General features: G+C 36.7%; 3 protein-coding genes and 2 pseudogenes across 3 annotated transcripts; 2 read left to right on the top strand and 3 right to left on the bottom strand.

Annotated features, from left to right (window-relative positions):
- Positions 1-1997: 1997 nt before the first annotated feature.
- On the bottom strand, positions 1998-10577 carry LOC128780412 (NKG2-A/NKG2-B type II integral membrane protein-like). Its single transcript, XM_053919784.1, has 6 exons — positions 10551-10577; positions 8648-8910; positions 8168-8274; positions 5808-5861; positions 5120-5271; positions 1998-2102 (listed from the first exon to the last, which is right to left on the bottom strand). Exons 2-6 carry the CDS (start codon positions 8824-8826, stop codon positions 1998-2000), a joined length of 597 nt encoding a protein of 198 aa, XP_053775759.1. The 5' UTR covers positions 8827-8910; positions 10551-10577.
- A 9430-nt stretch (positions 10578-20007) lies between these two features.
- On the top strand, positions 20008-20659 carry LOC128780411 (syntaxin-7 pseudogene; annotated as a pseudogene).
- Positions 20660-39211: 18552 nt separating this feature from the next.
- Positions 39212-48222, bottom strand: LOC139440230 (NKG2-A/NKG2-B type II integral membrane protein-like). The gene is made up of 5 exons (XM_053921821.1): positions 47664-48222; positions 47194-47289; positions 44914-45065; positions 39673-39776; positions 39212-39433 (listed from the first exon to the last, which is right to left on the bottom strand). The coding sequence occupies exons 1-5, from the start codon at positions 47848-47850 to the stop codon at positions 39313-39315; spliced, it is 660 nt and encodes a 219-aa protein (XP_053777796.1). The 5' UTR covers positions 47851-48222; the 3' UTR covers positions 39212-39312.
- On the top strand, positions 39913-40674 carry LOC128780517 (syntaxin-7 pseudogene; annotated as a pseudogene).
- A 9784-nt stretch (positions 48223-58006) lies between the features above and the next one.
- On the bottom strand, positions 58007-66111 carry LOC128780516 (NKG2-A/NKG2-B type II integral membrane protein-like). The gene is made up of 5 exons (XM_053920890.1): positions 65933-66111; positions 65452-65558; positions 63093-63146; positions 62406-62557; positions 58007-58111 (listed from the first exon to the last, which is right to left on the bottom strand). Exons 1-5 carry the CDS (start codon positions 66109-66111, stop codon positions 58007-58009), a joined length of 597 nt encoding a protein of 198 aa, XP_053776865.1.
- Positions 66112-72089: the final 5978 nt, after the last annotated feature.

Raw genomic sequence — 72089 nt, 5'->3', positions numbered from 1 at the left:
TAAAAAAACTAAAGAGACACTGAAATAAAGAACAAACTGACAGTAACCAGAGGGGAGGGCATAGGAGGGTAACGGGGGAAAGAACGGGAAAGGTACATGTACATGTTCTTTGTACAACCAAGGAATATGTACAAAGGACCCATGAACAAAGCCAAAGGTTGGTAGGATTAACAGTGGGAGGTGGGAGGTGGGTGGGATGGTGAAAATGGTGGCAGGAAAAAAGACACAACTGTACTTGAATGACAATAAAAATAAAAATAAATAAATAAATAAATAATAAAAACTGTCAAGTACATAGTCTAAATAAAAACCCATTCAGAACTCTTTATTTAGGACAATGGTAAAAAAGCAACTTAACATAAGTGTAATATATGCACTGAAATTTAAAGAAGGACAAAACAAAATGATGATCGTGGCTTTAATTTAGAAATGCAATAAAGGTAGTTTACTTCATAAACATTATACACAGAAAACATTTACCATTCCAAATGATATAACAGTAATAAAAATGTAACATGAATCAAAATAAATCTATTAGAAAATAGCAATATTATGGAATTGCTTTAATATGTGAAAAGCATAATGAAAAAATTTAAAACAGAACTCTTACTTTATGATGAAATATTTAAATATTTTTCCCTAAAATAGAGAAGGGTACATATAGAACTTTTACTCTCCATACTATCCAACATTGGAAATAAAAACCTACTCTGTGGTAACAAATGAAGAAAATGAAAAAATGGTACGAGTGAAAAAGAAATTATATAAATGTTAATATAAACTATTCAAAGGAATATATGTTTGTAATGATAAAACTAATACAACAAGATTAACATCTAAATCTCAATTGTATATCTTTTTAAAGTAACAAAATTTACTGAAGAAAAGTTTTAGAGAAGTATGCCATTTACAAAATCATGACTATGAAATACCAATATTGACATTTCTTTAAGACTTCAATATAGGAAAATTAAAACTATAGTAAAGAAATGAAAGAAAACGAAATATATGGAAGAATAAAGTATGATTTGATGGGAAGTATCAATATGTTAATTGCTTAATCTTTATAAATTACTTAAAGTTTACATGCAGTCCCAAACATAACACCAAGTGTTTTTTTTTAAGCCTTTCTGAGGTGTAATTACAAAGCACACAATTCATGCATTTTGAATGTGCGTATCAGTGATGTTAAGTATGTTCACAGAGCCTTGCAGCTATCTCCACCAGCAAAATTTGGAAAGTTTTCAGCCCTCTAAAGAAGCCATGAAGAAATTAGAAGTCATTTCCTATTCCCATGTACCCTCACCTCTGCGGGTTTGCCTGTTCTTGATATTCCATTTAAATTGACTCACACAACATGTGATCTTTTAGAAACGTTGAATGTCACAAACATAATGCTGAGCAAAAAGTGGCAGACACTAAAAGAAAGTATATCTGTACTTTGGGATGTGTATATTAGTTTCCAGTAATGCTTATGGAATTTTTTTCATTACTAGAACAAATAATTCATTTGAAGACTTATGCAATCATAATATTATTGCCATTTTATGAAAAATAGTTACCCGGCAGAATCCAAGCTTTAACCATAAAACCGATGCTTGCAAATATATATCTTTGAAGATTCACAACTGCTTGCTGTGAGGCCGTATTTGTGTAACATCACACAGTTTCTGTTACCGGGTGGCGATTCTGTTATCCTGCAGTGGAGAAAACGCACCCTCCTGTTCTACGTTGTACGAGGGCAATCCACGCAACAACAAATAGCATGTTCTATGAAAGCACAATAGCATGTTTTACAAATGGGCAGTGATGTTTTCCATATGATATAGTAAAAGTTGGTTACTAGGAAAACTAGGTAGTCATTCTTAATATTTATATCAACATTGCATTAACTCTGAACATCATGCTCACAATTCAACTTAAACAAATGTATTAATAAAACTTTTGAATTGTTCTCTTTTATGTTTTCCTTTTATACCGCACAAAATAAAAAAGACTCACTGTAGTGTGGGAGTTGAACCATTTATCAACATCCATGGCTGATCACTGCTTCTACGAAAAACTCCGATCCACGATGCAGGTGATAGGAAACTCAGCAATTTCTACCCCAAAATAAAACAAATTATTTAAATAATCATTCTGAAAGTTTGCATTATATTTTTTAAGGTGCATGTAGTGTATTGTGTCATAGGATCCTTCCTTTAGAGAACAAAATGGAGTGTTGGATCCTAATCTAACACAAAGACATGTTAAGACTTTTACTAAAGATGTACTAAAATCAATTGTCATACTGTCAAAACTTTTCATCAACATGTGTACATTTGATTTAAAATTAACTCCTAAACATTTATGCATCATAGTTTCATTTATCCTCTTAGGTTAATAAGGAATATTCTGCTGCATATATTTTAGTTGTTACTCATGTTAACAAATCTAATACTGAAAGGTATCAATAAGTTTCTGAACATTTATGATGTACTTGATTCCATAACTAAATCAATGTAGTTTTCTACCATTTTTCAGAGATTCACTTTTTAAAAAATTAAGGGATTACAATTAAGAAAATAAAGGGGGAGGTGTTGGCATAGGTAAATACAGCTTGCCTTTTCACACAATCACATAAAAATTACAGCTAAATTACAGAAGCCCATCACTCAGAACCATCAGAAATCAATTTGAATGGAAGTCTGACAACTGTGGAATTAGAAGCTACATCTGCCAGATTGGTAGGAGGGCTGGAGATGCTGAATGGACTGTTGCCACATCCACGTGTTGTGGATAAAAATTCAGGAGGACCATCTCGGGAGCAAGGAGTCCCAGACCCACACCAGACCTCCTCCAGTGCCAAGAATATAAGTCCCCATAACTTCTGACTGCAAAAACCAGCAGGAATTGAATCAGTGGAGGAACTTCTGGAGTCCCAAACAGTTCTTCTTAGAGATCCCACACATGAACTTACACAGACTCATTCCCTCTGAACTCCAGCACTGTGGTAGCAGCTTGAAAGGTACCATTGGCATACAGGGAGGGACTGCAATGTCTGGCATGAAGGTGACAGCTTTGGGACAGTTTTCTCCCAGACGGAAAGGTGGGCAGAGCCACAAGCCGGCAGGCGGGTGCCATATCTGAGATGCAATTGACTTAGGTAATAATGTTTGCCCAGCCCTAGGGATCACCTGAGGCTCTATCCCACCCAACTTACAGCTATTAACAGTGGCTTTTCCATATGAATGGCTGGTATTGGCTCATGCTTCACAACTTCCTAAATTCTTTCAAACAGCAACAACTGGCTTCAGTGAACCCCCACCTTCTTCCTTTTCTACGTACCAGATCTCTAGCCAAATGTTGCCAGGCATTGCACTAGCAGCAGCCAGACTAAAATCACAGCTTGGCTTCACCTGGGAATCTCCAATCCCAGCACAGTTAGTACCCATCTCAGATTGCTCTATAGCGCAGGCAGGGTGGCCCCGGGCCAAGCAGAGGTGGGGCCTGACCTTGGCCTTTACCACCCAGGAAACCCCAGGACTTGTGCACCCAGTGGACAGCTACAGACCATGTTGGAGCACCACCACACTTCCTCTGCACAGCTTATCCTCCACAGAGGTCAGAGGTTGGTGGTCAATGGAAACAGCCAGTCCTTCCAGCTGACTGGCCTGGGTAAATCCCTCCCATTGACCTGCCAAAAGCACCCAAGACTCACCTGCAAGAGGAGGGTGCACTCAATCCACATGAAGAGCAAACTTTGAGTAACTAGCCTCGTTGATAGGGGAGGCTGTGCTACTGGACCCTACAGGACACCTACTACATTAGGCCACACAGCCAAGACACAGAGTCAAAGCAGCTCTACCAAATACTGAGAAACAAACACAAGGAGGCTGCCAAAATGAAGAAACAAAGAAAAACAGCCCAAATGAAAGAACAGATAAAAACTGCAGAAAAATAGCTAAACAAAATAGAGATAAGCAATTTATCAGACGCAGAGTTCAACACACTGGTTATAAGGATGCTCAAGGAATTTAGTGAGAACCTCAACAGCATAAAAAGATCCAGTCAGAAGTGAAATATACATAATTGAAATACAAAACAACTTACTGGGAAACAACAATAGAGTGGATGAAGTCAATAATCAAATCAGTGATTTGCACGATAATGAAGTAAAAAACAACCACACAGAACAACCAGAAGAAAAAAGAATCCAATAATTAACGACAGTATAAGTAGCGTCTGGGGCAACGTCAAGTGATACAACATTCATATCATAGGGGTGCCAGAAGGAAAAGAGAAAGAGCAAGAAATAGGAGATCTATTTGAAAAAATAATGAAAGAAAACTTCCCTAATTTGGTGAAGAAAATAGACATGCAAGTCCAGGAAGCACAGAGAGTCCCAAGTATGAGGGATGCAAAGAGGCCCACTCTAAGACACATCATAATTAAAATGCCAAAGGTTAAATATAAAGAGAGAATCTCAATGGCAGAGGGCATGAGACTCACCTCCCCAATGAAAGACATCAGATAGATGGATTTTCAACTGTTACATTCACATAAGTCAGCAGTGAAAATTACCTAACAGCAGATAAATGCAATACAGATAAAAGGCAGCAATAGCATGTGGGAGTGAAAAAAGGCAGGAAGAAAAATGTCTACTGTATGATTTCCTTTATATGAGGTTCAGAAACAAGCAAAGAGACTCTACAATACTCAAAGTCAGCCCGGTGGGTAAGTGGCGAGCGAGGAGAAGGGCTGAGAGAACGAATGCTCAGGGGCAGGGCTGTGGAGGACTGCCAGCTGCATTTCGTGATCTGATTTGTAATCACCTGGTTCTCCCCCCTGTGTAACCAATCTGCTCAGCTGTGATGTGGTTAGTGTCCTTCACATAAGGTGAAGTTAAATGGCAAAGTTGAATTTAGAAACCAAACACATATAGAAGCACAGTTTTCTATGAAAAGCAAATGTGCATTACTGGTATACAATATAACAAAATATTATAAAGTCAAACAATGGAATATTACACAGACTTTAAATAGCTACAAATACATACAAAAATATGGATGAATGCTACAAATATAATATTGACTGAAACAAGCCATTAATGAAGTGTATGAAATGTTTGATATCTCACCCTTTCTTCTTCATCATCTATACAGAGCAGGCTAGAGTTCTTAGAGGCACAGGCCATCGAACTCTCAGTCCATGTTTTCTCTTCAGTGTTGATGTAATAGCAGTTGTTGGAGTATGTAAACCACTCCGGTGGACAATGACCACAAGAGCGTGCTGAGGAATGATGATTAATTATTACCCAACAACAACTTCAAGTTTAAAAATGAAAATTATGTTACATAATTGCACAAGTATAAACATATATGTACTTAATATTTCTAAGCATCCTCACAGGCTGGTACATATAATGCAAAACACACTCACACAAACACACAGAAGAGTCAGCCCCTCACCCCCTAATTCACGTGCCCATGTGAAGCAAACACACACACACAAATGTCCACTCTACACATGTCCAACAGTCAATGAATGAAAGCACTTGTTAAGAAGAGTAAAATCACTTACTTTGTCATATTATAACAGTGGGAAGTTTGAGCCGATAGGCAATAATGGGTTTGGAGAATTTAAATGAATATTTCTTTATCTAGTTGTGTAAGAAAAAACACTCTTCCACAAATATTATTACGAACAATTGTAGCCCATTCTATAATTCATGTTCCCCAAAAAATATTTGTTATCATTTTTATCTCACCTAAGATAGAGACAAAAATATAAACTGTGCAAACATGAGAACATTGAAAATTATGTACCTTTCTGGATCTTTGTTATTGGGGAGGAGTAGTTCTTCTTCAGTGTTGCAGGAGCTACAAAAATTAAAGTCATTCTTAGAAATTAATCTAAATAAATTATAATACTTTGAAATATGGCGTATTGTTTAGGATTAGAATAATCTGCAATAAAATTTATTTTGCCAGGAAAAGTTAATAAAGTAATAACCATTCAGGGGAAATATATTAAAAGTCTAGAGGACCAAACTTCACTATCTCTTAATATTATTTTGTTTAACCAATCTCAGAAAGAGATTGCATTTCTAAGATCATCCACTCTTCAAATACATGTGTTTGAAATATGAAATCAGAATATATGAATGTATTTAAAATACTCTCTACAATCATTATTAGTCATACATTTAGCAAATTCAAAATAACCATTCTACATTTAGTCTAAATGCATATTTTAAATGAGAGTTCTATAATATTATGAAGTATTTAGAGGCAGTGAGAATATTAAAGTGCAAAGTTCCATATAATCTTTAAAAATGTATTTACATTGATAACAACTTTTGTTATATATGTATATATGTTTATAAATTACTTTCTAAAATCATTCTTATATTTATACCTGGAGAAATTCAGAATAACAATTTTGCACTTAGTCTAAAGATATACTTTATCATGAAAGTTAATTCTGTAATATTATGGAGTGTTTGGAGGCACTGGTGAACGTAAAAATTATGAACTTTTAAGTGAACACAATTTGAATACGAAAATAAAATTTAACCTACATATATGCATAGATATATACATTTACCAGCACAGTCCCTATGCACCCTGGCAGGCTGATACATGTAGAACAGAAAGCAGTCATACACATCTGGGAGGAAGGTTACATCTCTCACCCCCCACTCTTCGTGCCCTTATTAATAAAACACACGTATGATCTCACCTATTAGTGGAACCTAATCAACAAAACAAACAGGCAAGCAAAATGGAACCAGAGACATTGAAATAAAGAACAAACTGACAGTGACCTTAGGGGAGAGGGGAGGGGAATAATGGGGAAAAGAAGGGGAAGGGTCATCGAAGAACATGTATGAAGGACCCATAGACAAAGACAACAGGGGTAGGATTGAGGGTGTGGAGTGGGCATGGGTGGGGAGGGGGAGGGTGGTGGGAGAAAGTGGAGACTACTGTGCTTGAACAACGATAAAAAATAAATAAATAAAATAAAACAAAAAAATAAATGCACAAGCAAATACATCCAGTTTTTAATGCCTACGACGTCTATGAATGTAGCCACTATTTTTTACAGTAGGAATGTTATTTATTCATCTCTTAGAGCAGTAGGACATTTAAGCCAATTGGTCACAATTGGTATGGTGATTATTTTATTCATTTATTTTGTATCCTCACACGAGGATACATTTATTGGTTTTAAGGAGAGAGGAAGGGAAAGAAAGAGAGAAAACCATGATGTGAGAGAGAAGCATCGATGAGTTGCCTCCCACATGTGCCCTGAACAGGGATCGAACACGCAACCTGGGTATGAGCCTTGACCAGGAATCACACATGCTGTATTGTGTTGCACCGAACAACGTGCAACTCAGCTGAGACACCGAGCCTGGGGTGGAATGGTAATTTTCAGTATATAATTCTTCATATTGTTGCATAAGAAAAAAGCACTCCCTTATAATCATTATTTATAAACATTTGTTGCCATATTTTATAATTTATATCGTCCCACAAAAATACATTTTGCCTTCCATAGAACAGAGAAAAATATAAACTATACTAATAACAGAACTTGGAAAATCATAATGTATATTTTTCCATCCTTGCTGCTGTGGGCCAATTGCTCCTCTCCAGTTTTACAGTACCTAGAAAACATTACAGTGATTTTCAAAATAAAAAATAATAATTAATTAATATATAATTAATTAAACATAATTAAACATCACAATTTTAGTTTCATAGTTTTAAATTTGCTGTATTGCTTAGGAGCAGAGAAATCTGAAATAGAATTGATTTCACCAAAACAATTAATAAAAAGTAAAGATTTAGGGGAAAAATATTTGAAGATTTTGGAACACACTTCACCATATCTGACAATATTGGTTTAAACAACCTCAAGAATTAATTTGTATTTCTCAATAGGGCCTTTTAGGCTCCTAATGCATATATTTGAGTAATGAAATCAAAATACACAAATACATGTAAAATCTCTCTACAATCATTCTCTATGCACTTGACAAATTCAGAATGACATTCTGCATTTATCTAAATGCTGACTTTAAAAGAAGAGTTCTATTCCATAATATATTAAAATGTTCAGAGGCACTGAGATACATTAATGTGAGAAGTTCTCTTAAATATTTGAAAAGCTGACTTACAGGGAAGAAGTAGTATCACTCTGGCTACAGTGAACACCAAGATGAGGCAGACGACTCCCAGGACCCCAGCCATGAGCTTCTCTGGAGGTGGTGGTGCATCGGCAGCGAGAGAAAAACACATGGAGACATTGCTTGGACAGTTTTCACAGAGAACCCAAATGAACAGAGAATCACATAAATAATCTTGAACCACCTCAAACCAATTCCCCCACAGCCATCTTCCCCCCAGAATATAGCACTGCATTGTCAGGAAATACAATCCTCCATGAGCCGTTGGTCGAAGACTACACCTTACAACTATGTCTGAATAAATGAGTCCTCAGATTTCATATTGAGACACTGTTTTGCAACTTTAAGCTCTGATCTTCACAAATGAAAAAATATGTCAGCTAATTCCCTGCTCTTCCCCCCACACTTCTTCCCTCCAACTGCACATCCCAGAACAGTTATACTGTGTGACTGTTCAATGTGCCACCTTTGCGATGGCTCTCGTCATTCCCTTGAAGATCTTGAGAAGCATTTTGAAACTCTATTTCCACAGAGGATATTTGCTGTTCAGTTTGTAAAGTGGAGCTTCTCATGCCCTTGCCTTTCCTTTGCTGTCTCCTGGAGTCGTTAGCCACATTCAGGTCTGAGTCGTTTTCTGGCTGGAGATCCATCTCTGCAGCTGAGTAACGTCAGGGACGGTGCCTCTGATGACAGTACCTCACTGTTAACAGGTGATGTGAACAACGACAAGATCCCTGGGAGAGGCAGTGTGGGTGGAGTGTGAGATAAGAAATAGTGCTCGCTTTGCATTTCACCAACATGAAGCCTTGTTCTCATTGACATAGAGATTAAATTTTTCCCAAAGAATAATCCAATAATTCTATGATATTCTATGTTTGACATGATATTATTGGTTGAAGCAATGAAAAGTAACAAGTTAGCGAAAAATAAAGTAGTTTAGAATAACATCCTTATAAGTCAGATTCCACTGAAACATTTTAACACTGTTAGAATAACTGTGAAAAATACAATGCTGTATGAAAATGACAATGCACCCATTTTAATGACAATTTCTAAATCCACTAATGTTTAAAGATTGAGTGTTCTAAAGTTGGAGGAAGAGTTGTGTTAGCATATATTGTAATTAACAATTAATTAATGTAATTTAGTCACAATTATTAGGTCAAAGGACAGAAGAGGTGCTATCAAATATTTTATTTGGAATAATTGTAGAGTTCTGAGAGATCAGTTAAATTTTAATGAAATATGTTATATGTTAAAAATGTTACATGCCATACTAAAGTTACCCTGAGCTCAATAAATAATAAAAGCAACAGAACATCAAAGGACTTTTTAACATACTTTACACCAGTAACTTGTAATTTATTTAATGGTTAAATATGCAAACACAAAAAAATGGTAAATAAATGTGTTGTAGATCATTTATGGAGGAACAGTGTTGGTGAAAATGTCCAGAAAAATCCCTTCACTGCCACACTCTGTGAAGGTAGCTCTAGTGCATAGTAAAACGTACTAAATCAGAAAATGTAATTTAATAATTCAGTCACTGGACGCTGCAGTCAGTGAGATCTGGAATGCAGTCAAGCTTTGAAATTCATAATGTATAACCTTTAGTAACTAGTAATTAGCGTCCAGCAACCTAGTTTGTTAATTAAACTGGGAATGACAATATGTGCGATGCAATGCATGTAAAACACTTAATACTCAATCTGACATTTACAAGCTTTCCAAAGTTACTTAATTTAATTACTGTAACACAGTTGCCATGTTACTATTTTTACTTTAATCAGACAGTGTAACAATTCCTGCCACAGGACTCCCTTATCAGTGTGGCATCTCTTTTTGCAATGTTTTGTTCAGTTTTCATAACCTGATTGTTTATAATTAGGTTTAAATAACCATTTTACAGAGACTACTAAGTCTTGATTTTTACTGCACGTCAAACACTTTTTATTTAGCCGAAATGCACTTTTGAAGAATTACATGTGACCTTCATGACTAGATGAATTCATTTTAAGAATCTATTTTTATGGTCTGGATTAAACATGAAGTAATACACATATATAAGTATATCTGTTAATTACAAAATCCAAAGTTAACTGCTCCTTGGCATGAGGATTACAGCTTTTCACTTAAGTTATCCTGATTTTCAAAGGGAAATATGCACGTCATAGGCTTGCTAGTAATTTTCAATAGGCAAAAATTTGAATTTTTTTTTCATATTTTACTCTATACTCTAAAGTATACAGAAATGAATACCAGTGTTTGATTTGATTGTATATTAATTGTACTTCGTTTCTAACACATCTAGCATTTGTAATGTCCCATTAAATGAATCAGGTCAGTAGGGAAATAGGAGAGTAGAGACACATACCTCTGGAAGCCAGAAGGTCGTGCATCCTTCACGGGAGACCTCGCTACTCCTGTCTACACGCAGTATCTGTGGTCCTCACAGACTGCCCCCTGCAGACTGAGAGTGAGGCAAAATTAGAAAAAAGTAGATCTCTCATCACTGTGTCACTTCAAGTTTGAACAGGAAATTCTTACACTTGGGCAATTTTGAAGATGGTTTATCTTATCACACACCTCCAGAATATCGGAGACTGTGAGCTTGTAGAGAGTCATTTCTTTTGTGCATTCGTAAGTGCCCCTGAGAAACCACTTGCATATTCCCAAAGATTTCTGGAATAAAAAACTTGCCCACCTGCACTGTTAACTTACCTCCATCTTAAAATTTACAAACACTGAAAATTCAGGCCTTGATAAGAGTATCTTATATGATCTAGAACCACTCTTGGGCAATATTGCTAAATACTGGCATTACTTAAATTTCTTTATATGCTCATTGTCTCTTATTTACAATGGAAAAAGATAAAATCACAATCCCATTAACAGTAGGTACTCAATGATATTTGTCCCTAATATTCGGAAGATGCATTTTCAACTTAGGATAATAACTGTCACAAATATTAACACCCAAACTTACCTCCTCAATTACTCTGCCCTCATTTTTTTAAATGGCTGCATCAAATTTGTTATTTTTACATGAGGAATTTGTATTTCCCCTGATAAAAATCAGTGTCTCTGAAGGAGAAAGCATTAAACAACATTTTACTATACTTTAATGTAAGAGATTGAAATACAAAATTGCTACTTACTATATTATTCATTAATTCATCCTCCAGTCATAAGTAGCTGTCCGTATTTTAATAGAAATATTTGTTGTAAGTGACAAAAGCTAACATGTAACTGTGCAGAATGAAAACAAATGTAATTTTTAAAAATTTAACCAAACCAAAGTTGGGGAGGGCAGAAAAAGTAGTTTTGAAAACACAAGTTAAAAGACACATGAATCTCGGAAGAACTAAAACATTAAATGTGAGTCATCTAGTATGGATCAAATGGAATCATTTTCATCCATCTCATATTGTACAAGGAAAGAGGAACTGTTTATCTGTTATAGGTAGTGAGTTATGATTGTAAGTACCATGTGCTCCAGCAATCCCACTTCTGGGTACATATGCAAAGTGACACAATTGTTATGAAGAAGTATCTGTCTTCCCAGGTTCTTTGGAGTGTTATTCACCGTAATGAAGGTATGAAAGCAACCAAGTGTGTGTAATGGAGGAATGGGTTAAAGAAGTTCTACACACACATACACACACAATGAATTATTATTCAGCCATGAGAAAAGAAATTTCTCTCATTGGTGACCGGGATGAACCTGAAGGCATTTTGCTCAGTGAAATAAGTGAGACAAAGAAAGACTAATGCTGCCTGGTATCATTTACATGTGAAATTTAAAAATAACAAATTCAGAGAACAGTGGTTGTCAGGGGCCAGGAGTAAGAATATAAGGAGAAGTTGGTAGAAGTTGGTTATAATTTCACTCATTAGATGAAGGAGCCTAAGGATTGAATGTATTACATGGTGGCTACAGTCGAGAACACTGTATTGTACAATTGAAATTTACTAACACATGGATCTTAAATGTCCTTCAAGGGGAAAAAGGTAACAAATAAAGCATAGATTGTAAAATTTTCCATTGAAACCCAACCCCGCTGCATATGAGAAGTCCTAAAAGATAATTCCACTAATTGGTACTTACAAAATTGTCATGAAGATGTAAAGGATAGGAAATATAGTCAATAGTATTCAAATAATCAAACAGAGTGTCGGGTGGGGAGTCAGCTTATTCGGGGATCACTTCATACGTTGTACAAGGGTCTGACCCCTGTGCTGCACACCGGAAACTCCGATACAATGATACCGCAGGCCAACTGTAATTGAAAACTAAGAGTTAAAGTAAAACTGCATTTGCAAAAATAAAAGGACATTCTGTAATATGGTTTGATCTCATTGCATAAGTGCAATTTTTGGAAGCACCATGAACAACCTCATTATTTATTACCTGTTATATTCTAAAAATAATTGAGATCAGAAAATCATGGGGTGAAAAGTATGGTCTTCAAACCATGCAATTCATTAACAGAAAAAGAACAGAAAACGAACAGAAAAGCCAATGCACTTTTCCGAAGGCTATGATATGCTTGTACATTTGGGTAAAAAAATTAAAGTTAGAAGTTTTTCTATTTGGGGAAGATAAGGCAAAATTATTTAAAGTTTTAATCTTAATTTTTAGGAAATCTGTTTTTTAATTTACTTAACAAATAAAATGAAGAAATGTGTTTATAGCATCAAAAAGTTATTTTACATTACAGCATTGGACAGCGTATCGACAATCTGACTGATGTTTTTACTCTGTAAGCAATTGGATTAGCTGTTTGAATTAGTCCACAATGAGTTATCTGGGAAATACCCATTCAAAAGAAAATTATGCAGTCTCAGGTACAAGATATATTGCCATTGTTTCTGTAATTATTTTTCTCTGCTTTTCACTCTGCCCCTAAATTGTCGAACAAAAAATGTTATAGGATAGTGAAAACATGGCGTGATACTCAGACCAGAAGAAATAGGCAAAGAATCACCATTTGGTCTGTCTCTCTACTTATTATTTAAGATCCTGTTTGTTTATTTTTAGAGAGAGGGGAGGGGAAGGAGAAAGGGAAAGAAACATAATGTCTGGATGCCTCTCACACGCCTCCTATTGGGGACCTGGCCTGCAACCCAGGCATGTGGTCCTGATTGGGAATCAAACCAGTGACCCTTTGGTTCCCAGGCTGCCACTCAATCCACCCAGACACACCAGCCAGGGCATTGTCTCTCCACTTCCTATGTGGTTAGTACAAAAGTATCTTTTAAACACATGGTATCATTGCCAGGTGCTGGATGTTAGGAAGGAACTAGGGAAAGTGTAGTTGGTCATCTTAAGCAGGTAATAAAACAGACACATTATAAACTATGTAAATTGTAGCTCTCAGTGTTTGAAAATCAGGTATGTTAAACATATGATTTGCCTTCAAATCAAATTGAATTTTGATAATTTCTGTTTTTCATTGTTGTCCAAGTACAGTTGTCCCAGTTTTTGCCCAGTTGCTCTCCCCTGCCCCACCTGCCCCTGCTTCCACAGTCAGTTCCCACCTGTTGTCTGTGCCCATGGGTCCTTCACACACATTCCTTCACTTGACCCTTCCCCTTCTTTCCCTGTTATGTCCCTCTCCCACCCCTCTGCTCAATCTCAGTGTGTTCATTATTTCCATGTGTCTAGTACTACTCTGTTCATTTGTTTTGTTCATTAGGTTCCACTTATCAGTGAGATCAAATGGTATTTGTCTTTCACAGCCTGGCTGTTCTCACTTAGCATAACGTTCTGCAGTTCCATCCATGCTGTTATGAAGGGTAGGAGTTCCTTCTTTTGTCTGCTGTATAGTATTCCATTGTGTAACTCTACTGGAATTTTTCTGATCCACTCATTTACTGATGGGAACTTAGGCTGTTTCCAGCTCTTGCCCATTGTAAATAACTCCACTATGTACATAGAAGTGCATAAGTTCTTTTGAATGGGTGACTCGGGATTCCTATGGTATATTCCTAGCAGTGGGTCTGCAGGGTCAAAGGCAGTTCCATTTTTAGTTTTTTAACATCGGTTAATATTTGAAAAGGGCGTAACAGCATACAATGGAGTAGACAGCCTCATCAATAAATGGTGCTGGGACAACAGGGCTGGTACATGTAAGAAAATGAAACTAGACCACAAACTTATCCCATATACAAGAATAAACTCAAAATGGATAAAAGACAAATGTGAGTCGTGACACCATAAAAGTGCCAGAGGAAATCAGATGCTGGAGAATTGCAGATATCCCATGTAGGAATACTTTTGCCAATATATCTCCTAGTGCCAGGGAAATTAAGTAAAATAGACCAATCAGACTTCATCAAACTAGAAAGCTTCTGCACAGCTAAAGAAACCGTCATCAATAGAAAATGGAGCAGACAGTATAGGAGAACGTATTTTCCAATGACACCTCAGACAAGGGTTTGATCTCCAAAGTATATAAAGAACTGAAATGAATCAAAATCATGAAGACAATCTATCCAGTTAAAAAATCGGCAAAAAGGCTGAATAGACTCTTCTCCATGGAGGACACACAGATCGCCCATCGACATATGAAAAAATGCTCAATCTCACTAGCCATGAGATGGATGCAAATTAAAACCACATCGAGATATCATGTCATAACTGTCATAGGCCATCAGCAATAAATTAATAAACAACCAGTCCTAGAGAGGATGTGGGGGAAAGGGAACCCTAGTGCACTGTTGGTGGGAAGGCTGACTGGTGCCCTCACTGTGGAAAACAGGGCAAAATTTCCTTAAAAAACTAACCATGTTTGTTTTATTTTAAAGTGCTAAGAATGTTGAAAGACTTGACATGTCATGGAGACATGGGTTCTCAGTGGACTGCTGCTTCTGGTTTTATCACAGGACGTTTCCCCCTCTGTTCTTAGAGCCTTCACATCAGACTCCCAACGTTCAACAACCACATGGTTGGAACTGAGTTTTTAGAACGACAAACCAATACTGTATCCAGTTGCAATGATACACAGACAAAGGATTTAGACATTAACCCTGGCTGGTGTGACTCAGTGGATTAAACACCCACCTATGAACCAAAGAGTCACTGATTCAATTCCCAGTCAGGGCACATGCCTGGTTTGCAGGGCCAGGACCCCAGTAGTGGGTGCATGAGAGGCAACCACACATTGATGTTTCTCTCCCTCTCTTTCTCCCTCCCTTACCCTCTCTCTAAAAATAAATAAATTAAATTTAAAAAATATTTAGACATTAACATCCTTTTTTCAGTCATTTTCCAGTATCTCCTCCCCACACTCCTCAAACCCCTGAATTAATGTCTACAAGAGACGAAGAATGTGACCTTATCTAATACGGCCTTTGCAAAAGGAAACAAATTAAGATAAGGTCATAATGGGGTAGGAAGGCCCTCAATTAATGCATATGATATCCTATCATATGCAGGGACAGAGAAGAGCGACAATTGGACACAGAGACAGACACACAAGGAGAACAATGAGATGACACATGCAGAGATTGGAGTAAGGTATCTGGAAGCCAAGGAATGCCAAGGACTCAGGGCTACACCCAAAACTAAGAGAAATGCATTGGTCCAGAGTCTCCCCTGGGTCTTCGCACAGAAGATAGCCCTGTTGATACTTTGTCTTCAGAGGTTAAGCTTCCAAGTGTGGCAGATTAAATATTGTGGTGCAAGCCAGAAACCATTAAAATATATGAGTATAAGACTCATGGGCAGAGACAAGGGGGTGGGGTAGACTGTAGGGTGTGTGGGCAGGGCAGGGGAGGGCAATGGAGAAAATGGTGGGACAACTGCAATTGAACAATAAAAAATAAAAATAAGAAAAACTGAAATAAAAATAAAATGTATCATGTTTGGAGGTATAAGTGTTGCATGAAAACATTTTGAACACAGTTGGAATAACTGGGAGCGCCATGTGGGAGCACACTGCAATATCACTGGGTTCCACTGGGAACATAATCTTCAGATGAAGACATGAACTTGGTGTAAAAACTAGCAATGTTGACAAATTTGCCACCAATCATCACAGTACACAAGTGATACGGTCTCAAATACATTCTCCGTTCTCATAGCTTGTTATTTATTTCTCATTTGTTACTTACACTGAACATCTGCAAAGGGCAGAGCATTTCAGACAGACGCTTCAATCTCTACGATGCTGCAGTCAGGGTCACTTCATGTCAGAGAAGCAGCTGTTGAGGTGAACGGGGCTTTAATCATATGCACACAAGTCACCGTTTTCCCAAGATCATCCAAAGAAGTCTGATCACATTTTTTCGAATATTAGCTTTGATCGACTAATTTCCTATTCAGATTTATTCTCCTGATCATTTCATTTGGTGATTTCTCCTCAAGTTTAGTGATTTCTATTTGTTTCCCTATATTAACAATAGGTACTTTAAATCTGAGAAACTATTTCTATCATTAAATGATGACTCCCTCGATTTCTAAGTTAACTGTGTTAAAATACAGGGAAACATGCCTGGCAGCACTGAACTGATGTGAGGAACATGGGCTCTGCAATGCATGTGGACATGTCGTATTCTGACCTCTGGGATTCATAACTCCCACAGGGGTCACAAGTGCTGGCATACTCCTCCCTTCTGCACGTGTTTCTGTGCCTATTATTGTAGATGGCATTATTTTTTGGTGAATCTACATTTATTTTTCAGACCACTATGAGAAGAGTATACTTTGCAGAAAATTAACAAGGTTGGCTACGTGACTGGTTTGGTTAGTATGATGTGTGTGAAAGTATCAGTTTATGAGTTCAGAGCAGAGGCACTAAGTAGCACATTTCTGCCGGTTCTGTGGAGAGTGGCTAATCCCTGCTCTGAGAAGGGCACATATCAGGTAGCCCACTGTTCAGAGAATAAAAGATGTTAAAAGTCTGACCCGAATCTGTGGTCTGGAGCTGAGCCCATGCATGCTCTGCCCATGTCAACTGAAAGCCAAGCAAACCACACATGGGTAACTGAGAAAAATTGAGTAAAATAAGTGCTTGTTGGCAAATGCCAATACAACTGGGCTGTTTGTAACATCACTTCAGCTATTAGATACAACTCAATATATGTATATGTGTGTGTATATATATATCAAATGAAATTAATTTTGAATACTCACATATTTCCTCCATATGAACATAATGAATCAATATAGAGAGTATCAAGACTATATATTCAAACAGATGAGTGTATAGGAACTATTAATTCATTTTGCACATAATAAACAAATATGGGATCTCTCCCATTTGTAATTGAATTATAGTAAAATGTCATTTAATGATATCAAATAAATTTCTTCCCACATTCTGTCAATAACTACTGTTTAATTCACATGGATATGTTATCATATTTAATTTTTTTATTCTTATTTTTAACATTGTACTTTTTCTATCAATTTATGTTTCTCAGCATAGTAATTCAGAATGTCAAAAAGGAAAGACAAAGAATTGAATAAAACAAGGTACCTTCAAAAATAACCAAAATCCAGTACAGAAAAAAACCAGATATGTAAGAGATATCTGAAGTGCTCAATGAAACTACCAGTCTCTATGGAAAAATGACCACAATCATCCATAATGACGCACTAAATAGATTCAGAAGATATATGTGTTGTTTCTGTTCTCTGAGCAAGTGGACTATAGTCACATGGCTTTTCCATAGAAACCTTGATGTTGTTGCATAGTAACCTTGAGTGCCATTAACAGTTTAGTACTCTCTGCACCAAATCTATACATATTGTCCTTCCTGAGATAATGGCACCAGATCCTACAGCCTTTTCTCCAGTCTGCTGGCTTGACGTTTTGTCCGGAAAGGGCACTGGGAGCAAGGACTCCGCTTCCTGGCTTCATGGTGTTTCCTCTCCTTTGGCGACAGTGCTGTGGTTGACATCTGCATGCGTGCAGGAAGTGCTTGTGTATTCACCATCCAGCGAGTTTTTGTGACTAGTCACAGCCATAGTTTCCTTTTCTTCAAGCTCTGCCTGCTGACACTTTGGCAGGGAGGTTGTCCTACTTGCCAGTCCCAGTGTGAGATCTGTTCTCACCCACATCAGCCTGCAGACTGGGGACTGCTCTCTCCTAGAGCAGCCCATTGAACGTGTCTGCCGTAAAGTGTTCTGTAGTGACACTGTCTGCCAGAAAGTCTGAAACCCATTGCTGCGGAGGTAGCCCTGGCTCCCACATGATTCTTCCGTTTGGTCCTCTTCTTCAGTGAACCCTTTGGTATATTTAGTAATTTTCCTCTACCCCTCTCTGCAGGCTATATCCAACAAATACTTAATAATTCCTTAAATCATCCCAGGTTTCTCTCTCCTGAATGAACTGCCTTACACACCTTGTTATTCCGATATGTTCAGTCGTCATTTTCAACATTCAAAGACTGGGGAAAATTATATTGAAAATGTGTCTATAATTATTCATGTTACATTAGACTTAGAAATAACAGTACTTGATATTATAATTCATAATTTATACTTGATATCTTTTAATAAATAACTGAAGATTTTAAAATGTTTAATATGTACCTGGATATATATTTTTAAAGATTAATATAAATACAGATATGCCCTGGCTGGTGTGGCTCAGTGGATTGAGTGCTGGCCTGCAAACCAAAAAAAGGTTACCGGTTTGATTCTCAGTCAGGGCACATGCCTGGGTTGATGGCCAGGTCGCCAGATGGGGACATGGGAGAAGCAACCAACTGATGTATTTCTCACACATTGATGTTTCTCTCCCTTTTAAAAAAAAATTAAAAATAAATAAATACAGATATGAAAACAATTTTACAATACCAAGGATGAAGCCTCAGAAAAACTATGAACTTTAAATGACTAAGGTGTGTCAGTACAGACTTGTGCTCAGTAACAAATATCCCACTCTAGTGAGTGATGCTAATAACGGGGAAGCTCTGCATGCAGGGGACACAGGGACCATGGGAAATCTCAGTACCTTACCCTTATGTTTGTGGTGAAACTAAACCTGATCTCAAAATAATTTCCTAATAATCAGTTGTACAAAAACAAATCTTGAAGAAACTAGAAATGTATTTTTTAGGGGTGGTGAGAGTAACATTATACAAAATTTGTGTAAGCTAATGTGCCTGGTGCTTACAAACATATGGTTTCTTTTCTAAACAGGAGTCAGAATAGAACTTGTGGTTGTAGAAATCCCCAAATACACAATTCTTGTCCAACCGTGAAGTTTTTGAAAACCTGAAATGCAGAGATAATAAATTATAAATCTGGAGATATATAACTTAATATGTTAATAAAGAAACAAAATATTTACAGTAATATTTACATACTATATCTGCATATTTCTTAAAACTTTTTGACAAAAACACTTACATATTTCTTCATACACTTGTCCACACATTGCTTTTTATCTCTAAGATGAATTGCTGACTTGAAAGCATGAGGGAATAAAATATGTGAGTTCTAAAGAAACTTACAGTTCGGAAGAGAGAGTTGTGCCACTTGTCCACACCCAAGAGTCACTATTACTTCTCTGGGACAGTCCAATCCATGGATTTAGTGAGAAAATTTCACAAAAATTCTATGAGAAAACAAATTTTATGAGAAATTCAGTAAAAGGTAGTATACTAATTTGTATTAATAAAAAAAATAAAGTTGGCTGCCAGTTGGAGGAAGGGGTGAGGGCTAAGGAAACTGCACAGCCCACCAACATCTGATGAAGTTAGTGAATAAGCAATTAATCACATCCTGCACTTCAGGAATTGTTGGTGACCCCACCCAACCAGCCCAGCAAATCCAACATCCAAAGATCACATGACCTTGTGTGGAAATGTAAACCACTCTGAATCAACATGGAACAGCTCAAGAAGCACCCGAGTTCAGGCAACAGCTGCAGCAGAAGCGACAATATTCTAAACAAGAGGCCAAAGAAACAGAGAAGCCCATCGAACAGTTTGATCTCTTCCCCCCACCCTCAGTGAACAGCATGACAGGAAAGTACAGGTTATTTCTTAATGGCTGAATTCACAACATCACTGACCAACTTTCCAAATGCAAGCAGCTGAGAAAGAGTGTTTTGCATGAGTGGGGAGCCAGTGCCAGAGCATCTGGTGGAATTGCTGAGGAGACTCAAAAGAAAGGAATCCCGTGTTCTGGAAAAGCCAAACTCACCCTCAAGGTCAGGTGCAGGATGAGGGAATTACAGAGGATGCCCTTGTCTTATTCAGGAGAGAGACTTCTGTTAGGCAACTTGAAGCTGATATTATGGATATTAATGAACTTTTTAAAGATCTGGGAATGATAATTCATGAGCAAAGAGGTGTGATCGCACTGAAGCCACAGTTGGAACTGCAGGGGTGCATGTCCAACAAGACAACCAGCAGCCGTCCAGGGCAGCAGAATGTCAGGAGAAGAACCCCCCATGTGGCTGTGAGATGCACAGACTTCAAAGAAAGATACAAATCTACAACTGCTCTAGCGTGGGAGAATAAAACAAAAGTCTAAACCTTTATATTTTATTTATTTTTTAAATAGTCTATTAATTTTTCACTTCAAAGGAAATGATTCTACAGTAATAGTTACTGAAGTTACAAAAATATAAATCTAATAAGCATGTAGAAGGATCCATGTTTATTATACTATATCATTGAAAATGTGGACTTACCCAAATTTTAAAACCGTGCAAAGAACTGAAAAATACCTTCCATATTCAAGGGGATAAACCAGCCATACAATATAACTTTCACTGGGAGAAGATGTTGGATTTATTTTACAAATATTCAGTAGTAATTTTTATAAAGAAATATTCACCTAATATTTATTTTTATAACTATGTTCAAATAACCATATGAACATATGATGACAGTGACAAAATAATTAGGGAAATCAAAACTATATGAATAAATCAAATAAAGTTGTTAGTTGAAAAATCATTACCTATCTTAAAAAAGGCAACACATTTACATAAACATTGAGATGTAGAAGAAAGAATTGATGAAATAAAGATGGAGTAATAGAAATGATCAATTCCTAAGGCTACAGAGAAAGAGAGAGAGAAATTAATGGAGCCTCAAACACCTTTAGAACTTTATCAATAAAGCTGACATCGGTGTAATTATTGCCTGAGAATAAAGACACAGACAGAAAAAGAGCAAACAATAATTTTTTGAGACACAATGAATGATCATGTTCTTAAATTTTATGTTAAAATATACAGACCCATGTGTATGAAGTTGTTTATGTAGAAATGGTCATCTGCTATAAATTATGCTGCATTGAGTAGGCAATGACGTAGAAAAGTGTAAACTTTACCTCTACCTCACAGCATCACAAACACTCACAAAATATAAATTCTCAAAGTATCACAAACCTAAATGCAAAAGTCCATCAATAAAGAAAAAAGATAAACCATAAAGAGTAATGCAGTAGATTATCTTCATGAACTTTGACTAACTTGTGAAATATGTCCAACATCATCACCAACACCCAAAACGAGATACTGGACTATGTAACTTTGATAAATCCAGGTCACTGAAAGACTCCAATGTGAGAAGAAAAGTGTACTCAACAGTCAAGAAAGTCATTTACATCTTATAAATACAGACAGAGTCATATCCAAAACATAAGCACTTCTGAGAAGGAAAATTACAGGTAACAGACAGGAGAAATGGGCAAGAGACATGAACGGGCACTTCTCACTCTCACAGTACAGAAGTTCACAGTGAATTGTGCTCTGAACAATGTGTTCCATCGATCGGTATGAGGAAAATGCCTGTTAATGTCATAGTGATGCTTTATATAATGATCAGAACTGATGGCATTGAAATTCCTGGCAGTACTGAGTTTTGGATCATGAAACGATTGGATATAATATGGATTTACACAGCAAACTAGAAAGTGCAGGGATAATTTCCATACACATGTATTTCTGACCCTGCACATCAGTGTGATGCACAAAGGCAATACATTTCAATTATACATATATAGCATTAGAACAACTATATTTATAAATTATTACATTATTATAAACATAGCATTCATAGTATTTATACTATAACATTTATAGTGTGTCAATTTATATGTTATATATATTATTGTATGTGAATTATTTACATATGATATATTATTTGGAAAAAAGACATACACAGGGATTTTTATTAAATAATTATTCTTAACAACCACATATTTAAAACATCTCTATTCTGAGCAGAATAAATTAAACAATACCAGATATATCCAATATACCAGTGAAAATTACATAAAGTTCAAAATCAAGCACAGATAATCTGTGATATAAAACATCAGAGCAGTGGTTGAGTGAGGAGGGAGGAGACGCTATGAGAGAGAGCACAGGAGCGGGCTGGCAACATCTGTTTCGTGATGCAATTTCACTTTGCAACACGTACAATCACACGTATAGTCTCCGTGACGCCTGGTAAAATTATGTAGCAAAGTTTAGGAAAAAAAGGTCTTATAGAAGCATGATTGTCTATGAAAAGCAAGAACTGGAAATTATCAAATGCACATTAATGCCATAAAATATAAATCAAATATTATAGAGTCAAACAATAAAATATTAACAATCTTACAATAAATTTTACACAAAAATATGAATGAATTCTATAGAAATATAAAATAAAATACTCTTTTAAATGAAATGTTGGAAACATTAAAAATCTTACCATTTCTTCTTCATCATCTATGTAGAGCAGGTTAGAGCTCTCAGAAGCACAGGCCGTCAAACTCTCATTCCACGTTTTGTGTTCAGTGCTGATGTAATAGCAGTTGTTGGAATACACTAACCACTCTGGTGGACATCGACCACAATGATATGCTGAGGAAAGATTATGTATTGTTATCCAAGAACAATATGAATTTCAAAATGAAAATTAATTTCAGTATTTGCATAGGCACAGACAAATTCGTGCATAGTATATGTACATAACCTCACAGACTGGAATATGTAAAGCATAATACACTCATACACACTCACACACACTCACAGAGAAGGGCCAGCCCCTCATTCCCCCATATTAAGCAAACACACACAAAAAATATACCCTTTCTATGTCCTCAATGTCAATGAGTGACACCATACTTTTAGAACACCAAAATTATCTTTCAACTAATTGGTAAAAGCAAGTATGATGAATTTAAATGAATATTTCTTCATATTTTTACATAAGAAATATACTCTTCTATATCCATTATATGTACATGTATTGCCACCTATTATAATTCATGTTTCCCATGCCAAAAAAAACTATAAATTTTTACTGTGTTGGAGACAAGGGAGGAACTGTATTGATATTGGAACATAGAAAATAATTACGTACCTTTCTGGTTCCCTGTTGTCTGGTTCCCTGTCTTGTTCCCTGATGGTTTCCCTGTAAAAATAATAGATAGTTTATATTATATACAAAAAACAAGAATTGTTCTGTACCAGAGTTACATTAGCTAGAAAAAGAAGTAATTATTATAAAGAATTCATATCGATCTACATAAATCATAATACTTTTGTTTCTTACTTTGAAATGTGGTATATTGTCTAGGATTAAAATAGTCTGGAATAAAATTGATTTTACCAAGAAAAATTATTGAATCTGTGATAATATTGGGGAAAATATTTCAAAAGCCTTCAAAATGACACTCCACAATCTCTTACAGTTTTGGTCAAATCAATAAGAGGAATTTATTCATATTTCTCAATAAGGTGTCCTAAAGAATGACTTGAATTATAATACAAATACATATATGACATATGGGATATGTACATACATATATTTATAAATTGCTTTCTAAAATTGTTCTGATATTTATACTTTGGACAAATTTTGTGCAGAGTAACAATTTTGCTCTCAGTCTATAGGCATACTTTAAAATGAGACTGTATTCTATAACATCATGAAGAGTTTAGACACTCTGATGAACATAAAAATAATGAATGTTAAACTGAACACAATTTAATTTAAAAATATTAACCTACACATACATACATATGCATACATACATGTGCATACATATATCTATGTGTATGCATACATACGTGTGTGTGTGTGCATATGTCAGCACAATATCTATGCGTGCTGACAGGCTGATGCATACATATAAAGGAGAAAGATTTCACATCCGCATCATGGAGAAAGGTCATCTCTCATCCCCTAGTATTGGTGCCCACATTAAAAAACTGCAAACAAATATTTCCATTCTTTAACGCCTAGGACATCAATGAATGCAACCACTTTTTATCTAGCACAGAGATGTTATTTGTTCATCTTTTACAGCCACAGGACATATAAGCCAATTGGTCTCAATGGGTAAGTGATTTCATTTTATTCATTTATTTTTTATCATCACATGAGGATATGCCCATTGATTTTAATGAGAGAGGAAGGGACAGAAAGACGAGACAAACAGTGATATGAGAGAGAAACATTGATGAATCGCCTCTTGTACATGCCATGAACAGGGATGGAACACACAACCTAGCTTTGAGCCTTGACCAGGAATCAAACCTGCTGTCTTTTGGCATATGGGATGACATTCCATTCAGCTGGGCCACTGAGGCAGACAAGGATATGGTAATTTTGAGTAAATACTCCTCCATGTTGCATGAGAAAAAAAATCACTCTCCTATAATCATTATTTATGAACACTTATTGCCATATTTTATCATTTATATTCTCCTTCCCAAAGTATATTATATTTGTGCCTTCCCTGAAACAGAGAAAATATGAACAGTACTAAAAACAGAACTTTGAAAATCGTAATGTATCTTTTCCATCCTTGCTGCTGTGGACACATTGCTCCTGTCCAGTTCTACAGTACCCAGAAAACGATACAGGGATCCTCAAAATAAGAATTGGTACTGACAGAATTAAAACGTCATCATTTTAGTTTCTTAGTTGGAAATTTGGTGCATTGTAGAGGAGCAGCAAAATCTGAAATAAAACTGATTTCACCAAGAAACATTAATAGAGTAATAAAGATTTAGGGGAAGAATATCTCACAAGACTTTGGATCACACTTGACCATCTCTAAAAATATTGGTTTAACCAATCTCAAGAATTAATTTGTATTTATCAATAAGGTCTTTTAGATTCCTAATGCATATGTTTGAGTAATGAAATCAAAATACACAAGTACATGTAAAATCTCTCTACAATCATTCTCTTTATGGACTTGACAAATTCAGAAGGACATTCTGCATTTATCTAAATGCTGACTTTAAAAAAGAGCTCTATTCCATAATATATTAAAACGTTCAGAGGCACGGAGATTCATTAAAGTGAGAAGTTCTCTTAAATATTTGAAAAGCTTACTTACAGGGAAGAAGTAGTATCACTCTGGCTACAGTGAACACCAAGATGAGGCAGACGACTCCCAGGACCCCAGCCATGAGCTTCTCTGGAGGTGGTGGTGCATCGGCAGCGAGAGAAAAACACATGGAGACATTGCTTGGACAGTTTTCACAGAGAACCCAAATGAACAGGGAATCATATAAATAATCTTGAACCACAACAAACCAATTCCCCCACAGCCATCTTCCCCCCAGAATATAGCACTGCATTGCCAGGAAATACAATCCTCCATGAGCCGTTGGTCAAAGACTACACCTTACAACAATGTCTGAATAAATGAGTCCTCAGATTTCATATTGAGACACTGTTTTGCAACTTTAAGCTCTGATCTTCACAAATGAAAAAATATGTCAGCTAATTCCCTACTCTTCCCCCCCCACACTTCTTCCCTCCAACTGCACATCCCAGAACAGTTATACTGTGTGACTGTTCAATGTGCCACCTTTGCGATGGCTCTCGTCATTCCCTTGAAGATCTTCAGAAGCATTTTGAAACTCTATTTCCCCAGAGGATATTTGCTGTTTGGTTTGTAAAGCGGAGCTTCTCATGCCCTTGCCTTTCCTTTGCTGTCTCCTGCAGTCCTTAGCCACATTCAGGTCTGAGTCGTTTTCTGGCTGGAGATCCATCTCTGCAGCTTAGTAATGTCAGGGACGGTGCCTCTGATGACAGTACCTCACTGTTAACAGGTGATGTGAACAACGACAAGATCCCTGGGAGAGGCAGTGTGGGTGGAGTGTGAGATAAGAAATAGCGCTCACTTTGCATTTGACCAACGTGAAGCCTTGTTCTCATTGACTTAGAGATTTAAATGTTTCCCAAAGAATAATTCAATAATTCTATGATATTCTTTGTTTGACATGACATTATTGGTTGAAGCAATGAAAAGTAACAAGTTAGCGAAGAATAAAGTAGTTCAGAATAACATCCTTATAAAGTCACATTCCACTGAAACATTTTAACACTGTTAGAATAACTGAAAACTACAATGCTGTATGAAAATAACAATGCACCCATTTAATGACAATTTCCAAATCCACTAATGTTTAAAGATTGAGTGTTCTAAAGTTGGAGGAAGAGTAGTGTTAGCATATATGGTAATTAACAATTAACTGATGTATTTAGACACTCAAAATTATTAGGTCAAAGGACAGAAGAGGTGCTATCAAATATTTTATTTGGAATAATTGTAGAGTTCTGAGAGATCAGTTAAATGTTAATGAAATACTTTATATGTTAAAGATGTTACATGACACACTAAAGTTACCCTGAGCTCAAAAAATAATAAAAGCAATAGAACATCAAAGGACTTTTTTAACATACTTTATACCAGTAACTTGTAATTTATTTAATGGTTAAAATATGAAAACACAAAACACAGTAAATAAATGTGTTGTAGACCATTTATGGAGGAACAGTGTTGGTGCAAATGTCCAGGAAAATCCCTTCACTGCCACACTCTGTGAAGGTAGCTTTAGTGCATAGTAAAACGTACTAAATCAGGAAATGTAGTTTAATAATTCAGTCACTGGACGCTGCAATGAGATCTGGAATGCAGTCTGGCTTTGACATTTACATGTACGATCTTTAGGGATTAGTAATTAGTGTCTAGCTACCTAGTTTGCTTAGTAAAGTGGGAATGAAAATATGTGCGATGCAATGCATGTAAAACACTTAATACTCAGTCTGACATTTACAAGCTTTCCAAAGTTACTTAATTTAAGTAATGAACACAATTGCCCTGTTACTCTATTTACTTATATCAGACAGTGTCACAATTCCTGCCACAGGACTCTCTTATAAATGTGGCATTTCTTTTTTTCAATGTTTTATTCAATTTCTAAAAACCTTTTGATTGTTTATAATGAAGTTTAAATAACCATTTTACAGAGACTATTAAGTCTTGATTTTCAGTGCAAGTCAAATAGCTTTTATTTAACTGACATGCATTTTTGGAGAATTATATATGACCTTATGATTTGATGAATTCATTTTAAGAGTCTCTTTTTATTGGATTAAATATGAAATAATACACATAAATAATTATATCTGTCTAATTACTAAATCCAAGTTAACTGCTCCTTGTCATGAGGATTACAGCTTTTCATTTCAGTTATCCTGATTTTCAAACAGAAATATGCATGTGGTACGCTGCTAGTAATTTTCCATAGGCAAAAATTTGAATTTTTTTCATATTTTACTCTTTACCCTACAGTATACAGAAATGGATACCAGTGTTTGATTTGCTTGTATATTAATTGTACTTTGTTTGTATCACATCTAGCATTTGTAATGTCCCATTAAAGAATCAGGTCAGTAGGGAAATAGGAGAGTAGAGACACATACCTCTGGAAGCCAGAAGGTCGTGCATCCTTCACGGGAGACCTCGCACCTCCTGTCTACACGCAGTATCTGTGGTCCTCACAGACTGCCCCCTGCAGACTGAGAGTGAGGCAAAAATAGAAAAAAGTAGATTTCTCATCACTGTGTCACTTAAAGGTTGAACAGGAAATTCTTACACTTGGGCAGTTTTAAGATGGCTTATCTCATCACACACCTGAGAATCTCAGAGACTGTGAGCTTGTAGAGAGTCATTCATTTTGTGCATTCGTAAGTGCCCCTGAGAAACCACTTGCATATTCCCAGAGATTTCTGGGACAAGAAACTTGACCACCCTACTCTTAACTTACCTCCATCTTAAAATTTACAAACACTGAAAATTCAGGCCTTGTTAAGAGCATCTTAGAAGTTTCAGTCCTACTCTTGGACAAAGTTGCTAAATACTGGCATAACGTAAATTTATTTATATGCTCATTCTCTCTTAGTTATAATGGAAAAAGATAAAATCACAATCCCATTAGCAATAGGTACTCAAAGATATTTGTCCCGAATATTCGGAAGAATGACTGCATTTTCAACTTAGGATAACTGTCACAAATATTAATACCCAACCTACCTCCTCAATTACTCTGCCCACATTTTTTAAATGGCTGCATGAAATTTGTTATTTGTATATAAGGAATTTGTATTTCCCCTGATAAAAACCAGTGTCTCTGAAGGAGAAAGCATTAAACAGCACTGTACTATACTATAATGTAAGAGATTGAAATATGAAATTGCTACTCATTACATTATTCATTAATTCACCCTCCCATCATAAATAGCTGTCTGTATTTTAATAGAAATATTTGTTGTAGCTCCTATAGCTCCTTATAGGAGCTACTATGGACACAAGGACAAAATCAAGGGGGAGTGTAGAGGTGGGGGAGGGAGGTGGGACTGGCTGGGGTGGAGTGGAGGGATGGAGAGAAAATGCAGACAATTGTAACTGAATAAAAATATTAAATTAAAAAATTTTTTAAAAAGAAATACCTGTTTTAAGTGACAAAAGCCAACATATAACTATGTAGGATGAAAACAAATGTAATTTTTAAAAATTTAACCTAACCAAAGTTGGGGAGGGCAGAAAAAGTAGTTTTGAAAACACAAGTTAAAAGACACATGAATCTCGGAAGAACTAAAACATTAAATGTGAGCCACCTAGTATGTATCAAATGGAATTATTTTCATCCACCTCATATTGTATCAAGAAAAGAGCAAATGTTTATGTGTTATAAGTAGTGACTTATAATTGTAAGTACCATGTGCTCCAGCAATCCCACTTCTGGGTACATATGCAAAGTGACACAATTGTTATGAAGAAGTATCTGTCTTTCCAGGTTCTTTGGAGTATTATTCACCGTAATGAAGGCATGAAAGCAACCAAGTGTGTGTAACAGAGGAATGGGTTAAAGAAGTTCTACACACACATACACACACAATGAATTATTATTCAGCCATGAGAAACAGAAATTTCTCTCATTGGTGACCAGGATGAACCTGAAGGCATTTTGCTCAGTGAAATAAGTGAGAGAATGAAAGACTAATGCTGCCTGGTATCATTTACATGTGAAATTTAAAAATAACAAATTCAGAGAACAGTGGTTGTCAGGGGCCAGGAGTAAGAATATAAGGAGAAGTTGGTAAAAGTTGGTTATAATTTCACTCATTAGATGAAGGAGCCTAAGGATAGAATGTATTACATGGAGGCTACAGTTGATAACACTGTATTGTATAATTAAAATTTATTGTAGAATTGAAATTTACTAAGACATGGATCTTAAATGTTCTTCAAGGGGGAAAGGGTAACAAATAAAGCACAGATTGTAAAACTTTCCATTGAAATCTAACCCTGCTGCATATGAGAAGTTCTAAAAGATAATTCTACAAGTTCATAGTTACATAATTGTCATGAGGATAGGAAATATAGTCAATACTATTCACATAATCAAACAGAGTGTCGGGTGGGGAGTAGGCTTATTCGGGGATCACTTCGTATGTTGTACAAGGGTCTGACCCCTGTTTTGCACACCTGAAACTCCGATACAATGATACCGCAGGTCAACTGTAATTGTCCACTAAGAGTTAAAGTAAAACTGCATTTGCAAAAATAAAAGGACATTCTGTAATATGGTTTGATCTCATTGCATAAGTGCAATTTTTGGAAGCACCATGAACAACCTCATTATTTATTACCTGTTATATTCTAAAAATAATTGAGATCAGAAAATCATGGGGTAAAAAGTATGGTCCTGAAACCATGCAACACAACACAAAAGAACAGAAAAGCCAACACACTGTTCCTAAGACTATGATATGCTTGTACATTTGGGTAAAAAAATTAAAGTCAGCAGAAGTTTTTCTATTTTCAGAAGATAAGGCAAAATTATTTAAAGTTTTAAGCTTAATTTTTAGGAAACCTTTTTTTAATTTGCTTTACAAATAAAATGAAGAAATGTGTTTATAGCATCAAAAAGTTACTTTACATTACAGCATTGCAGAGAGAATCAATAATCTGACTGAAGTTTCTATTCTGTAAGCCATGGGCTTAGCTGTTTGAATCAGTCCAATATGAGTTATCTGGGAAATACTCATTGAAAAGAAAATTATGTGGTCTCAGATACAACACATGTTGCCATTCTTTTTGTAATTATTTTCTCTGCTTTTCACTCTGTCCCTAAATTGTCAAAATCAGTAAATGTTATAGGATAGTGAAAACATGGCCTGATAATGAGAAAGAGAAATAGGCAAAGAATCACCATTTGGTCTGGTATCTCTACTTATTGCTTAAGATCTTGTTTATTTATTTTTAGAGAGAGGGCAGAGGAAGGAGAAAGGGAAAGAAACATAATGTCTGGTTGCCTCTCACACACCCCCTCTTGCGGACCTGGCCTGCAACCCAGGCATGTGGTCCTGATTTGGAATGACCCTTTGGTTCCCAGGCTGCCACTCAATCCACCCAGACACACCAGCCAGGGCATTGTCTCTCCACTTCCTATGTGGTTAGTACAAAAGTATCTTTTAAACACATGGTATCATTGCCAGGTGCTGAATGTTATGAAGGAACTAGGGAAAGTGTAGTTGGTCATCCTAAGCGGGTAATAAAACAGACACATTATGAACTATGTAAATTGTAGCTCTCAGTGTTTGAAAATCAGGTATGTTAAACAGAAGATTTGCCTTCAAATCAAATTGAATTTTGATAATTTCTGTTTTTCATTGTTGTCCAAGTACAGTTGTCACAATTTTTGCCCAGTTGCACTTCCCTGCCCCACCTGCCCCTGCTTCCACAGTCAATTCCCGCCTGTTGTCTGTGTCCATGGGTCCTTCACACACATTCCTTCACTACACCCTTCCCCTTCTTTCCCCGCTATGTCCCTCTCCCACCCCTGTGCACACTCTCAGTGTGTTCATTATTTCCATGTGTCTAGTACTACTCTGTTCATTTGCTTTGTTCATTAGGTTCCACTTATCAGTGAGATCAAATGGTATTTGTCTTTCACAGCCTGGCTTTTCTCACTTAGCATAATGTTCTGCAGTTCCATCCATGCTGTTATGAAGGGTAGGAGTTCCTTCTTTTGTCTGATGTATAGTATTCCATTGTGTAACTCTCCTGGAGTTTTCTGATCCACTCATTTACTGATGGGAACTCAGGCTGTTTCCAGCTCTTGCCCATTGTAAATAACACCACTATGTACATAGAAGTGCATAAGTTCTTTTGAGTAGGTGACTTGGGCTTCCTATGGTATATTCCAGCAGTGGGTTTGCGGGGTCAAAGGCAGTTCCATTTTTAGTTTTTTAACATCAGTTAATATTAGAAAATGGTGTAATAGCATACAATGGAGTAGACAGCCTCATCAATAAATGGTGCTGGGACAACAGGGCTGGTACATGTAAGAAAATGAAACTAGACCACAAATTTATACCATATACAAGAATAAACTCAAAATGCATAAAAGACAAATATGAGTTGTGACACCATAAAAGTCCCAGAGGATGTCAGATGCTGGTGAATTTCAGATATCCCATGTAGCAATACTTTTGCCAATATATCTCCTAGTGCCAGGGAAATTAAGTAGAAATAAACAAAGGAGACTACATCAAACTAGAAAGCTTCTGCACGGCTAAAGGAACCATCACCAAAATGAAAAGGAAACAGACTCTTTAGGAGAACATATTTTCCAATGATACCTCAGACAAGGGTTTGATCTCCAAAGTATATAAAGAACTGAAATGAATCAAAATCATGAAGACAAACTATCCAGTTAAAAAATGGGCAAAAAGGCTGAATAGACACTTCTCCAAGGAGGACACACAGATCACCCATCGACATATGAAAAAATGCTCTATATCACTAGCCATGAGACAGATGCAAATTAAAACCACATTGAAATATCACCTCACAACTGTCATAGGCCATCAGCAATAAATCAACAAACAACCAGTCTGGAGAGGATGTGGGGAAAAGGGAACCCTAGTGCACTGTTGGTGGGAATCCTGACTGGTGCCCTCACTGTGGAAAACAGTGCAAAATTTCCTTAAAAAACTAACCATGTTTGTTTTATTTTATACTGCTAAGAATGTTGAAAGACTTGACATGTCATGGAGACATGGATTCTCAGTGGACTGCTGCTTCTGGTTTTATGACAGGACATTTCCCCCTCTGTTCTTAGAGCCTTCACATCAGACTCCCAACGTTCAACAACCACATGGTTGGAATTCAGTTTTCACAAACACCAAAGCAAATACTGTCTCCAGTTACAATGATACTCAGACAAAAGATTTAGACATTAGCCCTGGCTGATGTGACTCAGTGGATTGAGCGCCAACCTATGAACCAAAGGGTCACTGGTTCAATTCCCGGTCAGGGCACATGCCTGGTTTGCAGGGCCAGGTTCCCAGTAGCAGGTGCATGAGAGGCAACCACACATTGATGTTTGTCTTCCTCTCTTTCTTCCTCCCTTACCCTCTCTCTAAGAATAAATAAATAAAATTTTAAAAAGATTTAGACATTAACATGCTTTTTTTTTCAGTCATTTTCTAGTATCTCATCTCCACACTCCTCAAACCCCTGAATTAATGTCTACAAGAGACCAAGAATGTGACCTTATCTAATAGGGCCTTTGCAAATGGAAACAAATTAATATAAGGTCATACTGGGGTAGGAAGGCCCTTAATGCATATGTTATCCTATGAGAAGAGGGACATTTGGACCCAGAAACAGAGACACAGGATGAGAATAATGAGATGACAGAGGCAGAGATTGGAGTAAGGTGTCTGGAAGCCAAGGAATGTCAAGGACTCAGGGCTACACTCAAAACTAAGAGAGATTCATAGTCCAGAGTGTCCCCTGGATCTTGACAGAGAAGATAGCCCTGTTGACACGTTCTTTTCACAGGTTAAGCTTCCAACTGTGATAGATTAAATATTGTGGTGCAAGCCAGAAACCATTAACATATATGAGTAGAAGACTCATGGGCAGGGACTAGGGGGTGGGGTAGACTGCAGGGTGTGTGGGCAGGGCAGGGGAGGGCAACGGGGAAAATGGTGGGACAACTGCAATTGAACAACAATAAAAATAAAAATAATAATAAATAAAATACAATGTATCATGTTCAGAGATGTAAGTATTGCATGAAAACATTTTGAACACAGTTGGAATAACTGGGAGCGCCATCTGGGAGCACACTGCAATATCACTGGGTTCCACTGGGAACATAATCTTCAGATGAAGACATGAAGTTGGTGTAAAAACTAGCAACATTGACAAATTTGCCACCAATCATCACAGTATACAAGTGATAAGGTCTCAAATACATTCTCCGTTCTCATAGCTTGTTATTTATTTCTCATTTGTTACTTACACTGAACATCTGTGAGGGGCAGAGCATTTCAGACAGATGCTTCAATCTCTATGATGCTGCAGTCAGGGTCATTTCATGTCACAGAAGCACCTGTTGAGGTGAACGGGGCTTTTGCCACATGCACACAAGTCACCGTTTTCCCAAGATCACCCAAAGAAGTGTGATCACATTTCTTGAACATTAGCTTTGATCGACTAATTTCCTATTCAGATTTATTGTGCTGATCACTTCATTTGGTGATTTCTCCTCAAAAGTTTAGTGATTTCTATTTGTTTCCCTATACTGACAATAGGTGGTTTAAATCTGAGAAACTGTTTCTATCATTAAATGATTGTTGGGAACCACCCTGCCTGGTTTCGGAGGCTGTAACGCCCCATGGTTAAGGCTGAGTCAGAGTTGGGACCATAAGCCACTAAGGAGACAAAGCTTGTCTCCCTGGCAGGTGTGCCACCTCTGCCCACTTCACCCTCCTTGCCCCTGAGCTTGGCCAGTTAGCCAATGATGGGTAAGAATCCTCAAGGGAGGATCAACCTAAGACAGGCTCTGGTCACCAGGAATGAGCTCGCAGGGAAGGACTCGGGGCGGGGGGGGGGGGGGGGGGGGGCTGTGGGAAAAGGGGGTGATGGACCCTCCCCCCTCGGCTTTGAAATAGCCTGAGTCCTCATTCTGTCTGCAAGAAGTCTCCTAATCTCTTGGCTGCCTTACTTCCCTTGCCTGACTTAAGCCTGAAACAATGACAGAGGGCAGTGCAGTTCTGTGCTGGGAGGGGCGGATTCCCTGGGGAATCAGGCCTAACAAAAATACATACATTCCTGTGAAACCTACTTAATTTGTACCCTCAGTTTAAGAGATAAGGGTCCAGACCTGAGAAGAGTCTGGCGCCTAAAGTTTTATGGCCCTCTAACTAATTGGCTGTAACTCAGAATAAGCCCTCAGAGTTCTCTGTAAATCTTGTATTGTTTAACCCTTACTGGCTGACAATGATTGATGAGCTTTATCCGTATTCCTATGCGAATGAACCTAATAAAAGCCCCTGGAGAGAGAGGCTCAGGACCCTTCTCCCCTTGAGAGAAACGGCCACCTTTCCTCCCCAAGCAGATCATGTCTTGGTAGTCTTTTTCTTCATCCGTGGTGGGACCGGGGGGCTGCGTTAAAGCCCCCGGACAAATGATGACTCCCTTGATTTCTAAATTAACTGTGTTAAAATACAGGGTAACATGCCTGGCAGCACTGAACTGATGTGAGGAACATGGGCTCTGCAATGCATGTGGACATGTCGTATTCTGACCGCTGGGATTCATAACTCCCACAGGGGTCACAACTGCTGGCACACTCCTCCCTTCTGCACGTGTTTCTAGGCCTATTATTGTAGATTGCATTATTTTTCAGTGAATCTACATTTCTTTTTCTGACCACTATGAGAAGAGTATACTTTGCAGAAAATTAACAAGGTTGGCCATGCGACTGGTTTGGTTAATATGATGTGTGTGAAAGTATCAGTTTATGAGTTCAGAGCAGATGCATTAAGTAGCACATTTCTGCCAGTTCTGTGGAGAGTGGCTAATCCCTGCTCTGAGAAGGGCACATATCAGGTAGCCCACTGCTCAGAGAATAAAAGATATAAAAAAGTATTAACCAAATCTGTGGTCTGGAGCTGAGCCCATGCATGCTCTGCACATGTCAACTGAAAGCCAAGCAAACCACACATGGGTAACTGAGAAAAACTGAGTAAAATAAATGCTTGTTTGCAAATGCCAATACAACTGGGCTGTTTGTAACACAACTTCCGCTTTAGATACAAGTATATAGATATAATGTGTGTGTATAATGAAATTAATTTTGAATATTCACATATTTCCTCCATATGAACATAATGAATAAATATACACAGTATAAAGACTATATATTCAAATAGATGAGTGTATAGGAACTATTAATTCATTTTGCACATAATAAACAAATATGGTATCTCTCCCACTTGTAATCAAATTATAGTAAAAATGTCATTTAAAGATGTCAAATTAATAAATTTCTTCCCACATTCTGTCAATAACTAATGTTTAATTCACATAGACATGTTATCATATTTAATTTTTATATTCTCATTTTTAACATTGTATTTTGTTCTATCAATGTAGGTTTCTAAATATAGAACTTCAGAATGGCAAAAAGGAAAGACAAGGAATTTAATAAAACAAGTTACCTTCAAAAATAACTAATATCCAGTACAGAAAAAACCAGATATGTAAGAGATATCAAGGGACATGAATTAGTGCTAAATATAACTACCAGTCTCTACCAAAAAAGGACCACAGTCATTGATAATGATGCACTAAATACATTCAGAAGATATTTGTGTTGGTTCTGTTCTCTGAGCAGGTGGACTATAGTCACATGGCTTTTCCATAGAAACCTTGGGGTTGTTGCACAGTAACCTTGAGTGCCAATTAACAGTTTAGTACTCTCTGCTCCAAATCTATACATATTGTCCTTTCTGAGATTATGGCACCAGATCCTACAACCTTTTCTCCGGTCAGCTGGCTTGACGCGTTGTCAGGAAAGGGCACTGGGAGAAAGGACTCCTCTTCCTGGTTTCATGGTGTTTCCTCTCCTTTGCCCACAGTGGTGTGGTTGTCATCTGCATGCATGAAGTACTTGTATTCACCATCCAGTGAGTTTTTGTGACTAGTTTCCTTTTCTGCAGCCTCTGCCTGCTGACGCTTTGGCAGGGAGGTCGTCCTACTTGCCAGTCCCAGTGTGAGATCTGTTCTCACCCACATTGGCCTGCAGACTGGGGACCGCTCTCTCCCAGAGCAGCCCAGTGAACATGTCTGCCATAAAGTGTTCTGTAGTGACACTGTCTACCTGAAGGTCTGAAACCCATCCTGAGGAGATAGCCTTGGGTCTTATATCACTTGTCCGTTTGGTACTCTTCTTTAGTGAACCCTTTGGTACATTTGGCAATTTTCTTCTACCCCTCACTGCAGGCTATCCCCACCAAATACTTAATAATTCTTTAAATCATCCCTAGTTTCTCCCTCTTGACTCAACTGCCTTACACATCTTATTATCCTGATATATTCAGTCCTCATTTTCAATGTGCAAAGGCTGGGGAAAAATATATTGAAAATCTATCTAAATTATTCATGTTATTTTAGACTTAGAAATAACAGTACTTGATATTATAATTCATAATTTATACTTGATATCTTTTAATAAATAACAGAAGATTTTTAAATGTTTAATATGTACCTGGATATATATTTTTAAAGATTAACATAAATGTAGATTTTAAAACAATTCTCCACTACCAAGGACGAAATGTCAGATAAAGTATGGACTTTAAGTGCCTATGTGTCAGTACAGACTCATGCTCAGTAACAAATGTCCTATCTGCTGAGTGATGCTGATAATGTGGATGCTCTGCATGCAGGGAACAGGGGGAACATGGGAAATTCAGTACCTTCCTCTTATGTTTGTGGTGAAACTAAACCTGGGCTCAAAATAATTTCTTAAATATCAGTTTTACGATCTTCCAGCCAAGATGGAGGCATAGTCAGACACACTGTGCCTCTTTGCACAACCAAAAGAAGGACAACAACAATTTAAACACAAAAAACAACCAGAACTGACAGAAAAGCAAACTGTATGAAAGTGAAACAACCAAGGAAATAAAGAAGAAACATTCATCCAGACTGGTAGGAGGGGCGGAGACGGGCAGCCGGGCAGAAGGGACTTGAGGCAAGGCTGCAACTGGTGGACCCGGCAAGGTGGCGTATTGTGGAGCAGGGCAGGCCAGGCTGCAGGTAGCAGACCCCTCGGCCCCACATTCGCGCATAAATAAACAGGGAGGAATGGCGGAGGAGTGAAACAGACTGTACAACCCAGGGCTCCAGCCCGGGGAAATAAAGCCTCAAGCCTCAGATTTAAAACACACTTAGGGGTTGAGGAGGCAGCAGGAGAAACTCCCAGCCTCACAGGAGAGTTTGTTGGAGAGACCCACAGGGGCCTAGAACGTGTACAAGCCCACCCACTCGGGAATCAGCACTAGAGGATCCCAATTTGATTGCGTGTAGTGGAGGGAGTGACTAAAATCTGGCAGAGAGTGGAGCAAGCACCATTGATCCCTCTTGGTCCCCCCCCCCCCCATAGAGCTTCACAGCGTAGCGACCAGCGTTACCAACGTAACCAGCATTACAGATGCGCCAAGACAAAAAAAATGGCCCAAATGAAAGAATAGATCAAAGCTCCAGAAAAAATACAACTAAGCAAAGAAGAGATAGCCATCCTATCAGATGCACAGTTCAAAACACTAGTAATCAGAAAGCTCACAGAATTGGTTGAATTTGGTCACAAATTGATGAAAATGAAGGCTATGCTAAGAGAGACAAAGGAAAATGTACAGGGAACCAATAGTGATGCGAAGGAAACTGGGACTCAAATCAATGGTGTGGACCAGAAGGAAAAAATAAACATCCAATCAGAAAAGAATGAATAAACAAGAATTCAAAAAAATGAGGAGAGGCTTAGGAACCTCCAGGACATCTTTAAGCATTCCAATATCTGAATTGTAGGGGTACCAGAAGAAGAGGAAGAAAAAAAAATTGAAAACTTATTTGAACAAATAGTGAAGGAGAACTTCCCCAGTCTGGCAAAGGAAATGGACTTCCAGGAAGTCCAGGAAGCTCAGAGAGTCCCAAAGAAGCTGGACCCAAGGAGGAACACACCAAGGCACATCATAATTACATTCCCCAAGATGAAACAGAAGGAGAGAATCTTAGAAGCAGCAAGAGAAAAGGACACAGTTACCTACAAAGGACTTCCCATAACACTGTCAGCTGATTTCTCAAAAGAGACCTTACAGGCAAGAAGGGGCTGGCAAGAAGTATTCCAAGTCATGAAAGGCAAGGACCTACATCCAAGATTACTGTATCCAGCAAAGCTATCATTTAGAATGGAAGGGCAGATAAAGCACTTCTCAGGTAAGGTCAAGTTAAAGGAGTTCATCATCACCAAGCCCTTACTATATGAAATGTTAAAGGGATTTATCTAAAAAAAAGAAGATAAAAAATATGAACAGTAAAAATGACAGCAAACTCACACTTATTAACAACCACACCAAAAACAAAAACAAAAGCAAACTAAGCAAAAAACTAGAACAGGAACAGAACCACAGAAATGGAGATCACATGGAGGGTTATCAACAGGGGAGTGGGAGGGGGAGAGAGGGAGGAAAGGTACAGAGAATAAGTAGCATAAATGGTAAGTAGAAAATAGACAGGGAGAGGGTAAGAATAGTATGGAAATGTAGAAGCCAAAGAACTTATAGGTATGACCCATGGACATGAACTATAGGGGGGCGGAATGTAGGAAGGAGGGGGTGGGCAGGATGGAGTGGAGTGTAGGGGGGGAAATGGGACAACTGTAATAGCATGATCAACAAACATATTTAAAAAACTCAGTTTTACAAAAACAATTCTTGAAGAAACTAGAAATGTGTTCTTTAGGGGTGGTGAGAGTAACATTATACAAAATTTGTGTAAGCTAATGTGCCTGGTGCTTACAAACATATCGTTTTTTATCTAAACAGGGGTCAGAATAGAACTTGTGTCTGGCAGATTCCCAAAATACACAACTCTTGTCCAACTCGGAAGTTTTTGAAAATCTGAAATGCAGAGATAATAAATCATTAATCTGGAGATATATAACTTAATATGTTAATAAATAAACAAAATATTTACAGTACTATTTACATACCACATCTGAATATTTCTTAAAAGTTTTCAACAAAAACACTTACATATTTCTTCATATACTTGTTCACACACTGCTTTTTATCTCTAAGATGAATTGCTGATTTGAAAGCATGAGGGAATAAAATATGTGAGTTCTAAAGAAACTTACAGTTCGGAAGAGAGAGTTGTGCCACTTGTCCACACCCAAGAGTCACTATCATTTCTCTGGGACAGTCCAATCCATGGAAGTATTTTGAAAATGTTCAAAAATTTCTATTAAAAAACAAATTTTATGAAAAATTCAGTTAAAGCTGGTATACTAATTTGTATTTATAAAAACAAACAAAGTTGGCTCCCAGTTAGAGGAAGAGGTGAGGGCTAAGGGAACTGCACAGCCCACCAACATCTGATGAAGTTAGTGAATAAGCAATTAATCACATCCTGCACTTCAGGAGTTGTTGGTGACCCCACCCAACCAGCCCAGTAAATCCAACATCCAAAGATCACATGCCCTTGTGTGGAAATATAAAGGACTCTGAGTCAACATGGAACAGCTCAAGAAACACCCAAGTTCAGACAACAGCTGCAGCAGAAGCGACAATATTCTAAACAACTGGCCAAACAAACAGAGAAGCCCATGGGACAGTTTGATCCTTTCCCCCACCCTCAGTGAACAGCATGACAGGAAAATACAGGTTATTTCTTAGTGGCTGAATTCACAACATCACTGACCAACTCTCCAAATGCTAGTAGCTGAGAAAGAGTGTTTTGCATGAGTGGGGAGCCAGTGCCAGAGCATCTGGTGGAATTGCTGAGGAGACTCAAAAGAAAGGAATCCCGTGTTCTGGAAAAGCCAAACTCACCCTCAAGGTCAGGTGCAGGATGAGGGAATTACAGAGGACGCCCTCATCTCATTCATGAGACAGACTTCTGTTAGGCAACTTGAAGCCCATATTATGGATATTAATGAACTTTTTAAAGATCTGGGAATGCTAATTCATGAGCAAAGAGGTGTGATTGCATTGAAGCCACAGTTGGAACTGCAGGGGTGCATGTCCAACAAGCCAACCAGCAGCCGTCCAGGGCAGCAGAATGTCAGGAGAAGAACCCCGCATGTGGCTGTGAGATGCACAAGACTTCAAAGAAAGATACAAATCTACAACTGCGCTAGCATGGGAGAATAAAACAAAAGTCTAAACCTTTATATTTTATTTCATTTATTTTTTAAAATATTCCATTTATTTATTTTTTTTAGAGCGAGAGGAAGAGAGGGAGAAAGTAAGGGAAACATCAATTGGTTGCCTCTCCTATGCTGGATCCTGGACCAATCCTGCAACAGCACAGGCATGTACCCTGACTTGGAATCGAACCCGTGACATTTCCTTATACATAATGATGCCCAACCAATGGATCCACACCAGTCAGGGCAACCTTTATATTTTAAATGACTGCATTGTAATTATTTTTCCTCTGTTTTTTTTATTTATACATTGAGAATTCGAATGCAGGTTTTGTTAGTATTAAACAATGAGAATGATATTGGACACTAATATATTGGACTTATAAAAAATATGACATTGATATTTTCAGAGAACCGCTTTGGAAGAGCAATTTTAAAAAATGTTTTTGTTTTTGCAGTTCACATTCAATATTGTTTTGAACCTGTGTATACATTGAGAGGTGACCACCCCCCAACTGACTGGGCACCCGTCAGACACCACACGTATTTGTTAGAATGTTGTTGACTATATTCTCCGTGTTGTCCTTTGCATTGTTGTGGCTGTTTTCAGAACTGGCAATCTAAAAAACAACTCTTTGATAAAAGTTTCAACATGCATAAGCTTTTAAGCTACTCTTAATTTTCATACGTAGGTAATCATTTTCACCATTTTTTATTTAAAAACATTAGATGTATGCCAGTTAACTCACTTCCCTTTTTAAATCAATGTTATTGTTTTTAACCTTGTTTTTATTGATTTGGGAGAGACAGAGAGAGAGAGAGAGAGAGAGAGAGAGCGCAATCAGTTAGTAGGCCACTTAGTTTGGCATTCCTCCTTGGTAGCTTCTTGTGTGTGCATGACGGGGCATCCACCAGTAACCTGCGTGTATTTGGACAATGCTCTAACCAGCTGACCTACCCAGATTGGGCCTATATCAATGTTGGTTTTTTTAAATTATTTTATTGTTGCTCAATTACAGTTGTCTGCATTTCCCCCTCACCACTCCCCTCCTACCCCAGCCAAATCAATGTTGTTATAGAGTTGTAATCAAAATACAGAAAGAGAATTATATAGGTTAGAGTTTGAATTTTATAGTATTTTTATATAGCAGTTTGAAAAAGGCAATGTTTTATATGACACGCTATGACACTTCACATGGGATCAAATAAAATATTAAGCAACTTAAATGTATATTTGCTACCTAAATAAAGATGATTTTAAAGATGAAAAACCAAATATAGTTAATTTTTTATAGATTAGAGTGACTTAATTTATAATATACTTTCATATATTAGACACATTAAGAAAATGTATTAGTATGATTAACTGAACGGACAACCATTGCAATTTTACACCTCTGAAATTTGATCAAAGAATAAAAATAACATGAGCATCTATTGTTGGAAATATCAGCTAGAGATTCTGGTAAAAACAGCAAATCTGTAGTCTTCGTGTCTGACACTGTTTCCATGTCTCTCCCAACCCCCATCTCAGTTCATGAGTAAGAAGTGTAATTTTTACTATTTGGGGAGCACTAAAACATCACTGCTGTTGCCACAGGGGAAGTCTGATTAGCTTTGGAAGGGGTGGTTAAACTGTCCACTCCTTTTTCAGGTCAAACTGCTGAATTCACTAGGTTAAAAGTGACACAGACCATCCTTTTTCTAGCCCATTTGTGTCAAGTAAAGTGCCAGCTATAGGTACAACAGGAAGGCATTCAAAGTGAGAGCACAGTGCAAGAGGTGATGTTAACTCTCGACATGTACTTGGTTGATGGGAAAAATTTGCACTATGGAGAAAAAACAAAGATAATCCTGTAAAATAAATAAGCCAAAGTTGATTCAGGAACTGATTTTAACATCCTGAGTACTGCCTTACAAACACACACACACACACAAGTACATCAAGCAGCAGAGGGTGGAAGCCATACTGACTGAGGTATTTGGATACATTTAAAATATCATTGGTTGTAAAGTACACTATGCATACCCAACGAAATCCCTAGTAATTGAACCCAAAAATAAAATAATAACAAGAATTTGAAAAACTGAGTAAGCACACTTCAAAAGAGATGATTCTACAGTAATAGTTTACTAAAGTTACAAAAATATAATTCTAATAAGCATGTAGGAAGATCCATGTTTATTATACTATATTATTGAAAATGTGGACTTACCCAAATTTTAAAACCATGCAATGAACTGAGAAATACCTTCCATGCTCAGGGGCATAAATCAGCCATACAATATAACTTTCACTGGGAGAAGATGTTGGATTTATTTTACAAATACTCAGTAGTAATTTTTATAAATAAATATTCACCTAATATTTATTTTTATAACTATGTTCAAATAACCATATGAACATATGATGGCAGTGATGGAAGTAAATTAGGGAAATCAAAACTATATGAATAAATCAAATAAAATTATCAGTTGAAAAATCATTATCTATATTAAAAAGTCAATACATTTACATAAATATTGAGATGTAGAAGAAAGAATTGATGAAATAAAGATGGAGCGATAGAAATGAATAATTCCTGAGGGTGGAGAGAAAGAGAGAGAAAAATTAACAGAGTCTCAGACACCTTTAGAACTTTATCAGTAAAACCGACATCAGTGTAATTATTGCCTGAGAATAAAGACAGAGACAGAAAAAAAGCAAACAATAATTTCTGAGACATGATGAATGATTAACTTCTTAAATTTTATGTTAATATATATAGACCCATGTGTATAAAGTTGTTTATGTAGAAATGATCATCTGCTGTAAATTATGCTGCATTGAGTAGGCAATGACGTAGAAAAGTGTAAACTTCACCTCTGCCTCACAGCATCACAAACACTGCATCACAAAATATAAATTTTCAAAGTATCGTAAACCTAAATGTAAAAGTCCATCAATAAAGAAAAAAGATAAACCATAAAGAGTAATGCAGTAGATTATCTTCATGAACTTTGACTAACTTGTGAAATATGTCCAACATCATCACCAACACCCAAAACGACATATTGGACTATGTAACTTTGATAAATCCAGGTCACTGAAAGACTCCAATGTGAGAAGAAAAGTGTAATCAACAGTCAAGAAAGTCCTTTGTATCTCAGAAATTCAAAAGGAGTCATATCCAAAACATAAGCACTTCTAAGAAGGAACATTACAGGTGACAGACAGGAGAGATGGGCAAGAGACATGAACGGGCACTTCTCATTCTCACAGTACAGAAGTTCACAGTGAATTGTGCTCTGAACAATGTGTTCCATAGATCAGTACAAGGAAAATGCCTATTAATGTCATAGTGATGCTTTTATATAGTGATCAGAACTGACGGCATTGAAATTCCTGGCAGTACTGAGTTTTGGATCATGAAATGATTGGATATAATATGGATTTACACAGCAAACTAGAAAGTGCAGGAATAATTTCCATACACCTATATTTCTGACCCTGCATTTCAGTCTGATGCACAAAGGCAATACATTTCAATTATACATATATAGCATTAGAACAACTATTTTACTAATTATTATATTATTATAAACATAACAGTATTTATACTATAACATTTACAGTATATCAATTTATATATTATATGTATTATAGTATATAAATTACTTTAAATGTGGTATATTATTTGGAAAAAAGATATACACAAGGAGTTTTATTAAATAATTATTCTTAACAACCACATATTAAAAATGTCTGTATTCTGAGCAGAATAGGTTAAATAATGCCAGGTACATACAATATAGCAGTGAAAATTATATAAAGTTCAAAATTAAGCACAGATGATCTGTGATATAAAACATCAGAGTCGTGGTTGGTGAGGAGGGTGGAGACGCTATGAGAGAGAGCACAGGAGCGGGCTGGCAACATCTATTTCATGATCCAATTTCAGTTTGCAACATGCACGATCACATCTATACTCTCCGTGACACCTGGTATAATTATGTCGCAAAGTTTAGGAAAAAAGCCTTTATAGAAGCATGATTGTCTATGAAAAGCAAGAACTGGAAATTATCAAATGCACATTAATGGCATAAAATATAAATCAAATATTATAGAGTCAAACAATAAAATATTAACAATCTTACAATAAATTTTACACAAAAATATGAATGAATTCTATAGAAATATAAAATAAAATAGTCTTTTAAATGAAATGTTGGAAACATTAAAAATCTTACCATTTCTTCTTCATCATCTATGTAGAGCAAGTTAGAGCTCTCAGAAGCACAGGCCGTCAAACTTTCAGTCCACGTTTTTCGTTCAGTGCTGATGTAATAGCAGTTGTTGGAATACACTAACCACTCTGGTGGACATCGGCCACAATGATATGCTGAGGAAAGATGGTGTATTGTTATCCAAGAACAATATGAATTTCAAAATGAAAATTAATTTCAGTATTTGCATAGGCATAGACAAATTAGTGCATAGTATATGTACACACCCTCACAGACTGGTACATATAAAACATAATACACTCATACACACACACGCACACTCACAGAGAAAGGCCAGCCCCTCATTCCCTAATTTATGTGCCCATATTAAGCAAACACACAAACAAAATATCCACTTTCTATATGTCCTGAATGTCAATGAATGAAACCACATTTTTAGAGCACCAAAACTATCTTTCAACTATTTGGTAACAGTGAGTATGATTAATTTAAATGAATATTTCTTCATATTTTTACATAAGAAATATACTCTTCTATACTCATTATTAATGTACATGTATTGCCTGGTATTATAATTTATGTTCCCCCCACCAAAAAAAAAAACACCTATAAATTTTGGCTATGTTAAAGACAAGGTAGGAACTGTATTAATATCAGAATATAGAAAATAATTATGTACCTTTCTGGTTCCCTGTTGTCTGGTTCCCTTTCTTGTTCCCTGTCCGGTTCACTGTTAAAATAATATGTAATTCATATTATATACAAGAAAGATCTCACCTTTAACTGGAACCTAATCAACAAAAGAAAAAAGCAAGCAAAATAAAACCAGTGACATTGAAATTAAGAACAATCTGACAGTAACCAGAGGGGAGGTGGGAGAGGATGATGAGGGAAGGGTTTTTCAGGGACAATTATAAAGAACATGGGGACAAAACCAGGGACTGGGGTGGAAACAGGGGAGGGAGGTGGGTTTGGCTGGGGTGAGGGGAAATGATGGAGGGTGAGTGCAGACAACTGTCATTGAACAACAACAAAATAATTTTTTTTAAGAATAAATTCAGAAAAATAATTACTGTAGAAAAAAAGAAATGAATTATTCTGCTATTACATTAGCTAGAAAAAGAAGTAGTCATTATAAAAAATTAATATCAATCCACATAAATCATAATAATTTTGTATATTACTTTGAAATGTGGTATATTGTCTAGGATTAAAATAACTGGAATAAAATTGATTTTACCATGAAAAATTATTGAATCTATGATAATTTGGGAGAAAATATTTCAAAAGCCTTGAGAACCAACTTCACCAACTCCTACACTATTAGGACTAATCAATATAAAGAATTTATTTGTATTTCTCAATAAAGTGCCCTAAAGCATGCCTTGAATCATAACATAGGAATGTATATGGATATATGGGCTATATATGTATGCATATGTATATATATATATAAAAAATACATTTTTGAAATTTTTATTTATTATTTATTTATTGTTGTTCAAGTACAGTTATCTCCATTTTCACCCCACCTCGTCCCCCCACCCCATCCATCCCCACCTTACACCCTCGAATTTACCCCTTTGGCTTTGTCCATGTGTCCTTTATACATTTTCCTTGATGGCCCTTCCCATTTCTCCTCCATTATCCCTTTCCCCTCTCCCCTCTGGTTACTGTCAGTTTGTTCTCTAATTCACTTTCTGGTTATATTTTGCTTGTTTGTTTTGTCAATTAGGTCCACTTACAGGTGAGATCATATAGTATTTGTCTTTCACGTCCTGGCTTACCTCACTCAGCACAATGCTCTCCATATCTATCCATGCTGTCAGTAAGGGTAGGAGCTCCTTCTTTCTTTTTGTTGTGTAGTATTCCATCGTGTAAATGTACCATAGTTGTTTTATCCACTCATTTACTGGTGGGCATTTAGGTTGCTTCCAGCACTTGGCTATTGTAAATTGTGCTGCTATGAACTTTTGAGAAAACGTATTTGCCAATGATACCTCATACTAAGGTTTGATCTCCAAAGTGTATAAAGAAATCACATGACTCCACTCCAGGATGACATACAACCCAATTAAAAAATGGGCAAAGGACTTAAATAAACTACTTTTGTAAATAATGCAGGAATTTACACCTCGGACAAATTCAGAATAACAGTTTTGCACTTAGTCTAAAGGCATACTTTAAAATGAGAGTTCTATTTCATAATATTATGAGGTGTTTGGAGGCACTGATGAACACAAAAGTGAAGAGTTTCATACAATCTTACAATAATTTACTTACTGTAAAGAACAGCTGTCGTTATCACAGCGCACGTCAGGACAAGGCAGATGACCCCTAGGATCCCAGCAATGAGCTTCTCTGGAGGTGGCAGGGATGCTGCAGGGAGGGAAATGGAAACACTGAGAAAGGAGGGATGGAAACAATTGTTTGGACAGTTTACACACAGAGAATCATATCCATAAACTTGGACCCCAAACCCATATCTACCACTGTAATCTTCCTCTCAGAATGTATCAGTGCATTTTCACTAAATACAATGCTGTACAAGTTACTGGTCAAAGACTACAACTTACAAAAACATCTGAATAAAATTAGTCCTCAGTTTTCATATTAACATACCACATTCCAACCTCAAGTTCTGATCCTTAAGATAAAAAAAACTGTGTGAGCTTATCCCCTACTCTTTCCCACACGTCTGCTCCCAGCTGCACATCCTAGAACAGTTATGCTGTGTCTGTTGAATGTGTTACCTCTGCAGTGGTCATTCTTGTCACTCCCTCGAAGATCCTGAGAAGCAGTTTGAAGATTTAATTCTGCATAGGTGAGTCCCTGCTCAGTTCCTGGAATGGAGCCTTTAGTACCCTTAGGTTTCCTGTGCTGTCTCTTTGCGTCCTTAACCAGATTCAGTTCTGCATAGGTTACTCTTTGGTCACTCATCTCTGCAGCTGAGCGGTGGCCCAGACTGTGCTCTGCAATATGTGCGCTTACAAATAAATGTCACATGCCCTGAAGACATCCCTCACAGTGACACTGGGCGGGGTAGAGGGGGAGTACCGGGCTCATTTCCCAGTTCAGAATCTGATGTTGTGCTTATAGGTTTCTTAGATCTTTAAACAAGAACCTCAAGGTAGAAACAATGTTTAAGATATTCTACATTTGACAATATATTATTTGTTTGAGCAACAAAAAACTGTATGTTAGTGATGAATAAAATAATTTCATAAATAATAACATCCTTGTTTAATAAAGTCAGATTCCACAGAAATATTTTAACACCATTAGAATGCTAGTATCAAAAATTAAATGCTATATTAGAAAAAAGACACAATATTTATGGTAAATTTGAAATTGAATAATGATTAAAGCCCAAGTTCCCTCAAGATGGGGCACTAATCATGTTGGCATATCTAGTCTGTTCTGAACTAAATTTTTATTTAGTGACATACATTTATTCATTAACTAGAATGAGTTGTTATCAAATGATCTTTTATTTTGAATTATTACAAATAAATTATCACAAATAAAAACGTTTCATTTGTTAAAAAACCTCTGTCATGCTATACTTATTCAAGACCTAAACAACATTGACAAAAAAACAACAAGTGTGAAATTTTTAAAATATTTACATTACACAAGAAATTGGCAACTGAGTTAAGGGCAAAGTTATAAAAGCATAAAATGAGAAACAAGTGTGTGCAAATCATTTATGTTACAACACTGTTGTTTCAAACTGTAAACAGTTCCCATGCTTGTTAAACTCAGGGTGCCTTCAGCTGTGTGAGCCATAGTAATGCATCAGATGGTGTAACTTAATAGTTCAGTCAATGGGCTCTGTGGCCAGTGAGTTCTAGAATTAATTCTGGCTTTGGAATTTGCAATGTATGACCTTTACAATGCTCCTTAGTGTGTAGAAACTTAGTTTACTAATATAAAGTGGGAATAAAAATGTGTAAATATAATACATGTAAAACATTTAATATTTCATCTTTTCTAAGCTCTCAATAACATTGTGTTATCCTAATTATAATTTGAACACATTTTATGTTATTTCTGATTCATACCATTTGAATGCCTTAGCTTTAATTCACTAGATAAAGTGTCTGTCAGTGTGGTATATTTCCTAGCAATGGCAGCCCAAATTTTGAAAAGTCTTTTGATTGTTTATAATGAAGCTTCAATTAGAATTTTATGAGAGTACTGCATCTTGATTTTAATAAAAGCTAACTGCATTTATTTAATCTAATTGATTGAATAAAATACTATGTTTTACCACCATAATTAATATAATTTATTTAAAAATATACTTTTAAAGGCTGGGCCAAATATAAAATAATATATAATTATATCTATATTGATTTTAAAATTAAAAATAGATGTTCCATTTTATAATTCTTATAGGATTTTTACTTTAAATTGCTTTGATTAACACACTCAATTATTCTTGTGTGTATTACACTTGAGTAATTGTCCACAGGCAAGAATTTGAATAGTTCAAGATATCCTCCAACATATTTCACATTTTGTTCTTGATTTTTTACTCTAAATTATTTAAATTGAATACCAATGTTCCCTTTGATGTGATTGTATATTAATCGTACCTCACTTGTATCACATCTTGCAGTGTAACCCCCCCCTACATGAGATGGGCTGAGAGAGACAGGAGAGTAGAGACACGTACATACCTCTGGAAGCCAGAGAGTCCAGCATCCTCTACTGGGAGACCAGCCAACTCTTGTAAACAAACAATCTCTGTGGTCTTTCAGACTGACCTGTGAAGGCTCAGAGTGAGGCATGAGTGGAAAAAGCAGATTTCTCATTAATGTGTCACTTAACGTTCAAACAGGAAATTCTCACATGTGGGCTATTTTGAAGACTGTGTATCTCATCACACACCTCCAGAACCTAGGAGACTTTGGGCCCATAGTGTGTCATTCAGTTTGTCCTTTGGCAAATGTACCTGGAAATTGTCTTCTTGAACTGCAAGGTATCAGGGGGCAAAAGGCTGGACGACTTGTGCTGTGAACTTACTTCCTTCTTCATCACAGACTCTTAGGCCTTGTTAAGAATATCTTGCCTGTTTAAATTCTACTCCTACACAGGTTATTTAATTTTGGCATTACATATTCCTCTTCCTTTTATTCTCATTATGGCATTTCTATTATAAGGGAAACAATTCTAACATCATAATTCCTTAAACAATAGGTATTTAATGATACTTGTCACCAACAGTCTGAAAAATTACTACATTTTCACCTTTATGGTAACTGTTACAATCCCTAATCCCGTGCTTTTCTTCTCAATTTTTCTACCATAGTTGTTAAAATTCCTTCAGTCATTTTATTGTTATTAATCATTATTTAGATTTACCTTGGTAAAGATAATATCTCTGTGAAGGATAAAACATTAAACAATACTGAATTGCATCACCATGGAGAGATTAAATTACTACGTAACTAATAATTATATTTTTGTTGATTCATTTTCAAATCACTACTAATTGTCTGTAATCTAATAGGAATATTGGTTTTAAAGGACAAATGCACAAGTTTAACCATGTGGGGGAAACAAATGTAATTTAATGTTCTTCCTTATTTAAAAAATGGGAAGGACAGAAAAAGTAGACTTCTAAAAGACAATTTAAATGACACGGGACTATCAAAAGAAATAAAAATTTACTGTATAATGTTCGCTTTGCATATATTGCAAAATGATTATCACAATAGGTTCAGATGGTATCATCCATCTTCTCACAGAGTAACAATTAAAAGAAATACAGAATACACAGGGTATTCACAGTGTGTGTGTTACCCAACTATTAGTCACATAGAAGCTGTCTATGTCATTAGACCAGCGATTTTCGACCCTTCACATCTCATGGCACAATTACTAATTACTAAAATTCTGTGGCACACCAAAAAAAAATTTTTTGCTGACATGAAAAGAGTAGGTATAATTTTGATTGACTTATGAAAAGATAATAATAGTATTACCTACTCTTTTTGCTTCAATGTGACTTTTTAAAATATCAAGTGCCCATACTTGTATATGACGAGGTCTGTCTGAAAAATGTCCAGCCATTGTTAATATAACGAGAACAATTTGCATGACATCGATGTAACGTGGCAGCCAAGGAGAGTGGGCTGGAATGCACACGTGTAAACAATGACAACTTCACTGTACTAGTCAGAGGGGGCAGTAGATGCCATTGATTGACCATGTGTACTGTGTGGCCATTGCATTCAAAATGACTGAGGAAGAAGAGCTATGAATCTCCACCAAATTTGGAGATAAGCTTAAATATTCCTCCATGGAAACTACTTGGATGATTTGGAAGGCTTTCAAGGATGATGCAATGAGTGCAGTGCAAACAATAAAGTGTGGCAGCAATGTTTCAATGGTGGTCGAGACATGTTAAAAGAATGCAAATCTGTTCTGGAAGGTCTACAACAAGAACACCTGAGAATGTTGAGCATGTACAGACTACAATCAACAAAGATTGGTGTCAGATAATACAAGAATGAGCAGGTGATCTGGGAATTACAAAAACTACTGTGTCTTAGATTTTGATGCAGGATCTCGGCATGGGAAAATCCCTTCAGTGGCCTCTGCTGCCAGAGCAGACAGAACACTGAGCTGCAGTTGCTAATGACTTGATTCAAACTGCTATCAATGAACCAGATTTTCTCAAGATGATCAAAACAGGAGAGGAACTATGGGTCTAAGGCTGTCATTGAGAAAAGAAGGCCCAGTTGTCACACTGGAAGTCACCTGGTTCTCCACGCCTGAAGAAGGCACAGCAAGGTTGCCGCAAGATCAAGACCACGTTAACTGTGTTTTTTGATTGGGAAGGTGTTATCCACCATGAATACATCACTCGAGGCCAAACAGCAGCAGCTGTGAGCTTCTGGTGATCAGCAGCTTCATCACAACAACCTGCCTGCTCAGGCATCACATCTCATGCAGAGTTCTTTGGCGAAACAAATCACCCACGTGACTCAGCACCCCTACAGCCCAGATTTGGCGCCCTGTGACTTCTGGATTTTCCAAAAACTAAAATCACCTTTGAAAGGGAAGAGATTTCAGACAATCGATATGATTCAGGAAAAGAGAATGGCACACTTGATGACAAATGAAAGAGAGGATTTTGCAGAGTATTTTGAACAGTGGATGAGATGCTGGGAGAATTGTGTGAGGTCCCAAGGTGCCTGCTTGAAGGAAACTGAGATCATGGTCCTATGCAGAGATTTCTTGTATCCTGTATCTTCTTTAATAGGTGTCTCTGTTTTTCATATTACATGGCTGGGTACTTTCTGGATTTCTGAACCAAGAATTAATTGATCAGACACAAGCTTGCTATGTGACGTGATCAATTAGATTCAGCTCTGTTAGTGACCTCTATATTTGTGGTTGAAGGAAGTGCATTCACACAGGCTGGATGTTGTTGTGTTGTTTGTTGTCACTTTTCCATCTGACAATCTAAGGGAGAAAAGGTCTGTGTCCCAGACTAAACAATAAGGTATTGCATGTTTTAAAGATTCTTGCAGCACTTCTGTTCAAAATCACCGAGAAAGGCTGTTGTGGCATCATGGTGCTTGTTTTCAACTCTCCTGCATTCGATGAACCTCATAGAATAAAAACAGTGGATGGAATGCAGCATTAGAGTTGCCCATATGATCACCTGAGGATTACAGCCTTTGCAGCAACATGTTCCTGGAAGGAAAAGAAAGACACAGCAACCCCCAATTATACTGCGCTACCAAAACTATCCCACAACCCCCACTTAACTCTCTACCTCTCACCACTGACATGGTCTGCCCCTGACTCCCAACCATCGACATTGTCATGACTAATGATCTAACACCATGAAAAACTACTAACCCTCCATGTGCTATTCACAGAAGGTCACCAGCAACCTGATTCTGTGTCCCAGTCCCTTTGTCATTCAGCTCAAATCACGTTATCACATAGGCATTTTATCATTTCACATCATCACAAGGAAAAGGAGGGTGAGTACAGCTCAGTAAGACATTTTGAGAGAGAATGAGGCCCTATTCACCAAACTTTTGTCACTGTATATTGTTATAATTGTTCTGTGTTGTTATTGATCATTATTGTTAATCTCTTACTGTGCCTAATTTATAGATTAAACTTTATCATAGGTATGTACATGTAGGAACAACACAGTACACAACAGAGTTCAGTACTTTCCATGGTTTCAGGCATCTCCGGGGAGTCTTGTAATGTACACCCTGCAGACACTGGGGAATCTACTGGGTATCTCACAGCAGGGTTAGTGATGGTCATGTCGTACTGACATCGTTAGTACTTCCTTATTTTAGAGCTGAACTTTGACTTCTTGCCTACCTTCCTTTAATTCATTCTCTCCCTGAAACCCCCACCTTTGGCAACCACAAGTCTGATCTCTTTTTCTATGACCTTTTGTTGTTTGGGGATTTTACATATGAGATCATACAGTATTTGATGACTATTGCTTTATAGTGTAGCTTGAAATCAGGAAGTTTGATACCCTTGCTTATTCTTTTCCCTCACATGTATTTGATATTCAAAGCCTTTTGTGGTTGCATATACATAGGAGTGTTTTTTTTCTACTTCTGTAAAATATGTCATTGGAATCTTGATAGGGATTGTATTGAACCTATAGGTGGATTTTGGCAGTACTGGCAATTTAACACTATTAATTCTTCCAATACATGAACATGGAACACCTTTGATTTATTTGTCTTCAATTTCTTTCATCAATATCTTGTAGTTTTCTGCATAGAGATCTTTCATCTCCTTAGTTAAATGCATTCCTAGTATTTACTGTTCCTGATTCTATTGTAAATGGAATTGCTTTCTTTATTTCTCTGTCAGAAATTCCATCGTTATTGTATATAATACTACTGCTTTTGTTGCAATATGTACCTTCTATGCCCAATATTTTGAGTTTTCATCATGGTAAATGTTGAATTTTGTCAAATACTTTTCTGCATTTATTGTGATAATCATGTAATTCTTATCTTTCATTCTATTACTGTGATGTATCCCATTAATTAATTTCTCTATGTTAAACTGTCCTTGCATCCCAGGTGTAAATCCCATTAGATCAGGGTGGATGATCTATTAATGTGCTGCTAAATTGTGTTTGTTAGCATTTTATTGAGAATTTTTGCTTTTAAATTTATCAGGGATATTGTCTTGCAGTTTCCTATTCAAGTAGTGCCCCTTTATGGTTTTGGTTTCAGGATAATGCTGGCCTCATAAAAAGAGTTTGGGAATGTTCACTCCTCTTTAATTTTGTGGAAGAATTTGTGAAGAATTGGTGCCAATTCTCTTTTAAATTTTGGTAAATTTTCCAGAGAAGCCATATGGTCTTGGGTTTATCTTCATTGGGAATTTTTGATTACGGATTCAATCTCCTTACTAGTCATTAGTCTATTTGAACCTCTATATACTCATGATTTAGTCTTGGTAAGTGTATGTTTCTACAATATCTCCACTTTTCCAAATTGTCCACTTGTTGGCATACAATATTTCATAGTAACCTTTATGACCCTTTTAATTTCTGTGATTTCCATTGTAATGTCTTCTTGTCATTCATCATTTTGTTATCTTGGATCCTATCTCTTTTTTACTTCATTGCTGTAGCTAAGGGTTTGTCAATTTTGTTTAATTTTTTACAGAAGCAACTCTCAATTTGTTTAATCTTCTCCATTGGTTTTCAGTTCTCAGTTCATTTATTTCTCTTCTAATATTTATTTTCTCTCTTCTGCTGACTTCGTACTCAGTTTGTTCTTTCTAGTTTCCTAATGCATAGAGTTAGGTTGTATGACAGGAATTGAGTTCATCTTATAAACTTTCCTACAAAAGCATTCTTCAGGCTCTGTTGGTGTTATTACTGAAAAGTGCCATTAAAAATAGAACAGTATTGGAGGTTATTACCCTAAATGAAATCAGTAAAAGACAACTACCATATGCCAGTCACAAAAAGACAAATACCATATGCTCTCACTTACATCCGGCATCCAAAGAACAAAACAATCTTGTGAACAAAACAATCTTGTGAACAAAATAAAAAGAGACATTGATGCATGTTGCAGATTGACATCTTTCAGAGGGGAGGGGTGGTGGAGGGGACTGGATGAAAAAAGGTGAAGAGATAAGCCAATGAACCTACATGCATAACCTTAGACAACTGTGTGATGATGGCCAGACGGAATGGGGGTGGGGGTTGGGCGAGGGGGGCAAGGAGGGGGGAATGGGGACATCGGTAATATGTAAACAATAAAAATATAGTTAAGAAAAGAAGAAAATAATAAAAAGGATGAACACCTTAAAAAATATATAACAGTACTTTTATACAAAGTCTTCCAGGAAACAGAAAAAGAAAAATGCTTTCTAATATATCTTTGATAATAAAAACTGTCAAATATTAACTGACCATAGAGACATGGGTTTATTTCTGGTTTCTCTATTTTGTCTCATTCATCTGTGTGTCTGTTCTTATGCCAGTACCAGACTGTTTTGATTACACTGGCCTTGTAGTACAGTTTGATGTCAGGTATTGTGATCCTTCTTAATGTGTTCTTCTTTCTCAAAATTGCTGCAGCTAGTTTGGGGTCATTTATCATTCCATATAAAGTTTTGAAATGTTTGTTCTATATCTGTGAAATATTCCATTTTATTTTAATAGGAATTATGTTGAACAAAGGGGGGGAAGCATAAAACAAAGTAAAAACAGCCTCTTAAACATATGGTGCTGGGAGATCTGGACAGGTACGTGCAAAAAAATGAAACTTGACCACCAACTTACACCATACACAAAAATAAACTCAAGATGGATAAAACACTGATATATAAGTTGCAACACCATAAAAGTGCTAGAGGAGAATATAGGCAGGAAAAACTCAGATATTCTATGCAGCAATATTTTCACCAATAAGTCCCCTAGAGCAAGGGACAGCAAGGGATGAATAAATAAATAGGACTTCATCAAAATAAAAAGCTTCTGCACAGCTAAAGAAAACATCAGCAAAATGAAAATGGAACCAACCATATGGGAAAATATATCTCCCAATGACATCTCGGACCAGGGTCTGATCTCCACAATATACAAAGAGCTTACACGACCATACTCCAGGAAGACAAACAACCCAGTTTAAAAGTAGGCAAAGGGCCTGAACAGACACTTCTCCAAGGAGGACATACAGAGGGCCTAGACACATATGAAAGGATGCTCAGCATCACTATCCCTTAGAGAGATTCAAATTAAAACCACAATGAGATACCACTTCACACCATTCAGAATGGCCACCATAAACAAATCAACAAACAACAAGTGCTGGCGAGGCTGTGGAGAAAAGGGAACCCTACTACCTTGTTGGTGGGAATGCAGACTGGTACATCCACTGTGGAAAACAGTGTGGTATTTCCTGAAAAAACTAAAAATAGAACTGCCTTTTGACCCAACAATTCTGCTGCTGCGAGTATACACTAAGAATCCAAAAACACCAATTTAAAAGAAACTATGCACCCCAATGTTCATAGCAGCACAATTCACAATAGCCATGTGTTAGAAGCAACCTAAATGCCCACCAGTAAATGAGTGCATAAAAAAAAAAAAAACTAAAGACACATTGAAATAAAGAACAAACTGACAGGAACCAGAGGGGAGGGCATAGAGGAGTAACAGGGGAAAGAAGGGGAAGGGACACCATGGAACATGTACAAAGGTCCCATGGACAAAGCCAAAGGTGGGTAGGATTGACAGTGGGAGGTGGGGGGTGGGTGGGATGGTGAAAATGGTGGCAGGAAAAGGGACACAACTGTACTTGAACAACAATAAAAATAAATAAATAAATAAATAAAAACTGTCAAGTACATAACCTAAATAAAAACCCATTCAGAACTCTTTATGAACAATGGTAAAAATGCAACTTAATATAAGTGTAACATATGCACAGAAATTTAAAGAAGGACAAAACAAAATGATGATCGTGGCTTTAGTTTACAAATAATGAAATAAAGGTAGTTTACTTCAGAAACATTATACAGAGAAAACATTTACCATTCCAAATGATACACCAGTAATAAAAATGTAACATGAATCAAAATAAAATCTATTAGAAAATAGCAATATTATGGAATTGCTTTAATATGAGAAAAGTATACTGAAAAACTTAAAAACAAAACTCATACTTTATGATGAAATATTTAAATATTTTCCCTAAAAGAGAGAAGGATACATACAGAACTTTTACTCTCTATACTACCCAACATTGGAAACAAAACCATACTCTGTGATAATAACTCAAGAAAATGAAGAAATTGTTCCAGGGAAAAACAAATTAAATAAATGTTAATATAAACTATTCAAAGGAATATATGTTTGAAATGATAAAACTAATACAACAAAATTAACATGTAAACTTCAATTGTATATCTCTTTAAAGTAGCAAAAATTACTAAAGAAAACTTTCAAAGAAGTATACCATTTACAAAATCATGACTATGAAATACCAATATTGACATTTCTTTAAGACTTCAATATAGGAAAATTAAAAAATTTTCCTATAAGTATAAGACTTATGCAATCATAATATTATTGCCATTTTATGAAAAATAGTTACCCAGCAGAATCCAAGTTTTAACCATAAAACCGATGCTTGCAAATATATATCTTTGAAGATTCACAACTGCTTGCTGCAAGGCCGTATCCGTGTAACACCACACAGTTTCTGTTACCAGGTGGCGATTCTGTTATCCTGCAGTGGAGAAAACGCACACTCCTGTTCTACATTGTATGAGGGCAATCTGCGCAACAACAAATAGCATGTTCTATGCAAGCACAATAGCATGTTTTACAAATGGGCAGTGCTATTTTCCATATGATATAGTAAAATCATATGGAAACTATACTTAGTAACTTAGTATAGTTACTAAGAAAACTAAATAGTCATTCTTAATATTTATATCAACATTGCATTAACTCTGAATATCATGCTCACAATTCAACTTAAACAAATGTATTAATAAAACTTTTGAATTGTTCTCTTTTATGTTTTCCTCTTATACAGCACAAAATAAAAAAGACTCACTGTAGTGTGGGAGTTGAACCATTTATCAACATCCACGACTGATCACTGCTTCTACGAAAAACTCCGATCCATGATGCAGGTGATAGGAAACTCAGAAATTTCTATCCCAAAATAAAAACAAATTATTAAATACTCATTCTGAAAGTTTGCATTATGCTTTTTATGATGCATGTAGTGTATTGTGTCATAGGTTCCTTCATTAGAGAACAAAATGGAGTGTTGGATCCTAATCTAACACAAAGATATATTTAGACTTTTGCTACAGTTGTATTAAAATCAATTTTCATACTGTCAAAACTTTTCAACAACATGTGTACATTTGATTTAAAATTAACTCCTAAACATTTATGCATCATAGTTTCATTTATCCTCTTAGGTTAATAAAGAATATTCTGCTACATTTATTTTAGTTGTACCCATGTTGGCAAATCTAACTCCGCAAGGTTTAAAATAAGTTTCTGAACATTTATATAATGTATTTGAATCCATAACTAAATCATTGTAGTTTTCTATTGTTTTTCAGAGATTCGGTTTTTAAAAAATTAAGGGACTGTAATTGAGAAAATAAAGGGGAAGATGTTGGCATAGGTAAATATGGCTTGCCTTTTCACACAATCACATAAAAATTACAACTAAATTACAGAAAACCCATCACTCAGAACCATCAGAAATCCACTTGAATGGAATTCTGTCAACTATGGAATTAAAGAAACCACATCCATCAGACTGGAGGAGAGGTGGAGATGCTGAATGGACTGTTGCCACATCCACGTGTTGTGGATAAAAGTTCATGAGGGATATCTCAGGGGCGAGGAGTCCCAGACACACACCAGGCCCCCTCCAGCCTCCAGAGTTCCAGTGCCAGGAAGATAAGTCCCCATAATTTCTGACTGCAAAAACCAGCAGGAATTGAGTCAGTGGAGGAACTTCTGGGGTCCCAAGCAGTTCCTCTTAAAGAACCCACACATGAACTTACACAGACTCCCTACCTCTGAGTTCCAGCACTGTGGTAGCAGCTTGAAAGGCACCAGTGGTATACAGGGAGGGACTGGAATGTCTGGCATCAAGGTGAGAGCTGGCGGACAGCTTTCTCCCAGACAGAAAGGTGGGCAGAGCCAGAGAGCCGGAAGGTGGGTGTTATATCTGAGACTCAATTGACCTAGCTCATAATGATTTCCCAGCCCTAGGGATCACCTGAGGCTCCATGCCACCCAACTTACAGCTATTAACAGTGGCTTTTCCATGTGAATGGCTGGTATTGGCTCATGCTTCAGAACTTCCTAAATCCTTCCAAACAAGCAACAGCAGGCCTCCGTGAACCCCCAGCCACCTCCTTTTCTTCCCCATTCCACATCCCTTGCCAAGTGGTCCCAGGCATTACACTAGCACCAGCCAGCTTAAATTCACAGCTTGGCTTCACCTGGGAATCTCCAATCCCAGCAGAAGTAGTAGCCATCTTAGATTGCTCAATAGCCCAGGCAGGGTGGACCCGGGCCAAGCAGAGGTGGAGGCTGACCTTGGCCTGCCCCACCCAGGAAACCCCAAGATTTGTGCACCCAGTGGAGAGCTACAGACCATGTTGGAGCATCACCACCCTGCCTCTGCACAGCTGATCCTCCACAGAGGGCAGAGATTGGTGGTCAGTGGTAGCAGCCAGTCCTTCCAGCTCATTGGCCTGGGTAAATCCCACCATTGACTTGCCAAAAGCAACCAAGACTCAACTGCAAGAGGAGGGTGCACTCAATCCACATGAAGGGCACACTTGGAGTACCTGGTCTGGTTGATAGGGGAGGTTGTGCTACTGGACACTACAGGACACCTACTACATTAGGCCACACTACCAATACTCAAGAGTCAAAGCAGCTGTACCAAATACATAGAAGCAAACACAAGGAGGCTGCCAAAATGAAGAAACAAACAAACAAACAAAAAAAACCGGCCTAAATGAAAGAAAAGATAAAAACTGCAGAAAAATAGCTAAACAAAATAGAAATAAGCAATTTATCAGATGCAGAGTTCAAAACACAGGTTATAAGGATGCTCAAGAAACTCAGTGAGGACCTCAACAGCATAAAAAGATCCAGTCAGAAATGAAGTATACATAATTGAAATAAAGAACAACTTCCTGGGAAACAACAATAGAGTGGATGAAGTCAATAATCAAATCAATGATTTGCAACATAATGAAGCAAAAAACAACCACACAGAACAACGAATCCAAAAAAATCCAAAAAAGAACCCCCAAAAGAAAAAAGAATCCAAAAAAATGAGGCTAGTATAAGCTGCCTCTGGGACAACATCAAGCGATCCAACATTCACATCATGGGGTGCCAGAAAGAGAAGAGAAAAAGCAAGAAATGGCAGATCTATTTGAAAAAAATAGTGAAAGAAAACTTCCCTAATTTGGTGAAGAAAATACACATGCAGGTCCAGAAAGTACAGAGAGTTGCAAACAAGAAAGATACTAAGAGATCCACTCTAAGATGTATCATAATTACAATATCAAAGGTTAAAGATAAAGACAGAATCTCAAAAGCAGCAAGAGAAAAGCAGTTATTTACCTTCAGGGGAGTTTCCATAAAACTATCAGTTTATTCCTCAAAGAAATTTTGCAGGCAAGAAGGGATTGGCAAGAAATATTCAAAGTCATGAAACTCAGGGACCTACATCCAAGATTGCTTTACCCAGGAAAGCTATCATTTACAATTGAAGGGCAGATAAAACACTTCCCAGATAAGAAAAAAAATAGTGGTGTTCATCATCACAAACTCTTATTATCTGTTGTGTTAAAGGGACTTATTTAAGAAGAAGATAAAAAAAAAGTAGAAGATCAAAACTGTGAACAATAAAATGGCAATAAATATACCTCTATCAACAATCGAATCTGAAAATCAAACTAAGCAAACAAAAGAACCAAGAAGAGCAGAGAGAGAGTTCTGGTTACAGAGAACATTTTGATGGTTGCTAGATCGGAAGGTGGTGTAAGGGAATGGTAGAAGTGAGGGAATTAAGAACTACAAATAGGCAGTTACAGAATAGACATGGGGGTGTAAAGTACAGTATAGGAAATGGAGTAGCCAAAGAATTTATAGGTATAACCCATCGATATGAACAATGGTGGGGGGATGACCTGGGGGGAGCTGGAGGGAAGGCAAAGGGGAGAATATTGGAACAACTGTAATAGCATAATCAATAAAATACAATTAAACAAATAAAGGAAACTAAATGTAAAGCTTGTTTTGGGGGGCCCTGCACCATTCTCTAAGCAGATAAGACCTGAAGGGATCTTTTTTGTGTTTGTTGAATCTCATGGTCCAGGTGTCAGAGACTGATTTTTCTGAAGACTACAGTTATAAATTCTGTAACTAATAAAAAACACAACTCAAAGAGAATCCTGAAAGGTGGAAAGAAGAAGGAAAATAATTTGGTACACCAGGATTAGGGAAAAACACTGGGAGAGGGTATCTTATACTTCCACCCAAATGAAAGTGAGGCTTGGTGCTTCCCACACCCCACCCAGCAACAGGAGGTGGCTGAAGGAAACCATTCCTCCTCCGCCCTGCAGAGGGAAGCCTGCCCAGCAAATCCAGGCAGGCCTAGAGGGTGATCCATCAGGACACCTGCTCACAAAAGCAAGCAGAGCAAGTGTCTCTCCTTTCCCTGAGAGAAACCAGGGTAGGTGGGTTGGAGGTGGAACAAGCAAACAGGATTTTATGACTAAAAGAAACGGACTTAGAAAGGTTCTTCATCCCTGAGGGCATGAGACTCACATCCCCAATGAAAGACATCACATAGGTGGATTTTCAAATGTTACATTCACGTAAGTCAGCAGTGAAAATTACCTAACAGCAGATAAATGCAATACAGATAAAAGGCAACAATAGCATATGGGAGTGAAAAAAGGCAGGAAGAACAATGTCTACTGTATGATTTCCTTTATATGAGGTTCAAAAACAAGCAAAGAGACTCTACAATACTCAAAGTCAGCCCGGTGGGTAAGCGGTGAGCGAGGAGAAGGGCTGAGAGAACGAATGCTCAGGGGCAGGGCTGTGGAGGACTGCCAGCTGCATTTCGTGATCTGATTTGTAATCACCTGGTTCTCCCCCCTGTGTAACCAATCTGCTCAGCTGTGATGTGGTTAGTGTCCTTCACATGAGGTGAAGTTAAATAGCAAAGTTGAATTTAGAAACCAAACACATATAGCACAGTTTTCTATGAAAAGCAAATGTTCATTGCTGGTATGCAGTATAACAAAATATTATAAAGTCAAACAATGGAATATTACACAGACTTTAAATAGCTACAAATACATACAAAAATATGGATGAATGCTACAAATACAATATTGACTGAAACAAGCCATTAATGAAGTGTATGAAATGTTTGATATCTCACCCTTTCTTCTTCATCATCTATACAGACCAGGCTAGAGTTCTTAGAGGCACAGGCCGTCGAACTCTCAGTCCACGTTTTCTCTTCAGTGCTGACGTAATAGCAGTTGTTGGAGTATGTTAACCACTTGTGTGGACAATGACCACAAGAATGTGCTGAGGAACGATGATGAATTATTAGGCAAGACAACTTCAAGTTTAAAAATGAAAATTATGTTACATAATTGCACAAGTATAAACATGTATGTACATAATATTTCTAAGCATCCTCACAGGCTGGTACATATAATGCAAAACACACTCACACAAACACACAGAAGAGTCAGCCCCTCACCCCCTAATTCACGTGCCCATATGAAGCAAACACACACACACAAATATCCACTCTACACATATCCAAGAGTCAATGAATGAAAGCACTTGTTAAGAAGAGTAAAATTACTTATTTTGTCATATTATAACAGTGGGAAGTTTGAGCCGATAGGCAATAATGGGTTTGGAGATTTTAAATGAATATTTCTTTATATAGTTGCATAAGAAAAAACACTCTTCCACAAATATTATTATGAACAATTGTAGCCCATTCTATAATTCATGTTCCCCAAAAAATATTTGTTATCATTTTTATCTCACCTAAGATAGAGACAAAAATATAAACTGTGCAAATATGAGAACATTGAAAATTATGTACCTTTCTGGATCTTTGTTATTGGGGAGGAGTAGTTCTTCTTCAGTGTTGAACGAGCTACAAAAATTAAAGTCATTCTTAGAAATTAATCTAAACAAATTATAATACTTTGAAATATGGCATATTGTTTAGGATTAGAATAATCTGCAATAAAATTTATTTTGCCAGGAAAAGTTAATAAAGTAATAACCATTCAGGGGAAATATATTAAAAGTCTAGAGGACCAAACTTCACTACCTCTTAATATTATTTTGTTTAACCAATCTCAGAAAGAGATTGCATTTCTAAGATCATCCACTCTTCAAATACATGTGTTTGAAATATGAAATCAGAATATATGAATGTATTTAAAACTTTCTACAATCATTATTAGTCATACATTTAGCAAATTCAAAATAACCATTCTACATTTAGTCTAAATGTATATTTTAAATGAGAGTCCTATAATATTATGAAGTATTTAGAGACAGTGAGAATATTAAAGTGCAAAGTTCCATATAATCTTAAAAAATTTATTTACATTGATAACAACTTTTGTTACATATGTATATATGTTTATAAATTACTTTCTAAAATCATTCTGATATTTATACCTGCAGAAATTCAGAATAACAATTTTGCACTTAGTCTAAAGATATACTTTGACATGAAAGTTAATTCTATAATATTATGGAGTGTTTAGAGGCACTGGTGAACATAAAAATTATGAATTTTTAAGTGAACACAATTTGAATACAAAAATAAAATTTAACCTACATATATGCACAGATATATACATTTACCAGCACAGTCCCTATGCACGCTGGCAGGCTGATACATGTAGAACAGAAAGCAGTCACACACATCTGGGAGGAAGGTTACATCTCTCACCCCCCACTCTTCGTGCCCTTATTAATAAAACACACGTATGATCTCACCTATTAGTGGAACCTAATCAACAAAACAAACAGGCAAGCAAAATGGAACCAGAGACATTGAAATAAAGAACAAACTGACAGTGACCTTAGGGGAGAGGGGAGGGGGATAACGGGGAAAAGAAGGGGAAGGGTCATCAAAGAACATGTATGAAGGACCCACGGACAAAGACAACAGGGGTAGGATTGAGGGTGTGGAGTGGGCATGGGTGGGGACGGGGAGGGTGGAGGGGGAAAGTGGAGACTACTGTGCTTGAACAACGATAAAAAATAAATAAATAAAATAAAACAAAAAAATAAACGCACAAGCAAATACATCCAGTTTTTAATGCCTACGACGTCTGTGAATGTAGCCACTATTTTTTACAGTAGGAATGTAATTTATTCATCTCTTGGAGCAGTAGGACATTTAAGCCAATTGGTCACAATTGGTATGGTGATTATTTTATTCATTTATTTTGTATCCTCACACGAGGATACGTTTATTGGTTTTAAGGAGAGAGGATGGGAAAGAAAGAGAGAAAACTGATGTGAGAGACAAGCATCGATGAGTTGCCTCCCACATGTGCCCTGAACAGGGATCGAACACGCAACCTGGGTATGAGCCTTGACCAGGAATCACACATGCTGTATTGTGGTGCACCGAACAATGTGCAACTCAGCTGAGACACCGAGCCTGGGGTGGAATGGTAATTTTCAGTATATAATTCTTCATATTGTTGCATAAGAAAAAAGCACTCCCTTATAATCATTATTTATAAACATTTGTTGCCATATTTTATAATTTATATCCTACCAACAAAAATAGATTTTGCTTTCCATAGAACAGAGAAAAATATAAACTATACTAACAACAGAACTTTGAAAATCATAATGTATATTTTTCCACCCTTGCTGCTGTGGGCCAATTGCTCCTCTCCAGTTTTACAGTACCTAGAAAACATTACAGTGATTTTCAAAATAAAAATTAATAATTAATTAGTATATAATTAATTAAACATAATTAAACATCACAATTTTAGTTTCTTAATTTGAAATTTGCTGTATTGTTTAGAAGCAGATAAATCTGAAATAGAATTGATTTCACCAAAACATTTAATAAAAAGTAAAGATTTAGGGGAAGAATATTTGAAGACTTTGGATCACACTTCACCATGTCTTACAATATTGGTTTAAACAACCTAAAGAATTAATTTGTATTTCTCAATAAGGCCTTTTAGATTTCTAAAACGTATATTTGAGTAATGAAATTAAAATATATAAATAGATGTACAATCTCTCTACAATCATTCTCTTTATGCACTTGACAAATTCAGAATGACATTCCACATTTATCTAAATGCTGACTTTAAAATGAGAGCTCTGTTGCATAATATACTAAAATGCTCAGAGGCACTGAGATACATTAACGTGAGAAGTTCTCTTAAACATTTGAAAAACTTACTTACAGGGAAGAAGTAGTATCCCTCTGGCTACAGTGAACACCAAGATGAGGCAGACGACTCCCAGGACCCCAGCCATGAGCTTCTCTGGAGGTGGTGGTGCATCGGCAGCGAGAGAAAAACACATGGAGACATTGCTTGGACAGTTTGCACAGAGAACCCCAATGAACAGGGAATCATATAAATAATCTTGAACCACCTCAAACCAATTCCCCCACAGCCATCTTCCCCCCAGAATATAGCACTGCATTGCCAGGAAATACAATCCTCCATGAGCCGTTGGTCAAAGACTACACCTTACAACAATGTCTGAATAAATGAGTCCTCAGATTTCGTATTGAGACAATGTTTTGCAACTTTAAGCTCTGATCTTCGCAAAATGAAAAAATATGTCAGCTAATTCCCTGCTCTTCCCCCCACATTTCTTCCCTCCAACTGCACACCCCAGAACAGTTACACTGTGTGACTGTTCAATGTGCCACCTTTGCGATGGCTCTCGTCATTCCCTTGAAGATCTTGAGAAGCATTTTGAAACTCCATTTCCCCAGAGGACATTTGCTGTTCGGTTTGTAAAGCGGAGCTTCTCATGCCCTTGCCTTTCCTTTGCTGTCTCCTGCAGTCCTTAGCCACATTCAGGTCTGAGTCGTTTTCTGGCTGGAGATCCATCTCTGCAGCTGAGTAACGTCAGGGACGGTGCCTCTGATGACAGTACCTCAGGGTTAACGCATGATGTGAACAAGACAAGATCCCTGGGAGAGGCAGTGTGGGTGGAGTGTGAGATAAGAAATAGTGCTCACTTTGCATTTGACCAACCTGAAGTCTTGTCCTAATTGACTTATAGATTTAAATGTTTCCCATAGGATAATTCGGTAATTCTATGATATTCTATGTTTGACATGATATTATTGGTTGAAGCAATGAAAAGTAACAAGTTAGCAAAGAATAAAGTAGTTCAGAACAATATCTTTACAAAGTCAGATTCCACTGAAACATTTTAGCAGTTAGAGTAACTGTGAAAACTAAAAAGACAATGCACCAATTTTAATGACAATTTCCAAATCCACTGTTTAAAGATTGAGTGTTCTAAAGTTGGAGGAAGAGTTGTGTCAGCATATATTGTAATTAGCAACAATTAAATTATGTAATTTAGTCACAGTTATTAGGTCAAAGGACAGAAGAGATGCTATCAAATATTTTATTTGGAATAATTGTAGAGGTCTGAGAGATCAGTTAAATTTTAATGAAATATGTTATATTTTAAAAATGTTACCTGACATACTAATGTTACCCAGAGCTAAATAAATAATAAAAGCAATAGAACATCAAAGGACTTTTTAACATACTTTACACCAGTAACCTGTAATTTACTTAATGGTTAAATATGCAAACACAAAAAATGGTAAATAAATGTGTAGTAGATCATATATGGAGGAACATTGTTGGTGCAAATGTCCAGAAAAATCACATTCTGTAAAGTAGCTTTAGTGGGTAGTAAAATGTACTAAATCAGAAAATGTAATTTAATAATTCAGTCACTGGATGCTGCAGTCAGTGAGATTTGGAATGCAGTCAGGCTTTGAAATTCACAATATGACCTTTAGTAATTAGTAATTAGTGTCTAGCAACCTAGTTTGTTAATTAAACTGGGAATGAAAATATGTGAGATGCAATGCATGTAAAACACTGAATACTCAATCTGACATTTATAAGCTTTCCAAAGTTACTTAATTTAATTATTGTAACACAGTTGCCATGTTACTATTTTTACTTTAATCAGACAGTGTAACAATTCCTGCCACAGGACTCCCTTATCAGTGTGGCATCTCTTTTTGCAGTGTTTTGTTCAGTTTCTCAAAACCTAATTGTTTATAATTAGGTTTAAATAACCATTTTACAGAGACTACTAAGTCTTGATTTTTACTGCAAGTCAAACACTTTTTATTTAGCCGAAATGCACTTTTGAAGAATTACATTTGACCTTCATGATTAGATGAATTCATTTTAAGAATCTATTTTTATGGTCTGGATTAAATATGAACTAATAAATATATATAATTATATCTGTTAATTACAAAATCCAAAGTTAACTGCTCCTTGTCATGAGGCTTACAGCTTTTCACTTAAGTTATCCTGATTTTCAAAGGGAAATATGCATGTCGTAGGCTTTCTAGTAATTTTGCAAGGCAAAAATTTGAAGTTTTTTCATATTTTACTCTTTACTCTAAAGTATACAGAAATGAATACCAGTGTTTGATTTGATTGTATATTAATTGTACTTTGTTTCTAACACATCTAGCATTTGTAATGTCCCATTAAATGAATCAGGTCAGTAGGGAAATAGGAGAGTAGAGACACATACCTCTGGAAGCCAGAAGGTTGTGCATCCTTCACAGGAGACCTCGCTACTCCTGTCTACACGCAGTATCTGTGGTCCTCACAGACTGCCCCCTGCAGACTGAGAGTGAGGCAAAATTAGAAAAAAGTAGATCTCTCATCACTGTGTCACTTCAAGTTTGAACAGGAAATTCTTACACTTGGGCAATTTTGAAGATGGTTTATCTTATCACACACCTGAGAATCTCGGAGACTGTGAGCTTGCAGAGAGTCATTTATTTTGTGCCTTCGTAAGTGCCCCTGAGAAACCACTTGCATATTCCCAAAGATTTCTGGGACAAGAAACTTGACCACCCACGCTGTTAACTTACCTCCATCTTAATATTTACAAACACTGAAAATTTAGGCCTTGTTAAGAGCATCTTAGAAGTTTCAGTCCTACTCTTGGATGAAGTTGCTAGATACTGGCATTACATAAATTTATTTATATGCTCATTGTCTCAGTTATAATGGAAAAAGATAAAATCATAATCCCATTAACAATAGGTACTCAATGATATTTGTCCCTAATATTCGGAAGATGCATTTTCAACTTAGGATAAGTGTCACAAATATTAATATCCAAACTTACCTCCTCAAATACTCTGCCCTCTTTTTTTTAAATGGCTGCACTAAATTTGTTATTTTTGTATGAGGAATTTGTATTTTCCCTGATAAAAATCAGTGTCTCTGAAGGAGAAAGCATTAAGCAACATTATACTATACTATAATGTAAGAGATTGAAATACGAAATTGCTACTCATTATATTATTCATTAATTCATCCTCCAATCATAAATAGCTGTCTGTATTTTAATAGAAATATTTCTTGTAAGTGACAACAGCCAACATATAACTATGTAGGATGAAAACAAATGTAATTTTTAAAAATTTAACCACACCAAAATGTGGGAGTGCAGAAAAAGTAGTTTTCAAAACACAAGTTAAATGACACATGAATCTCGGAAGAAGTAAAACATTAAATGTGAGTCATCTAATATGGATCAAATGGAATCATTATCATCCATCTCATATTGTATCAAGAAAAGAGGAACTGTTTATCTGTTATAGGTAGTGAGTTATAATTGTAAGTACCATGGGCTCCAGCAATCCCACTTCTGGGTACGTATCCAAAGTGACACAATTGTTATGAAGAAGTATCTGTCTTCCCAGGTTCTTTGGAGCGTTATTCACCGTAATGAAGGTATGAAAGCAACCAAGTGTGTGTAATGGAGGAATGGGTTAAAGAAGTTCTACACACACATACACACACAATGAATTATTATTAAGCCATGAAAAGAAATTTCTCTCATTGGTGACCAGGATGAACCTGAAGGCATTTTGCTCAGTGACCTAAGTGAGACAAAGAAAGACTAATGCTGCCTGGTATCATTTACATGTGAAATTTTAAAATAACAAATTCAGAGAACAGTGGTTGTCAGGGGCCAGGAGTAAGAATATAAGGAGAAGTTGGTAAAAGTTGGTTATAACTTTCACTCATTAGATGAAGGAGCCTAAGGATCAAATGTATTACATGGTGACTACAGTCAATGACACTGTATTGTACAATTGAAATTTACTAAGACATGCATCTAAAATGTTCTTAAAGGGGGAAAAGGTAACAAATAAAGTACAGATTGTAAAACTTCCCATTGAAATCCAACCCCGCTGCATATGAGAAGTTCTAAAAGATAATTCTACAAATTGGTACTTACAAAATTGTCATGAGGATGTAAAGGATAGGAAATATAGTCAATAATATTCACATAATCAAACAGAGTGTCAGGTGGGGAGTAGGCTTATTCGGGGATCACTTCATACATTGTACAAGGGTCTGACCCCTGTGCTGCACACCTGAAACTCCGATACAATGATACCACATGCCAACTGTAATTGTACACTAACAGTTAAAGTAAAACTGCATTTGCAAAAATAAAAAGGCGTTCTGTAATATGGTTTGATCTCATTGCATAAGTGCAATTTTTGGAAGCCCTCTGAAAAACTTCATTACTTATTACCTGTTATATTTCAAAAATAATTGAGATCAGAAAATCATGGGGTGAAAAGTATGGTCCTGAAACCATGCAATTCATTAACACAAGAGAACAGAAAAGCCAACACACTGTTCCTAAGACTATGATATGCTTGTACATTTGGGTAAAAAAATTAGTCAGCAGAAGTTTTTCTATTTTCAGAAGATAAGGCAAAATTATATAAACTATTAAGCTTAATTTTTAGGAAACCTTTTTTTAATTTGCTTTACAAATAAAATGAAGAAATGTGTTTATAGCATCAAAAAGTTACTTTACATTACAGCTTTGGAGAGAGAATCGATAATCTGACTGATGTTTCTATTCTGGAAGCAATTGGCTCAGCTGTTTGAATCAGTCCACAATGAGTTATCTGGGAAATACCCATTCAAAAGAAAATTATGTGGTCTCAGATACAACACATGTTGCCATTCTTTTTGTAATTATTTTCTCTGCTTTTCACTCTGTCCCTAAATTGTCAAAATCAGTAAATGTTATAGGATAGTGAAAACATGGCCTGATACTCAGAAACAGAAATAGGCAAAGAATCACCATTTGGTCTGGTCTCTCTACTTCCTTTTTAAGATCTTGTTTATTTATTTTTAGAGAGAGGGGAGGGGAAGGAGAAAGGGAAAGAAACATAATGTCTGGATGCCTCTCGCACGCCTTCTATTGGGGACCTGGCCTGCAACCCAGGCATGTGGTCCTGATTGGGAATCAAACCAGTGACCCTTTGGTTCCCAGGCTGCCACTCAATCCACCCAGCCACACCAGCCAGGGCATAGTCTCTCCACTTCCTATGTGGTTAGTACAAAAGTATCTTTTAAACACATGGTATCATTGCCAGGTGCTGGATGTTATGAAGGAACTAGGGAAAGTGTAGTTGGTCTAAGCGGGTAATAAAACAGACACATTATAAACTATGTAAATTGTAGCTCTCAGTGTTTGAAAATCAGGTATGTTAAACAAAAGATTTGCCTTCAAATCAAATTGAATTTTGATAATTTCTGTTTTTCATTGTTGTCCAATTACAGTTGTACCAATTTTTGCCCGGTTGCTCTCCCCTGCCCCACCTGCCCCTGCTTCCACAGTCAGTTCCCACCTGTTTTCTGTGCCCATGGGTCCTTCACACACATTCCTTCACTAGACCCTTCCCCTTCTTTCCCCGCTATGTCCCTCTCCCACCCCTCTGCACACTCTCAGTGTGTTCATTATTTCCATGTGTCTAGTACTACTCTGTTCATTTGCTTTGTTCATTAGGTTCCACTTATCAGTGAGATCAAGTGGGATTTGTCTTTCACAGCCTGGCTTTTCTCACTTAGCATAATGTTCTGCAGTTCCATCCATGCTGTTATGAAGGGTAGGAGTTCCTTCTTTTGTCTGCTGCATAGTATTCCATTGTGTAACTCGTCTGGAGTTTTTTTATCCACTCATTTACTGACGGGAACTCAAGCTGTTTCCAGCTGTTGTGCATTGTAAATAACACCACTATGAACATAGAAGTGCATAAGTTCTTTTGAATGGGTGACTCAGGATTCCTATGGTGTATTCCAGCAGTGGGTCTGCGGGGTCAAAGGCAGTTCCATTTTTAGTTTTTTAACATCAGTTAATATTAGAAAACGGTGTAATAGCATACAATGGAGTAGACAGGCTCATCAATAAATGGTGCTGGGAGAACAGGGCTGGTACATGTAAGAAAATGAAACTAGACCACAACTTATACCATATACAAGAATAAACTCAAAATGCATAAGAGACAAATATAAGTTGTGACACCATAAAAGTCCCAGAGGATGTCAGATGCTGGTGAATTTCAGATATCCCATGTAGCAATACTTTTGCCAATATATCTCCTAGTGCCAGGGAAATTAAGTAAAAATAAACAAAGGAGACTACATCAAACTAGAAAGCTTCTGCACATCGAAAGGAATCATCACCAAAATGAAAAGGGAACAGACTCTATTGGAGAACATATTTTCCAATGATACCTCAGACAAGGGTTGATCTCCAAAGTATATAAAGAACTGAAATGAATCAAAATCATGAAGACAAACTATCTAGTTAAAAAATGGGCAAAAAGGCTGAATAGACACTTCTCCAAGGAGGACACACAGATGGCCCATAGACATGTGAAAAAATGCTCAATATCACTAGCCATGAGACAGATGCAAATTAAAACCACATTGAGATATCACCTCACAACTGTCATAGGCCATCAGCAATAAATCAACAAACAACCACA

The sequence above is a fragment of the Desmodus rotundus genome, chromosome 3 (assembly GCF_022682495.2).
Source record: "Desmodus rotundus isolate HL8 chromosome 3, HLdesRot8A.1, whole genome shotgun sequence".
Taxonomy (NCBI): domain Eukaryota; kingdom Metazoa; phylum Chordata; class Mammalia; order Chiroptera; family Phyllostomidae; genus Desmodus; species Desmodus rotundus.
This window is presented reverse-complemented; position numbering and strand designations above follow the sequence as displayed.

What these genes read in the sequence shown, in the direction of transcription:
- LOC128780516 (XM_053920890.1), bottom strand. Translation starts at nt 66,111, where the DNA reads ATGGATCTCCAGCCAGAAAACGACTCAGACCTGAATGTGGCTAAGGAC. An exon ending in AATAACAAAGATCCAGAAAG is followed by an intron (nt 62,558 to 63,092) that starts GTACATAATTTT and finishes ATCGTTCCTCAG; the next exon opens with CACATTCTTGTGGTCATTGT. An exon ending in TAGATGATGAAGAAGAAAGG is followed by an intron (nt 58,112 to 62,405) that starts GTGAGATATCAA and finishes ATTTTGGGATAG; the next exon opens with AAATTTCTGAGTTTCCTATC.
- LOC139440230 (XM_053921821.1), bottom strand. Translation starts at nt 47,850, where the DNA reads ATGAGTGACCAAAGAGTAACCTATGCAGAACTGAATCTGGTTAAGGAC. An exon ending in CAAGAATGACCACTGCAGAG is followed by an intron (nt 47,290 to 47,663) that starts GTAACACATTCA and finishes CCCTCCCTGCAG; the next exon opens with CATCCCTGCCACCTCCAGAG. An exon ending in ACAACTCTCTCTTCCGAACT is followed by an intron (nt 39,434 to 39,672) that starts GTAAGTTTCTTT and finishes TCTGCATTTCAG; the next exon opens with ATTTTCAAAAACTTCCGAGT.
- LOC128780412 (XM_053919784.1), bottom strand. Translation starts at nt 8,826, where the DNA reads ATGGATCTCCAGCCAGAAAACGACTCAGACCTGAATGTGGCTAACGAC. An exon ending in AGTGATACTACTTCTTCCCT is followed by an intron (nt 5,862 to 8,167) that starts GTAAGTCAGCTT and finishes TAATTTTTGTAG; the next exon opens with CTCCTGCAACACTGAAGAAG. An exon ending in AATAACAAAGATCCAGAAAG is followed by an intron (nt 5,272 to 5,807) that starts GTACATAATTTT and finishes ATCATTCCTCAG; the next exon opens with CACGCTCTTGTGGTCATTGT.